Here is a 72,089-nt window from a genome sequence, read left to right as displayed (position 1 = left end):
GAGCGGCCTATATCCTTCTTAGCGGCGGCTGAATCGACTAGGAACTGTTTAGAATATACAGTATTCCAAATATGAGTTTCATGATACTCATCATATGAGCATCTCATATTCTTTCTACTATTTGTACATTCAAGGGCTTTATCTATGCAACTAGCTTGGGTATACAGATAAAGATGTGTCAAAATATTAATTTCAAATATTATTAAAATAAAGATTGTTTATACATAGAGTTTCATTGTGAACACTCGGCCAACACTTGGCTCGATGGGCACCTACTCTAACAATCTCCCACTTGCACTAGAGCCAACTACCCATATGCTTCAAACCCATCAATTCACGATGCTACTCGAATAATGGTCCAGGTAAAGGCTTAGTTAGCGGATCAGCAACATTATCTGCGGAGCCGACTTTGTCAATCGAGACATCTCCTCTTTCCACAATCTCTCAGAGGATATGGTACTTTCTCAATACGTGTTTGGATTTTTGATGAGACCTTGGCTCCTTTGCTTGAGCTATAACTCCCGTGTTGTCACACAACACCAAGACAGGAGCAACTCCATTAGGAATGACGTCCAACTCTTGGACAAAATTCCTTATCCAAATAGCCTCCTTTGCTGCATCTGATGCAGCAATGTATTCGGCTTCAGTGGTGGAATCCGCAGTACTGTCTTGCTTGAACACTTCCAAGAGACAGCCGCACCATTGAGCATGAATACGAACCCAGAGGTTGACTTCGAGTCATCGATATCGCTTTGGTAGCTAGAGTCGGTATAGCCTTCCAATTTCAGTTCTCTACCCCCATAGACTAAGAACAACTTATTGGTCCTTCTCAAATACTTGAGGATGTCTTTCACAACTTTCCAGTGTGGAAGACCAGGGTTCGATTGATATCTACTCACTACACTTAGTGCAAAAGCCACGTCAGGACGTGTAGATATCATCCCATACATGATGCTACCAATAGCAGATGCATAAGGAATGCGTGTCATCGCCGCTATCTCTGCATCAGTCTTGGGAGACATAGACTTGGATAGGGACACGCCATGACACATTGGTAGATGTCCTCTCTTGGACTCATCCATCGAGAACCGCTTCGCGATGGTATCAATGTATGTGGACTGGGTGAGACCAATCAATCTTTTCGATCTATCTCTATAGATCTGTATTCTCAATACAAAAGATGCTTCACCCAAGTCCTGCATCGAGAACTTACTCGCTAACCATATCTTAGTTGATTGCAACATTTCTACATCATTCCCAATGAGTAGAATGTCATCAACATAAAGCACCAGGAATGTCACAGCACTCCCACTGACCTTTTTATACAGACAGGGTTCCTCTGGATTCTTAGTAAAACCAAACTCTTTGATTGTACTATCGAATCTAAGTTTCCAACTCCTAGATGCATGTTTTAGACCATAAATAGATCTATGAAGTTTGCATACCATATGCTCACTTCCGACAGATATAAACCCTTCAGGTTGAGACATGTAAATCTCTTCCTTAATATCCCCATTAAGAAAGACTGTCTTGACATCCATCTGCCATATCTCATAGTCATACCATGCAGCTATGACTAGCAATATCCTTATGGACTTGAACATTGCAACTGGAGAAAAGGTTTCCTCAAAGTCAACTCCTTGTCTTTGAGTATATCTTTTTGCCACCAATCGCGCCTTGAAGGTCAATACCTTCCCATCCGCCCCAAGTTTCCTCTTGTAAATCCATTTAAACCCTATAGGAACAATTCCCTCAGGTGGATCCACGAGATTCCACACTTGGTTCAAATGTATGGAATTCATCTCAGATTCCATTGCTTCAAGCCACTTGGATGAATCGGCATCAGATAACGCTTCCTTGAAGGTCCTTGGATCACATCCATGGTTAGGCTCATCATGGCCCTCTTCAAGAAGCAGACCATACCTCATAGGTGGTCTCGAGACTCTCTCGAATCTTCTAGGAGCTTGTATCTCCTCTCTTGGCTCCTCGGGTGTGGGTTCTATAACTGTGGGTGTCTCTCGAACCTCTTCGAGTTCTATCATCTCTCCTTTTCTATCCAATAGAAATTCCTTTTCCAAGAAGGTTGCATTCCTAGAAACAAACACTTTTGTTTCTTGGGAATGATAGAAGTATTATCCAACCGAATTCTTTGGATATCCCACAAAGTAACATAAAATGGATCGACTATCCAATTTATCTACCACTACCTGCTTCACATAAGCAGGGCACCCCTATATTCTAAGATAAGAATACTTGGGAAGCTTACCCATCCATATCTCATATGGTGTCTTATCAACTGACTTTGAATGGACATTGTTCAACAACAGTGCCGCTGTCTCAAGCGCATATCCCCAAAAGGATGGCGGCAACTCCGTGAACCCCATCATAGACCGAACTATGTCCATCAAAGTCCGGTTACGACGCTCCGAAACACCATTCAACTGTGGTGTAGCGGGCGGAGTCCACTGCGAGAGAATCCCATTCTCCCTAAGATACTCTTGGAACTCGGCACTTAAGTACTCACCACCTCGATCCGATCGAAGTGTCTTGATGCTTCGTCCCAACTATTTCTCTACTTCACTTCTGAATTCTTTGAACCTTTCAAAGGCTTCAGATTTGTATTTCATTAAATACACATACCCATACCTCGAAAAGTCATCGGTAAAGGTGATGAAGTAGGCATGTTCATGCTTAGTGGTGATGCTAAGCAGACCGCACACATCGGTATGGATCAAATCCAATAACCCTTTGGCTCGCTCCACATGGCCCTTGAAGGGAATTTTGGTCATCTTTCCTTTTAGACAGGATTCACAAGTCGTGAGAGCATTAATATCAGACATATCAAACATGCCCACTCCCACTAGCTTGTTCATCCTTCTTAGGAAAATATGTCCTAATCGAGCATGCCATAATTGTGCCGAATTTAGAGTATCTTGTTTTCGCTTGTTTGTTGTTGTTATAGCTTGGACATTGTTTAGTGGAATATCTTTCAATTTTAAGTTATAGAGATCGTTTTCAAGTTCTTCAGTACCAATTAAACATTCATTCTTGTAAATGTTGCAAACAGAATATCCACTTTTATCTAGCATAGAAATGGAAACAATGTTTTTCACCAAATCAGGTACAAACAAAACATCTCTTAAAATCAACTTAAAATCATTGTTCAACAATAAGTAAACATTTTCCACGGCCTTGGCAGCAACTCTTGCTCCATTGTCCAACCTCAAGAAGGTCTCACCTTCTCTAAGCCTCCTACTTCTTCCCATCATCTGTAAATCATTACAGAGATGTGAGCTACAGCCAGTACCCAATACCCAAGAAGTAGAGTTAATTGAAATGTTTACTTCAATATAGAACATACCGTTTCCAGAACTCTTCTGGGCAAGATATTCCCTGCAATTACGCCTCCAAATGTCCAGGCTTCTTGCAGTGATGACAAACATCAACAGTCTTGTCAGCCTTTACTGGTATGGCTGCCACAACGGGATTCAGAGCTTGCCTCTTCAAGGGCACGTTCTTCTTGGGACGTTGGAAAGAACGTTTCTTTCCCTTCCCAGGTGGACCAATCTTCGTACCAGATGAAGAGCCCACATAAAGAACCGACTTCTCATCTTTCATAGAAGCCTGCATATGACACTTGGCTTTCAAGTCATGGTCACACCATTCCTTGTAAGTCTGCAATTCCTCAGGAGTGCAGTCAGTCGGAGCCTCAACAGGGGGCGACTGAGTAAGTGTATATGTTATCCTTTTCGAATTCAAAACGATTTTCAGATTTCTTAGCCAATTGAGGTAATTAGGTCCTGTTAATACGTGTTTGTCGAGTATTACAGATAGCGGATTGCGAATCGAAGACATTGTCAAAAAGTATTGAAAAGTAAAACAGATAAATGTTAATGACTATTTTAAAATATTTAGTAAGATATGAAGTATGGACTTTTACTTCATAAATTTTTACTCCCACTTTTTTGACATCTCTCACTACCCTCTAGTGAAAACGAGAAACTCCTTTCCTCAGTAGGTACGCAAGGTCCAATTAGCGAATTATGATCCCGAATAATATCAGCCAATCACAATTCCTGAAAGGTAGTTTCCAATTGCATCTCCATGCAACCCTTTACGTAAACTTTTGTCTCACGTTTGATTAGGACCCAATAATATGACGTTGTTCATCTTTACGTGTCAAGCCTTACCCATCGATGTTGAACCTTAATGGACGGTCTCCATGAGTTCCCTCAATAATATGAGCCGAAATCATGGGAGTTCCACGTAGTTCACATCACCATGTCAATGGATGTCACAGCTTTCCGGCACCCAGGGCCCCCCAATAATATGAGCCGAGCCCCGAGCACGGGTAGCGTTCATCATGCACCCATTGTCGATGGAAGACATGGAAATTATAAACAACTTTATAGTTCCCCTTTTCGGGCTTGATATTAATTTTGAATCTTATTCAAAATGAGGGTTTTTAATTTTGAAAGGTCTCATCATTAATTTTATTTTAAAAAACTCGCCATGTTTGATCGTGTGTTTGCCAGATTCATGCAACTTTGTTATTATCATAATAATAACGCACATACTCATTATTTATAACATATCATGCATATATTATAAACAGTAAACAAAACAAGAATGATCAATCGCCTCAAAACTAACGGTCCGTGTGAGCTAAACACGGGCCTAGGTCCAATCCTAGGGAAATGCAAAGGATGCAAATGCAACTATTACATTAGCTTCCAATATTTACATGTCTTCGATCTTCATAATCATCATGACCACTATCTTCCAATCTTGATCATCTACTATACTAATATTCACAAATAAATATCCATGGCAAATAGGGATACATCTCATGGGGTGGGAACGGACCATAAACCAAGCCCACTTGAAATTTGATAATTATTACAATCATTCAACACAAAATATCATAGCATACACCTAGCAAATTGGGCTTGGGCTTTTGATCATCCTTCATGCATAATATCACATATCATACACCATCAATTAATTATCACAATAATTAATTGACCTAATATTATATATCTTGATCCAATCACTAACCGTCACGATTATAAACTAAATTAACAAAGTATACAAACTCCTTTGTCTACTTTCTAATTAATTTATTTATAACCGAATTTCTTGTAAATCACCATTTACTATAAATAATTAAAGTCCAACTTCAATTATTTATTTTATGAGAAAATATTTGCAAATTTTGTAAATTTAAACTTAAGGGCCCAAAAAATTCATTTTTCACCAAAAACATTTTGGCCCATTTAAATTTACAAATATGTTAGCCATCTAATGGCCCAACAACTCAAGGCCCATGACACTTTGATATTTCAAAATACCTTTTGAAAACCCTAGTCGTCATCGCCGTCGCCGGAGCTCCGTCGCCAGATTCCGGCCAACATGCAAAAAAAATTTTTTTTTTTTCAAAGGGGCTTTTCGTGCAGCCCCTTGGGCTGCCTTTGCTGCCCGTTTCGGGCAGCCCCTCGGGCAGCCCAAGCTGCCCGACCCAAAAATCGCCCAAATATGCCTTGATTTTTGTTGCAAAAATTTCATCTCATGCGGTTAGAAATCGACCTCAATATAATATTATGTATATGCTACAAAAACTAGTACCCTTCGCTCTGATACCACTTGAAAGTGATCGATTTTAGGTGCCCGAATTCGCAACGGAAGCAACAAAATTTTCGAAAATCATATTTTCTAGCATAAAATTTCGAGCACCTCTAGTACTAGTGTGTAGCAAATACAAAAACACAAAATATGACATTCATAGTGTGTAGAAAATATACCTATCAATCTTAAAAGATTGATGATGGCTCCAACTTAGTTGTCAAACAACTAAGCTCTTCAAAGGATGACAATCTACAAGCTTACCCTTGTTCTTGAATCTTTCTTTCAAAATTAGGTCCACCACCAACAAGCTAGAACCACTCTAATTTTGCACTAGAAAAATTAGAGCATTTTTCATTGAGAAGTGTGTGCTTTCATCAACAATTGAAGAAGCAAAAATGGAGGAGAATAGGGCAAGAATTTTCGTCCATGGTGAGGGGAGGAGAGAGGGAGGAGTGTTTTTCTTGGTTGTGAAAAAAGTTAAAGCCAAAAAGTTGCATGCCAAGCCTTGAATATTGAAAAAGATGTCTTCCAACTCTTCACCTCTCCATGCACATTCTATTTGGGCTTGTAACAATTACAAGGCCCATGAACTTTAATTTAATTGTCTCAAACAAATTTGAGACCAATTAAATCTTACTTGATTTTACTCAAGCCCACTAGTTTAATAATTATTTCTAATTGGGCTCTATAAGGCCCAATGTTGTTTAATTAATCCAACACTTGAATCAATTTAATTATTTGGACTCTACTAGGTCCACTAGTGTTTAATTAATTCAACATTTGAATTAATTTAATTTAGTCCATAATAATGTATATGAAAATCACAATTTTCAAATACATTACTCGTTTGGCCAAATTTTAATTTAGGAACACTTTCTCAAATTAAAAGTTACATTCTCCTTATAGAAGTCATACTTCTATTTTATTTACACTTATAAACTCCTTTATAAGCCGTTCAACACATTGAACTATTTTACTTCTCAACGTGATCTAGAAAGTTAGCACTTGTGTGACCCTTAATGGTTCATTGATACAACTAGCCGTTGGTTCACATCTCCATATGATTCTGACTAAACATGTCCCTATTTGAGCATACCCCAATTGCTCAATTCTTACTTATCAACTCCTTGATAATAAGAACGTCAGAACTCAAGTCTGATAGTACCCAACCAATCATGTTAAACGCCTAGCAGCATCGCTTACATGATTCCCTAGGTATCAAATGATAGTGCCTGCAATAACCATTCAATTATGATTAGCGTACAGTACGGTCCCTTCAACTCATATATCCCGACCGATTCGACAACCATTGGTATATCGAGAGTTGTCAATGAATCGATACTATGTGTCATGTTGTAGTTGCATCGATGGTGTAATCTATGAAACCCTTTCATAATTACCACCATACTCTGATCAGAGATTTCATACTACATACACATAGGATATCCATACCCGAAGGTAAGCGGTGAATCCTCGACTACAATGCATCGACTCCTATATGTTTCGACAAAACACCCAACCTTGCCACCTGATGACCCCTTGAGAGTCGGTAAATAAGTCAAAGTGTAATGCTAGCACATAGAGTCTCAATGTTGTCCCGGGTCATAAGTACTAATGGTGTACAACCATAAACTAGGACGTTTCCACTCGATAAGTGAGAACCACTTGGAAAGTCCTTTATGGAGGGTTGTTCAGTGCACTCTACCAGGAGCACCTATCTGCATGCTCGGACATCACAATGTCCCCTACCAATGAAACATGGTACTCACATCGCAGATACTAGCCTCGAACTCGAGCGGCCTATATCCCTCTTAGCGGCGGCTGAATCGACTAGGAACTGTTTAGAATATACAGTATTCCAAATATGAGTTTCATGATACTCATCGTTATTGTTATTCATGCTATGATATTTATGTTTCAGAGTTGATGGCATTTAATGTTTTCAAAGCCATGTTTTACAGAGTATGATATGTATCCATTGCTATGTAAGAGTTTCACTTGCTGAGTTTTATACTCATTTCAGTTATTCATGTGATGCAGATAAGAGTGACGGGCCAGGACGTTGATTGGAGCCGAGGTCATATGCATAGAAGAGGGAAGGAAGAAGGCTATTTTGTTAGCATTTTGGACATGATCAAAAACGATATTTTTTATTTTGATGCTGCATTTGATTGATCATGTTTATACTTTTGATTGTAAATGTTTTATGTCAAGAGAATTTTAAATCCTTCCTCCCTTCAAGTAAAATTTTTAGTATTCCGCTGCTATTTTATTAAAAATGGTCAGAGGTGTTACATTTTTTGTTTTGTTTTACGATATTAAATCATTGTTTAAATTTATTCAATATCATCGTTCCGATCTTCCTCTTTTTCGAATGCAAAATCATCATTTTGAAGTTTTTTACTTCTGGATAGCAAATGAAGATGAAGTTTGATGTATTAGAATAAGTCATGTCATTTTTTGTTGAACTTTGGTTTAGGTTTATAAATAAATTACTTTTTATTTTTTTAATTGAAATTTTAATTTAAATCAAAAGATCAAAAAACTTAAAAACAATAATAAATTAAAGCTCCAACCGCCTAGGGCCGCCTAGACGGCCTTGTCGGCTAGGCTGGCCAACTAGCCTTTTTCTTAGGTGGTCGACTACCGATTTTTAGAATAGTGCAATGAGTGAGTAAAATTATTCTTTTTCTTTGTTTCTAAATTGATTCTCATATAGCATCACGATATTTTGATTTAATAATTATGTTTTCGAAAACAACACAATATTTAGATTTAATATTGAAACTTTAAAATTATCACAAATTTTAATTTAATGCTCTTTAAGTAGTAGTAGCACAAGTGTTTTTATGTTGATGATATGGACATATCTATAACTTTAAATATCAAAATCAAATATTCATCAATTTTAGTGAAGAATACGATATAAAGTCAAGATTTATCTATATTTTTTATGAATATTTATATAAAACATGAGATTTATAAAATATTCTTCAATATAAGAACAAATATTTGTCAATATTTTTTAAGAATATCAATTTAAGATCTAAATTTTTTCAATTCGAGTATTGAACTTCAATATTCTTGGGAAATTTTAATATAATGAAGCTGAATTTGGGCTAAGAAATATTATTTGAAGTAACAATATGAGATCATTAGGTGTCTTCATCATCTACTTTTCTATGAAGTTTGGTTTTCATGGCTTTGTTGATTTTGTTATTGGTTTCAAGATCTAGTTTTGTGACTAACAATGATTGCTTAATATTTGAGAAGATTTAGGTTGATTTCGTTGCATTTCAAGCCCTTTTGGAGTAGACACAATTTGATTTGATTATAAATTATGTTTACTTTTTTAAATCATAGTATTTGCCAAAATTAGAATGTTTTCATTCAAAGCAGTTAATAATATATATTAATCTAACATAATTTTTGTTTCATATATATCAAGGTATAATAAATACGTTATTTTTTAAAATATACACCATGAGTTTTGTAATTGTTCTCACAAAATCTTTTATGAGACTGTCTCACAAGTCAATTTTATGAGACGAGTCTCTAATCCGACTCGACCTATGAAAAAATATTATATTTAAATATTAAATTTTAATATAAATATAAACCGAATCTACCCGTCTCACATATATGTCTCCCAAGACCTACTCTTGTTTTGTAGCTCAAAGTGGATTTGTGATATAATCTCTTTGCTATTTGCTTGAGGATATCATATGATTCAAGGACGTGGCTATTTGTGATAGTCAATATCAAATGGCACGTTTAAGAGGTAAATATTCTGAAATTTTATTAAATAACCGATACCTAAACGTTCCTTTCGATGATTTGATATTGTAGCCATACACCACAAAAAATTAAAAAGGGGTCGACGGTTTAAACCGTCACTAAAACCATCGCAACACGGTTAAAGCGACGGTTCTAGCGAGGGGTCGTTGATCCGTAACCGGTGGGCTCGTCGCCTAACCCAAGCGACGGTTAAACAATAACCGTGACAATTTTGCGACGGTTTTGAAGATAAACAGCGACGGTAACATTAACACCGACGCTATTTGAAGCGACGGTTCATTTCAACTTGTCGCTATATTAAGCGACGGTTTTTCACACAACCGTCGCTTAATATAGCGACGGTGTTGACAACACCGTCGCTTTATATAGCGATTGTTGCTCAAAAACCGCCGCTTCAATTTGTGACGGTTGTTTCACAACCGTCGCTTAATATAGCGACGTTTTTTTAAAAATCGTCGCTAATTTAAGCGACGGTTAGAAATGAACCGTCGCTAATCACCAATTTTATTTTTTTTAAAAAAAATAAAAATATATTAAATATATTGTGCTGTATAATTGAAATAAAATTAACAAAAAAGTTTGAGAAATGTAATCATATTACTAAACTACAAATAAGGATAAAGTGTTTGATACAAATATTCATAAAAAAATAAAAAAAAAACGTAGCTACGGTGACTGAGTCTCGTCGTCGTCGTAGTTGTCGCCGTCGCTGTCGTCCTCTTCCCCGTACCCTTGCGTCGGAGGAATATAACTCTGTGATAATCTGTTGATACGAGATGAAGAACCAACTGCTGTGTCACGGGATCGACCCCTGTGAGAAGTGCCTGGTCCAGGCAGCGTGCGGCCTGATGTATGCGCAGTAGCTCCCTGTGACATGCCTGCAACCAGGACTCGGCCTCATGTGTTATATTTTGAAGCCTACAAGTGCTTAAATATTTATATTTAATTAAATTATATTATCAAAAACTATACAACGAAAAATTAAATAAGTATCTACAATTCTAACATAAAATTAATGTTACAATTAAAAAAAATCATGCATGATTTATTAATAATGTTACTTCGAAGTAAAATGCGTTTGGTTTGGCTTAATCTTGATCAAGAAGAATGTTTTGTGAAAAATAAATCTTGCAGATGTTGTATCTCGGTTTTCTACGCACCCAAACGCAACATAAGTTTTAAAATATTTAACATATTTTGACAATCAAAATATGTTTATGTTTGAGCACTTGTATGATTTTAAGATAAACATTCATAGGGCGTTATAATTGTTATACCTTTGGTGAATAAATCACGTGGCTCCAACTAATCCGGTATATACGGATTAGCTTTTGATGAATCACTACGAACTTTCTTCGATGAACTCCTTGTTTGATCCTTCTATCAAGTCCACGACTAGATCGCTTGATCCTCTTCCAAATTGCACTAGAGAATATGAAAGATATTTTACGTAGGATATCAAAATATGAGAAGCGGCACAACCCTCTTTGCAAGGGGAAGTGGCCGAAAATATTTGAGGTGGAGGAGATGCAATTTTCAAAAATTGCTATGATTGTGTGCTAGGGTTTAGCTCATCAACCATTATTTATAATTAAGTGATGACCTAATTACCATAAAATAATATATGAGCCTTTTAATTAACATTAATGAGCTTGATTAATTAATTGAGCTAGTCCAACTAGTTTAATTAATTAATCAAAATCCATTAAGAACTTTAATTATTTAGTATGTTTGACTTGTACTCCTACAAGCCCATTAAACATACTTCCCACCAATTTTAATTTAATATTTAATAAACTCAACTTTTGAGTTTAATAAATTAAATCAATTATAAATTCAACATTTGAATTTATTATTTAAATTATAAATTCAACTACTTGAATTTTATCACCTCCAAAATTTAATATATAATAAAACCAACTTTTGTGTTTAATAAATTAAATTCTCAAATTTTATAAATTCAACTCCTTGAATTTATACTCTCAAAATTTAATTATAATAAATTCAACTACTTGAATTTACTATATAATATAAATTCAACTTTTGAATTTATTCTCTCAATGAGAACAAATGATCCAGTACTTGTGTGACCCTCAATGGTTCAGGGATACAGCTAGCCGTGGGTTCACAACTCCTTGTGATTTAGGACATAATCCTTTATGCGGGCTTACCCTTATTTGCTCTATTCTATGTATCAACAATTGATCATGAGAATGTCAGAAATCATATTTCTGATTAAACCCATCGGATCATGGTAAGAGCGTCTAGTAGCATCGCCCCATGATCCCTTAGGTATCACTGATAGTGCCTGCAAGAACCAGTCGATTATGATTAACGTACAGTACGGTCCCTTCATCTCATATATCTCGATTGAATCTGCAACCATTGGTTCATCGAGGGTTGCATATTAATTCGATCACTATGTGATAACTATAATAGTGGCATCACGTGTACTATTGAAGAACTCCTTCTCCAACGTACATCTCATACTCTGGCCAGAGATTCCATGCACTATTATTGCATCAGATCACATAGGATATCCACACCTGTAGGGGAGCAGTGAATCCCCGACTACAATGCACTGGCTCCTATATGTGTTGCAACTATACCCAACCTCACCACCTGATGACTCTCCTGAAGCCGGTAAATGAGTCAAAGCACAGCCCTAGCATATAGAGCCTTAGGGTTGTCCCGAGGCGTAAGGACTAATGGTGTACAATCATAACCACAGACTTATCATCTCGATGAATGATAACCACTTTGAAAATCCGAGGAAGGGTTGTTCGGTATAATCATCATATGACTACCCATCTGCATGTTTGGACATCTCTATGCCCTTACCAAGAAATGCAGTACACAACATCACAGATGCTAGTCTCGAGCTCAAGCGATATTTATCCATGTTTTAGGCGGCTGAATCGATTAGGAACGAATTTAGATCATACAGTGTTTACAAACGAGTTCAACATCGAATTACGTTTCATTTGTATTAAAGTATAATCAAGGTCTTTATCTGTGTTTGATAACATGAGATACAGATAAAGAAATAACAAACCATGAAATAATGAATTATATTAAAATAAAGATTGTTTATTACAACTGAGTCAATAAAATCCCTAGCCAATAGTTGGCTTGCAGGGCATCGACTCTAACAATCTCTCACTTGCCCTAGAGCCAACTACCCATAAACTTTAAACCCATTGCTTCGCGATGCTTTTCACACAATGGTCCTGGCAAGGGCTTCGCAAGTGGATCAACAACATTTTCTGCAGAGGGGGCTCTTTCGACTGATATATCACCTCTTCCCACAATCTCTCGGATGATGTGAAACTTCCTCAGTACATGTTTGGATCGCTGATGAGACCTTGGTTCCTTTGCTTGCGCAACGGCACCAGTGTTGTCGCAGTACATCGGGACTGGATCAACTCCATTAGGAATAACGCCCAACTCTTGGACAAAATTCCTCATCTAAACTGCCTCTTTGGTTGCAGCAGATGTTGCAATGTATTCAGCTTCAGTGGTGGAATCCGCAACGGTGTCTTGCTTGGAACTTTTCCAAGAGACAGCCACACCATTAAGCATGAATACAAAACCAGAGGTCGATTTTGAATCATCTACATCACATTGGAAGCTAGAATCAGTGTAGCCTTCCAATTTTAATTCTCCACCCCCATAGACCATGACCAAGTTCTTAGTGCTTCTTAAGTACTTAAGAATATCTTTCATGGCCTTCCAATGTAGTGGACCAGGGTTCGCTTGATATATGCTTGTAACACTCAAAGCGTAAGCAACATCGGGACGTGTCGATATCATACCATACATGATACTACCAATGGCTGACGCATATGGAATACGTGTCATCATCTCTATCTCTTCATCGGTTTTGGGACACATTGCCTTAGATAGAGTAACACCATGACACATTGGTAAGTATCCTCTCTTGGACTCTTCCATAGAGAATTGCTTTATAATGGTATCGATATAGGTGGCTTGGGTGAGCCTTAACATCCTTTTTGATCTATCTCTATAGATTTGTATTCCCAATACATAGGATGCTTCACCCATGTCTTTCATGTAGAATTTACTTGCTAACCATACTTTAGTTGATTGCAAAAATCCTACATCATTCCCAATGAGCAGGATATCATCAACATAAAGTACCAAGAATGTCACTGAACTCCCACTAACTTTCTTGTACACGCACGGTTCCTCAAGATTCTTAGCAAAACCAAACTCTTTGATATTGCTATCAAATATGAGGTTCCAACTCCTTGATGCCTGCTTGAGACCATATATTGATCTCTGAAGTTTGCATACCTTATGCTCACTTCAGGTTGAGACATATAAATTTCTTCTTTGATGTCTCCATTGAGGAATGCAGTCTTTACATCCATTTGCCATATCTCATAGTCATACCATACTGCTATGGCCAGTAGTATTCTAATGGACTTAAACATAGCAACTGGTGAAAAAGTTTGCTCATAGTCAATATCTTGCCTTTGAGTATAACCTTTTGCAACCAGTCTTGCTTTGAAGGTCACTACCTTCTCATCCGCCCCAAGCTTTCTTTTGTAGATCCATTTTTATCCTATGGGAACGATTCCCTCAGGTGGATCCACCAATGTCCAGACTTTGTTTGAATACATAGAGTCCATTTCAGACTGCATGGCTTCAAGCCATTTGGTTGAATAAGTATCAGATATTGCTTCTTTGAAATTAATTGGATCACATCCAACACAATGCTCATCACGACTTTGTTCATGAAGAAGCGTATATCTTGCAGGTGGTCTAATAACCCTATCAGAATTTCTAGAAGCTTGTATTTCAACTACTGGTTCTTGGGAAATGGGTTCAACTTCTATAGTTGAGGGAGTATCTTGAATTTCTTCAAGTTCTATCATCTTACCTTTTCTATCTAATAGAAATTCTTTTTCCAAAAAGGTGGCATTTCTTGAAACAAACACTTTTGCTTCATTGGGATGATAGAAATAATATCCAACAGAATTCTTTGGATATCCTACAAAGTAGCACAAAGTGGATCTACTATCTAATTTGTCTCCCACTGTCTGCTTCACGTAAGCAGGACATCCCCATATTCTCATGTAAGAATATTTGGGAGTTTTTCCCATCCATATCTCATATGGTGTTTTATCCACTGCTTTAGTATGGACATTATTCAACAACATTGCCGCAGTTTCAAGCGCAAAGCCCCAAAACGATGTAGGCAACATAGTGAATCCCATCATGGATCGAACCATGTCCATCAAGGTTCGATTTCGACGTTCAGAAACACCATTCAATTGTGGTGTTGCTGGTGGAGTCCACTGTGAGAGAATCTCATTCTCTTTTAGATAACCCAAAAATTCAGCACTTAAGTATTCTCTACCTCGATCAGATCGAAGTGCCTTAATACTTCTTTCCAGCTGATTTTTTACTTTAGATCTGAATTCTTTGAACTTTTCAAATGCTTCAGATTTGTGTTTCATCAAATAAACGTACCCATACCTCGAATGGTCATCAGTAAAGGTAATGAAGTAGGAATGCCAAAATTTTGTGCTAACACTTAGCGGGCCACAAACGTCCGTGTGGATCAAATCCAGTAGACCATGCACACGTTCCACGTTTTCATTGAATGGAGTTTTAGTCATTTTTCCTTTTAGACAAGACTCACAAGTTGGTAGAGAATTTATGTCTGACAAGTCAAACATGCCTTCTCCCACTAGCTTGTGTATCCTTCCTTGGGAAATATGACCTAGTCTAACGTGCCATATTTCTGCGGGATTTGGGTCTTCTATTTTTCTTTTTTTTGTTGTTGTTTTTGTATGCGCTTGGATATTGTTTAACGGAATATCTTTTAATTTTAAGTTATAGATATCGTTTGCTAATTCTCCAGTTCAAATCAAACATTCATTCTTGTATAAATTGCAAACGCCTTTAGCAAAAACACAAGAATAACCATCCCTATCAAGCATAGAAATAGAAATAATGTTTTTAACCAATTCAGGAACAAATAAAACGTCTCTAAAAAACAACTTAAAATTATTGTCCAAAATTAAAGTAACGTCTCTGTAGAGGCCCGTATTTCGTATTTGAAAATTTTGCGGAATAATTTAAAATTTTTCTCTTTAAATAAATAACATGCCTCATCCATAAATAAACCGATAAAAGATTTAATGTTTAAAGTAGCAGCAAAAGTAAATAATTTTTTCAAAACCACAACTTAAAATAATTCTTCAAAGTAAAAACTGAGTTTGGACAAAAATAGTAAATGATAAACATGAGGTCCTCGGATTCCTACTACTGCCGACCAAAGCTAGCTCACTGGTCCCCGCCCTCGGCCTCGACCTCATCAATACCTACAACAATCAAGTCTAGTGAGTCTAAAGACTCAGCATGCATATATCGTGAATAACAAGTAAAATATATCATAAAATTTCATGCCATGTAAAGATATCATATCGTAAAGCGTGAGGTAAAAATACTGTCATGGATAATTATAAATACATGCATATTTGAAAAATCGTACGTAAAATGTTTGCTCGTAGAGCCCTATCATAAAATAGCATATCATAATTTTCAGTTGAGATAATGTTCTACGCAAATGGCCCATAACATATCATAACATAACATGCACGTCTGATCAGACTAAACCAAAATATACTGGGCGGTAGAGATAATCACAGCCCTTGGACTGGATATCCGTACCCATACATTAACATGAACCGGTCGTAAGTCACCGGATGAAGTAATAATCCCATAAGCTGAATCCCATAAGCGTGAGGTGGCCACAAGACATATCGCATATATCTAAAAAATAAACATTTTCTATTTTTTTTATGCACGTGATATAATTAAAATCACATTTTTGTATCGAATGAGTTGAATTGTTCCCAGGCTCGCTGCAACCTAATTCTAACATGAGACACATGGAAATAATCTCAACTTGACCAACAAATCATAACCGACCCAAAAACGAGACAATTACGCCCAACAAACTTAGTATCTAACCATGACTCCGTATCAACCCGAACAAACATCAAACCATCGTTTAGTCATGGAGGCCAAAATCATGAAACGCTCTTTGTGCATGGAGGCCAAAATCATGAAACGCTCTTTCGAGAGTCACTTTGGCACATCACACCGTAATTTCTCGTACGACCTCTAAACTAAACCAAATCACAAACGGCCAAAAACATGACCTTCCTAACCCAATGAGGTACTGTCTAGTCCAAGGCCATAGGCTAAAAGCCAACCAAGAACTCGGAACAAGCCTCTGAACCGAAGCCCAAGCTACTGTAAAAAAGAGTGCAGCAGCAGCTGCTGTGCTTTCTTTCTTCGTTTTCAAGGCTATAGGCCATTGGGGCTTGAAACACTGACCAGAGCCTCTTACCAACATCCTATGGTATGGTTTGAACCATGGATAAGGTCTCTAGGCCAACCACAATCCAAGCCAACACCCAAGACAACCGAAACTTGAAACCGAGAACACCAAAAATCTGTACTATGATGCCTTGGTTCTCTTGCTGTCTTTCATCATTCCAGTGGCCATACGATTGACCATGTATCAATCTAGACATCATGAGGTATTGTGTGAACCATGGCTAAGGGCTAAAAAGCCAACCAAGATCCACACAAATCCCAAAAGTCGAAACCACAAACGCAGGAAAAGAAAGGGGATCGAAGGGGGCGCTTGTCTTGTTTTGTTTTAAAACCGATGAGACTATGAACCAAGCATGAAAGGTCATCTTGGTCACGTCCTAGAAATGCTAAGGGAGGGTTCTAACCATGGCTACGGCCCCTAGTACAGCCATGGTTCGAACACACACCTTAGACAAGAACCATAGAAAAATCGAGACTCAAAAATGCACTATGGAGAGTTGCTGTCATTTCGTGTTGCTGGGGAAAAGGGGCTCAAACCAATGGGCTAACACCTTCCTAACACACTCTATAACGTGTCTAGATTCAGCCGTGAGCGCCTGGAACTGAGCCAGACCCTGATACCACAAAAACGATACCAAACGTGAAGTGCAAGGAAGGGCCAAAAATCTGTGCAGAATTTTTATAAAACGTGCAGTCAATTTTCGGTTTTTGCTCCATGAATCATGATCATATTTTGTTTTAAATTATTTATATGGCTTGATTGAAGAGAAAAAAAACATATATACATGCCTGGAGTTTGTTTGAAAAGAAAACAAACTATTACGATGGACGCGGCGCGGCGGAGACGGAGTTCTCTTTTCTTACTTGTTTTCCCTCTTATTTCTCTAGTGTTCCTCACGATTTTTTTTTCTAAAGGTTAGCTACTGATATTTTCGAGAGAATGGAGAGGAAGGAAGGCTAGGGAATGAATGAGGAAGTTGCAAAATAAATGGAGAGTTCAAATAGCAAATCAAATCCTTCTATCCTAGTGCTTGAGAGATAAGGAAATTATATCATATATTGATGAATTGAGGGAGATTTGATGGGGTGATGACCGATTGTTTCTTATCAAAATTGGGTAGAATAATTGCTTAATTATTAATTATTGATGATTAAATGTGAGGGGATTATCTACCAAGAATGGATAAGAAAAAGAATAAAAGAAAATGAGTTGTCAAACTTAATCCAAATCCTTAAGGGGTGGCCGAAAATTGCTTAAATAAATGGAGTAAAATATTGTTTAAATTATGAATTTTAACTCTTTAAAGTTTTAAACACTTATTATGTATTTTAGTGAATTCATAAATTAATTTAGGATAGTAATTATCTTGCATGCATGGCTAATTCTTTAAAATAAATTACTAACATGTTAAGTTACAATTTTTTAAATAAAATAAGCCTAGATTAATTTATATCAATTGGTCATACATTTTAATTTAGGCTTTTAATTAAATTATTGGACATAAGGGAACTTATTTACTACTTAACTCCAATTAATTAATTAAATCCCTAAACATTATTTTTCATTAAAATAAATTATTCTTTATCTTAAATTAACTTCAGGAATATTTTCTTATTATTAAATTCTATCTCAATATTCCAACTCCAGCCTGACCTCGCTTATTTAACTGAAAATATAATAACTAAACTACCGCGTAAAATAAATAATCATAACTCAACCAATTTTAAAAGAATGAACATATATACTCATGCATAAAAAGATCATTTTAATTTAAATAATAGTAATTATGCATGGCTTATACGTAGTCTGGTTTAACAGGTTCTACAACTCTCCCCCCCTTAAAAGAAATTTCGTCCTCGAAATTAAAACTTACCGAATAACTCGGGGTACCGACTCCTCATCTCTGGCTTAGATTCCCACGTAGCTTACTCCTCTGAATGATTAAGCCATTTGACTTTCACTAGCTTCACCATTTTGTTCCGAAGCTCTTCTCCTGTCTGTCTAAGATCTGCACTGGTCTTTTTTCATAAGACAGGTTCGAAGTGAGCTGCAACGGTTCAAAATTCAGGACATGCGAAGGATTTTCCATGTACTTCCTCAGCATAGAGATGTGGAACACATTGTGTACTCCGGCCAGATTCAGCGGAAAAGCAATAGGATAAGCTAACGTCCCAACCCTGTCGAATATGTCAAATGGTCCGATGAATCTCGGACTGAGCTTTCCTTTCTTCCTAAATCGCATGACACCTTTCATAGGTGCTATCTTCACAAAAACATGGTCGCCAACGGCAAACTCTAGATCTCTCCTCCTCTGATCCGCATAACTCTTCTGTCGACTCTGAGCAGTCTTCAACCTATCACGGATCTTGAATACTACATCGGCAGTTTGCTGAATAATCTCCGGACCCAATTCTGATCTTTCCCCTACTTCATCCCAATGAATCGGAGATCTACACTTACGACCGTACAGTGCTTCATACGGAGCCATACCTATAGACGACTGAAAACTGTTGTTATACGTGAACTCCACCAATGGCAACTTCGAGTCCCAACTCCCTGAGAAGTCGATGACACATGCACGGAGAAGATCCTCCAAAATCTGGATAACTCTCTCTGACTGCCTATCTGTCTCAGGGTGGAAAGCTGTGCTAAACAACAACTTCGTACCCATAGTCGAATGCAAACTCTTCCAAAATGAGGAAGTGAATCTAGGATCTCGGTCAGACACGATAGAAACGGGGATACCATGAAGTCTGACTATCTCTCGGATATACAACTTGGCATACTGAATCATGGTGAAAGTCGTCTTAATAGGCAAGAAGTGCGCTGATTTGGTAAGACGATTAACAATCACCTAGATAGCATTAGATCCTCTGACTGACTTTGGCAAACCAACAACGAAGTCCATGGTAACATTCTCCCACTTCCACTCGGGAATAGGAAGAGGCTTGAGTGTACCTTGTCACGCCCCGAGCCCGGGCCCGCGGCTGCGTGATTGCACAATGGGCCCCTATAGCAACTACTTCGTATTCGTCCTCGCTTTACGAAAATGATTAATCCAAGTTGCTATAGAAGTCCATTGTAAACCATTATAAACTCATTTTAAATCTTTCATTTTTCAGATGTGGGACAAAGGTATCACAATCATCCCTCCTTCAGAACGCGACGTCCTCTTCGCGGCCTGATCCCTTGATCCATCAGCGCCGAGAATCTAGAGGTGGCTCCTACAGGTTCAAGAGGTGGCTCCCGTCATGTAGCATTTTGCCCCGTAGGTTTAAGAGGTGGCTCCCATTCACGTAGCACTTTGCCCCGCATAACACTTATTTCTCGGTGTTCCATGCCGGTGACCGGCTCTGATACCATTCTGTCACGCCCCGAGCCCGGGCCCGCGGCTGCGTGATTGCACAATGGGCCCCTATAGCAACTACTTCGTATTCATCCTCGCTTTACGAAAATGATTAATCCAAGTTGCTATAGAAGTCCATTGTAAGCCATTATAAACTCATTTTAGATCTTTCATTTTTTAGATGTGGGACAAGGGTATCACATACCTGCTGGTCGCTGATGCTCCGCTTTCACTAGCTGACACGTCAGACACTTGGATACAAAACGTCTGATATCCTTCTTCATTCCGGGTCACCAATACAACAACTGCAAGTCCTTGTACATCTTCGTACTCCCAGGATGAATATAGTACGGCGACATGTGGGCCTCTGATAAAATATCTGCTCGAATAGAATCGCTGCTCGGAACCCACATTCTGTCTCGATATCTCAGAAACCGTTGCTAACTGTATACAAGATACTGCCCTTGGCCTCATCTCTCTGCCTCCACTTTTCCAACTGCTCATCTGCTGACTGTCCACTGCGAATACGGTCTAGAAGAGAAGACTGAATCGTCAAAGTAGATAGACTGGGAACTCTACCTCGAGGATATGTGTTGCGACTTTGATTGTTGCACTCCCAAGAGCAGGTTGTCCACAAGTATTATAATTCGGTGAGTCTGAATATCGTATCCACATGGAAGCTAAGGTAATTACAAGTCCACTACAATGTCTTTTTGTTTTTGTTTTTGTTTTGAAATGTATTCCACTATTATTTTTTTATTTTCATAAGTACATTAACTATTCGTCTATAATTCTATGTAGGACATGACAAATTCTAGCTCCAGCTCTTACATCATCGAAAGATGACAAATGCTAACGCATAACGAATGTGAAAGGATACATTCTATGACCCAACAACGACGACAATCTTACCTTGCTCGACATCGATCAAATTACAAAATTAGAAGAATGGAATTTACTTCCTCTATTTCTACTTCAAACCAGAATGGTATAATACGTAGTTCAAAAAATATTTACATGGTCTATAAGTGATACTTTTGATGAGTGGTAGATGCAAAAAAAACTTACAAAATGAATATATTGTTCAACAGATCAGCAAATAAATTGGAGATTGGCTCAACGTACCAGACGACAATCAATGAATGAGGATGCAAGGAACTTGGAATTGGCTAGCCGTCGTACAAATTATCGAAGGAGACAAGATAATGAAAGATCATCAATTCCAGATGAGTCTAATCTTGGTAGTAGTGATTTTGTTGCACCAACTACAATGATTCAAGAATCAACTCATAACATCAGTGAAAATCGTAAGTATCTTTTACAATATTTGGAATTATATTCACAATGTAAGGTTAAACAATATTTTCTTGGCAAAACAACCATTAATTTACTTTGATGTATTGTACAAAATATCCCAAATAGTTCTCATTCTCAAATACTACTACGAAGTTTAAAAAAGCTCCATATCTATTGTTCATGACAGTTGTTGATGTGACTACAGTGCGACAAACATATCGCTCAAAGCCAATATGTGGGGACCCGGACGCTAATTCATTCCTTAATCGTCTTTAAGAATCATTCAAACAATTATAATAAACAGGGTCTAAATTTTTTTTTAAAATACAAAGCGGAAACGTAATGTAATTCAATTCAAATTACATATTAAACATACACATACAAATCTTGTATTGTCTACAAGAATTCAACTAGGTTCAACTATATGATAGTGCTGAATCCTAAGTTGCCTCAGAGCCCGGATCTCCACGCTATCTAGTCCAGCCTCGTTCTTTTATTGACCCTGATCCTATCCCACTTGTTGCCATGCACACATACAAACAAGACAACAGTCGGATAACTCCGGTGAGAATTACATTCTCAGTATAAATCATGTATACATGCAATCATAAAAACAATATAAACGCATATAACAGATATTTCTAACATGTATCCAAATCAGAATATAAATCAATATCAAGAATAAATCCTATTCTAAACATGTACCATCATCAGGAACATAATTCATCATGTACCATATTCAGGAACATAATCCACATAACTCAATATAAACTGTCAATTAGACTCATGACTCCACATTTTAGACTAGACTCAATCCTAGTCTAGGGATCCCGGTTCCAGATGTTAGCATTCCATATCGATCACCAGTAATAGAAGAAATATCGATTCTATCCACATCGATATGGTATCGATCACCAGTAATAGAAGAAGCTCGGATTCTATCCACATCGGTATAGTATCGATCACCAGTAATAGAAGAAACTCCGATTCTATCCATATCGATATGATATCGACAATCGGTAATAGTAGAAGTTATGATTCTATCCACATCGATACGGTATCGATCACCAATAATAGAAGAAGCTACAATTCTATCCACATCGATAGCCAAACATCCGGTGACAGACTTTGGCACTATCGCCAATACACTATCTTGTGACATCGTGCAATGTGCCCGTGGCGATCCCGCCACTATCAGGCACTTCTGTCACAAGATTACTCGTCTAATACCTGCTATCTATAAATCAAGAGAACAAGTACATCAATCAAATCAATGCAATAAGGTAAAGCATGTGATTTAGGGAAACTCGAGCCAAACCTCACTCGAGTTGTGCAATCCCAACTCAACATTAATTTATACCTTTATCTTCTCGGTCCGACGAAGATGAAGTCCCGAATTCAACTATGTCCATACCCAATCTGATAATGACAATCGAATAGATACAATATCAGTACATAACTCAGTTCAAAGTCTTTTCTGATCAATACTCAAATCAAAACATAATCGGATCAATGCCAATCGACATATGATACCACAATACCATCTAAATGAATACCGAATCTGATCAATATCAATCAACTGATGTTTCGACGGCATAATAATACAATCTCGATAACCCCGTCAATTTCAACATCACAGATATAATACCAGAACTCATAATTAATATCGGTAGAAATCAGAATCTCAATGATGATATAAATCTGATATCGATTCTCAATCAAATCGACTCCAAAATTCATAACAATTACATAAACAGTCTGTTCTTCATTCTGACTTCAAATATACGATGTCTACTGTATCAGAAACACCATATATGATTCCTATTCAATTCTGACAACATCATAATTTCAAATCGTATCTAAACGTAACAAAACTTACGTACAGTTGTAGCCTGCGTTGATAGGAACACAGTACTAAAGTCGGATTACAATTCAGACGGGCGGATTGCTCGTAACTTAAATCTTCTATGAAGCTTCCCTCAGCTTTTCTTCTCTCAATTCTGAGGAATGAATTGCTTGTATATACATATATATATATACACGTTGCACCTAAAAAGACAAGTGGCTTGTTCTTGTTCTGCATGTCGTGCGCGCATATGCGCCGGTAGTTCGAACCAGCATCTTTTGTCTGCTCGCGCATATGCGCTGATCAATTCCGCGCATATGCGCCGAACATTATGCCCATCACGCGCATGTGCGCCATCTACGTCGCGCATATGCGCCGAACTCTCTGGAGTTCTCCCTCGGCTCCTCGCATGGCTCGCGCATATGCGCGCACACTTTCCGCGCATATGCGCGAGACCTTCTGGTCACGCACCACCAGCACTTCACAATACAAAATCCAATTCCAACGTGTCCCATCTAAATCACATCAAGTAATCAATAAATCATTTCAGATTAATCTCAGATTACAGTAATTAAAATCTCGGGCCTTACATTTCTCCCCCTCTAAGATATGATTTCGTCCTCGAAATCACATACAATCAATTCAGATAAAGAAGAAATGTATAATAGAGATTAATTCAGGAAATTTATTCTATAAAATCATTTTGAAATCATAATCTTATATCAGATTCTGTCTCTTTTAATGCCTTGCTAACTTTACCGTATTTCCAACAGCAGAATAGTCTTCATTTTGAATTTTCATTCTTTCACGCATTCTTGATTTCAATCTGAAGAAGAATTCAAGAAGTATAATATCATCATACTACTTAAGATCATTCTGATAAAATTAATTGCAAATACTGGCTATACAACATCCGTATATACCAATCAATAGCTCCTCAACTCAATCTCGGCTTCAAATACCAACAGTCATCACCTGACGTTGGCATATTTCATATCAACTTCCGAGCTACCTTCCTTTGCTTCTGAATCAGTTTCATTTTCTTTATCAGATCTCTGATCCTATCAATCCAATCTCAGGCATCACCGTAGTATCATCCCCATACGAAGGAAATCCGAAGTTTTCACTGTAAAATACCTCGACTAGAGCTATCTCGATACTCATCTAATAGCTATTATTGTACAATAATTCATAAGGTGACAAGACATCAGGTAACTAGTGCCAAAATCCAGCACTACAGTTCCTGGATATCCTCCAGTATCTAGATAGTTCGCTCCGACTATCCGTCAATCTATAAACCATAGATAAAAAATCATGCTATACATTCTGCCAAAAGTATAAAATCAACCAAAATCACGGTATGATATAATTAACTCTGGCATTCAATACAATCTGACCCCTTTTCTGACATACCTCTCAGTCGTCTTGTCATATCTGTACGTCATCCTGTACAATATACATATGCAGATTTGAACAATCGTTCAATCATAACCACATCCTGGTACATTCTTGGCACGATTTCGGTAAGTCTATCACCAGATCCCTAGAATTATACTCCTATTTCTATTCAGGAATCGATGATCTGTATATTCAATCTCCTGGTTTCTATCTTCCTGTCCTCATCTGTCAGCGATTTAGACATTTCAATACAAATTCTGACATAACTGATTTCGTTTATTTACATCAAAAATGTCCGTTCGAATTATCACACATTTCCTGTTACCAGAATAATACTGAATCTACTACTGTGTGCCTCTAACAATACCTGTTATTTCAAATTCGAAATATCTGGCACAAACAAATCAGCTAATTATATAAAATAAAGCATTACCTACCTGGTATTCTGATTGACACACTGTTCTGACTATCGAAATCAAGTTCTGAACAATCTGATCAAACTTCGGAACTGCTGTAATTTTCAACATCAGCTCAGAGCCAGCTTGAACGTTCTGAAGTTCTGCCATTATCAATGTCGTTTTCAGCCACTGATCACTGTCTCAACTGTGCTACAATCAATCAGTATACTATCTTCAGATATCACAGACTCTGAATACAATCTGTTGCAATCTGGATTCATAGCCGAACAATTCTGTATACAACAATCTCAGTTCCCAGAATATTCAATACAAATTTCAACTGTTCAATTCAATCAATCATACGCTGCGAGTATATCAAAATATCATAGATAAAACGAGCATAAGGTCATCAGAACACTTCGGAACACACGATTTATCAACCCATACACAGAACTGAAGTATTTCCCAGAGAAACACATAATCAGATGTAACTCTAACTCTCAGGCAGTAAATCTTCTAACTGACATTTCAATTCTTTCAATTCAATCAATATCATTCTGTACAGAAGTCTAAAATGAAATCCATACCTGATATCAAATCAAGGCTGAAGTCGCTCTCCCTGATATAAGACAAACCCGAAATTTCATCTGGAACGACTATAGCAACTCTCCTGCTACTGACAAATCATTCCCAGATAGGCTCAACTTCAGTAATCAACTGAATACATAAGGAATTACTCCATTCTTTTCGATAATCATCGAATCATACATAATACGGATATCAAGGAATTCAAAATCGAGAATCCTTACCTTATATCATTCGTTCATCGGCCATTTCAGGTCCGAATCTTACCATTTCTGGCAAGAATCTATAATAGTTCTGTACTTGTTAGCATATTAATATCAATAATGTAGTCAGAATCAGATAACACAAGTACAATACAATCTAATTCAATCTCATTCTCTTTTTACTGCAGTACACAATATATCACAAAATTCACTGATATCAATTCCTCTCCCCAAAAGGTACAAAGATCAATACTACAGTAATACAGACCCAGCAGGTACCACATATATCAATACAACTCAGTCAAAGATAATCGTAGGGAATGCATTAGTATATATCAATACATATGCAACATAATCATAAAAGATTATTACCTGCCACTATATCATCACGTGTGTCCTGGGTCTGTTCCTCGATCACTACCACCAGATGATTCTGCTCCCTGAAATCTTCGGGAACCTCTCTATGGACAGACTTTACCAAAGTTTCCTGGTTGTCGACAAACATGACAACTATCAAGTACACCTCGGCATTGTTCTGTGGGATGCCTTCCTCCACAGGTTCTACAATAAACTCCGGTGTAACTTGGGCTAGAACCACTGGAGCTAGATGAACCGCTCCCAAACTTCTTGAACTGTTTCTTTCGAGCTTTCAGCAAATCTTGCTTCCCACTCGTACTGCCACTATCCAATCGGAGAGGGAATTGTTGTGTCTGGGGTTGCATTGCACACAACCTTTCTTGTTGTCTAATCAGACTCGCCTCAGCTCTTTTTGCTTTATTCAAAGCATCAACAAACTGATGGGGTCGTTCTACCTTTATCAAGGCAATTGTCTCAGAATTTAATCCATTGATGAACTGATCAGCTACAGCTTCATCATTCCCAGCTATCTGAGGAACAAAACGCAGTAAAGTAGAGAATTTAGCAACATATTCTTCAATATTCAGTTGGCCCTGTTTCAAATTGTGGGGACCCGGACGCTAATCATCTTCTTAATCATCTTTGGGATTTAATTATCAATTAAGATAAACAGGGTCTAAAAATTTTTCTTTTTAAAATGTAAGTGCGGAACGTAATGGAATTTAACAAATATATATCTTAGTATAAAAGTACAATAATGTACAACACTTATTCAAACTAGTCTAAGGTTCAACTACAAAATTTCAAGTATTAAACCAAGTCTACAATAAGTCCGGAATCACCACTCTAACTCATCTTCTCTCATCATCTTCTTGACCCCTATCCTGCCCAACCTGTTGTCATGCACACATACAAAACAAGACAACAGCCGGATACTCCGGTGAGAATAAATCCCAGTATAAAACATGGTATACATGCATATACACAATATAAATCATAAAGCATATTATCATGCGTAAAATCAATAACAATAGGTTTCATAGTCTATGAAACCAAATCAAAATAAGCATGCAGTAACAATGGGTTCCATAATCTCTGAAACCAAAATAAAATAAGCATGCAACTCAATTCAATTCATATCTTAACTCAACTCAACTCTAACTCTAGGGATCCCTGTGTGAATAAGACGTCACTGTCTGTCACCTACCCTCCCAATCGGGGTGACTGTACGTCTTATACCTAGACTTTGGCCATGTCTGTATCGAATATCTACAATCGGAGTGACTCTGATCCGAAGCATCGATATCACCGAACATCTAGTAATTTGGCGAATCTACCAAATGACTTTCTTATCTCAAATGCTTGAATATAAATCTATAAACAAAGCATAATCATATAAAAAGATAAACAACAATTCTAGTATGTGATTTTGTTGGGAAACTCAAATTGAATCTCATTTGAGTTGTGTCTTCCCCAAACAAAACATGAATGATACCTTTGTCTTCCCGGTCTGACGAAGACGAAGTCTTGTATTCCAATCTGTCCATACCCAGTCTGGCAATGACAATCACATAAATACAATATCAATATATAATTCGATTCAAAACCTGTTCTGATCAATACTAAAATCAGTATATAATCAGATCCATTACTGAACAAGGTACAATCTAATTCTTATCAACGATATCATCGAAATCATTACTGAATCTGATCACTCTAAATCAACTAATGTTTCGACGGCATAACAATACAGTTTCGATATCCCCGTCAATCTCAACTTCATAGATATAATATCAGAATTCATATTCAGCATCAGTACAACTCATAATCTCAATATCTGTACACTTAAGATCAGTAACAACACAATTCTGATATCAAATCCCAATCAATATCTTTCGAAATTCATAACAATTGTATAAACAGTCTATTTTTTAATCTGACTTCAATTATACAATGTCTACTGTAGCAGAAACACTATATCTGATTCATATTCAATTCTGACAATATCATAATTTCAAATCATGTCTAAACGTAACAAAACTTACGTCAAGTTGTCGCTGTCAACGAGAGGAGTACAGTACCGTGTCCGGATTTAAAAACAAACGGACGGATTTTGCGTAACACTCGAATTCTCACCCGAAAGGACTTGGAGCTTCTCGACTTCCTCCTCTTTCTTCTGAAAATTGGCTTGTTCTTATATATATATACACCTACACGTTGCATATAGAGACCAAGTGTCAAACTTTCCTTCTTCATGCCTCGCGCATATGCGCGCCTAAGCCCCGCGCATATGTGCGAGATTTATTATCTCGGCGCTTGTATCTCAACCGCTCGCTCATATGCGCGCCCATCGTCGCGCATATGCGCGAGACCTACTGTCTCGTGCATCCACTTATTCGCGCATATGCGCGCCTTCCGCCGTGCATGTGCGCCGAACTCTCTGGACGTTCCGCACATGTGCGCGCATTCAAGCCGCACATGTGCGCGCATGGTTCTGTCTTCCTCACGCATGTGCGCCCATACATGTCGCGCATGTGCGCTGGGACTCTTCTTGCACCTCATGTCAAATCTTCTTTCGGCTCTCCCGGTCTGATCCGTTTCGTCTATAATCATCTCAATTAATAAATAAATCATTTCAGATTAATCTCAGATTACAGTAATAAAATCTCGGGCCTTACATTTCTCCCCCTCTTAGATCTGAGTTCGTCCTCGAACTCGCAAGTAATCAATTCAGACATATCAGAAGGAATGTATACAGAGTTTAAATCAGAAACTCATCTCAATGAATCCATTATGAAATCTTAATCTCATGACAAATTCTGTCTTTCAAATAGTCTCTTTGATGCCCTGTCAACTTACTGTATTTTCAATAATAGAATAGTCTTCATTCTGAAATATCTTTCTTGTACGGATCTGTGATTCTAAATTGGAATAATAATTCAAGAGCATAATATCATAATACCCTTTGAAATAACTCTGACAGAATCAATCTCACAATACTGGCTATACAACATCCGTATATACCAATCGTCACCATCCGACGTCGGCATATTAAGTCTGTTCATTCGAAGCTGGTTTTCATTCTTTTCTGAATCAGCTTCATTTTCTTTATCAGATTTCTGCTTTTATCAAATTCAATCTCAGATATCACCGTAATATCATTCCCATTCAGAGGAAATCCGCAGTACTCACTGTACAATGTCTCATCTGTAGCTATTTCAATACTCGTTTGATAGCTATCATTATACAATAATTCATATAGTGATAATATGTCATGTCAACTAGTGCTAACATCCAGCACTACAGCTCCATAAATATTTTTTAATATTTGGATAGTACGCTCTGGCTATCTATCACTCAGTGGATAATATATGAATGAGTTCATGGTATGTTCTGCCACAATTACAAACTCAATCAAAATTCACAATCTGATATAATCTATTTCAACATTCTGGTCAATCTGACTATTTCTTTGACATCGATCTTTGTCATCTGGTCATGTGTGTACGTCATCTTGTACAACTACTAGATATAGATTGAACAATCTGTCAATCACAATCATATCATATCACCATCTGGAAAGTATTGTAGTGGTCTCATTACGAAATTCATCGAAATATACTCCCCATGTCTAGTAAAAAATATACCAATTCTGTAATAATTCTTCTGATTTCTATCTTTCTATCTTCATTTATTGGCGATTCAGACATTTCAGTACAAATTCTGCCAACATTTCAGTACAAATTCTGTCACAACTGATTTAATCTTTCTATGTCAAAACTATCTGTTCGAATATCATACATTCTCAGTCACCAAAATGAAAACTAAATCCACTATTGTGTGTTTCTGATATTATCTGTCATTTCAGATTCGAACTATTTGGTACAAACAAATCAGTTAATAATATAAATTAAAAAAATTATCTACCTGGTATTCGGTTCTGACTATCGATATCAAATTCTGTCGTGCAAATCTGACACATCTGACATCATACAATAATCATTCTCATACAGTAAAAATCACATATCTGTCACTCTGATCGATGCTCTGCTCTGATTATCGAAATTAAGTTCTGAACATTCTGGTTAAATCTCTGAACTGCCGAATTCTCGAATTCCGCTCTCATTCGGTTTGAATAATTGATTACATCTTCACGTTGCTCAGATCAACTGCTATATTATCTGCAAAGATGATATGCCCCCAAACCATACAATCTGTATCAAATACTTATCTAGAAGCTAACAATTCCCAAGCAGTTCAAAACATAATCGGATAAGATAATCTGCCAACTCAGACAAAAATAAATTTCTGACATTTCTGAAATTTCTGATCTTTCTGATATCGGTATCGTTCTCAGTCACTGATCACAATCTCAACTGTGTCAAAATCAATCGGTATATTAACTTCAGATATCGCTTATTCTGAATACAATCTGTTTCAAGCAAGATTCTTATCTGAATAATTTCTGTATACAATAATCACAGTTCTCAGAGTATTCAATACAATCTTCAGATGTTCGATTCAATCAATCAGATGCTGCAAATATATCAAAATATCATAGATACAAAGAGCATGAAATCATCAGAATACCTCTGAATACAAGATTTATCAATCTATAGACAGAACTGAATATTTCCAAGAGAAGCACTAAATCAGATGTAACTCTTGGTCAGTATTCTTCTACCGATATTTCAATTCATGCAGTGACATTCTGTACATTCAATATTATTCTGTACTGAATTCTAAAACACAAACAGTACCTGGTATCAATTCAATTCTAAAATCTATCTTCCTGATACAAAACAAATCTGGAATCTTATCTGGCAAACATCAGCCAACTCGTACATCACTGGCAAATCTGCCAACGCTAGGCTCGATTTCAGTACATCTACTGAATACATAAGGATACCATCTGCTCCTTTCTGTATCCATCGAGTCATAGACAATACAGATATCAAAGGAATTCTAGATCTAGAATCCTTATCGTGGAATTTCTACTCATCAGCCCTATCTGGTCTGAATCTTATATTTTTCTAGAAGGAATCTACAATAGTTCTGTACTTATTCTGCATATTAATATCAATAATGCGGTCAAATCAGAAACACAAGTACATTATCATCTAACTCGACCTCATTCTCATCTTACTGTAGTATACAATATTTCACAGAAATCTCTGATATCAATCTTTCATTCCCAAAAAGTAAGGGAATCAATACTACCGTACAAACAGACTCAACAAATACAGCATGTCTCAATGCAATTCAGTCAAAGATAATCGTAGGGAATGCATTAGTATATATCAATACCTATGCAATATAATCATAAAAGAACAGTACCTGCCACTATATCATCAGGTGTGTCCTGTGTCTGTCCCTCGGTCTTTTGCTCCCTAAAATCTTTGGGAACTTCTCTGAGGACAAACTCTAGCAAAGTGTCCCGGCTGTCTACAAATATGGCAACTACCAGTCACTCCCTGGCATTGCTCTGTGTGATGTCTCCCTCCGCAAGTTCTGCAATATACTCCAGTATAACTCGGGCTGAAACTACTGGAGCTAGACGAACCACTCAGTCCGCTCCCTAACTTCTTAAGCTGTTTCTTTCGAGCTTTCAGCAAATCTTGCTTTCCACTCGTACTGCCTTTATCAAGTCTAAGAGGGAGTTGCTGTGTCGGGAGTTGAATCACATCCGATCTTTCTCGTTGTCGAATCAGACTCACCTCAGCTCTTTTTGCGCTACTCAAAGTATCAGCAAAATGGTAAGGTCGCTGCATATTTATCAATGCAACTATCTCTGAATTCAATCCTTTGATGAACTGCTCAGCTACAGCTTCATCATTCCCCGCTATCTGAGGAACAAAACGCAGTAGAGTAGAGAATTTAGCAACATATTCTTCAATATTCAGTTGGCCTTGTTTCAAATTCTCAAACTCTGCTCTTTTGTCTTCTCGGTATGAAACTGAGAAAAATCTTTGATAGAATTCAGCTTTAAAGACTTCCCACGTGATCACAGTACCAAGTTGTTCTAATACTCCCTTGATTGTAATCCACCAACTCCTGGCGGCCTCTCGTAACTGGTTGGGCACCAATTTAATTCTCTGTTCATCTAAATAATCAAATAAATCAAACAATAGTTCTATGTCATCTAACCAATTCTGACACTCTTCAGACATCTCAGTACCCCTCAAAATCGGCGGTTGAAACGACTGAAATTTCTTCAACTGTACTTCCATCGGAGTTTCTGATATATTTATCTGTTCAACCGAAGTACTGCCCCGTTCTGGAATTCTTCTAGGAGATATATCTGATTACCAAAACCATTAATAACCCAAATACTACAAACCTGTTCCATTCTTTCTCGGATCATCTTACTGCTGATCATGAATCAGATCTGATTCATACTCAATAATACATAATACCAACTCAAATCGAATAATCAGGTAAACATGTATTTCAAAGCAGTAAATCATAGTATCGTGCTAGCATACATAATGTAAATCAACATTAAAATAAATCTCATGCTAGCAATCACATGCAAAGAAAGAAAACTCAATCTACCCCGCTCATTCTCTTCTATCTCAGTCTAAATGATCTATCGCTCTGATACCACCTGTTGTGGGGACCCGGACGCTAATCATCTTTAAGATTTAATTATCAATTAAGATAAACAGGGTCTAAAAATTTTTCTTTTTAAAATGTAATTGTGGAACGTAATGGAATTTAACTAATATATATATTAGTATAAAAGTACAATAATGTACAACACTTATTCAAACTAGTCTAAGGTTCAACTACTAAATTTCAAGTATTAAACCAAGTCTACAAAAAGTCCGGAATCACCACTCTAACTCATCTTCTCTCATCATCTTCTTGACCCCGATCCTGCCCCACCTGTTGTCATGCACACATACAAAACAAGACAACAGCCGGATACTCCGGTGAGAATAAATCCCAGTATAAAACATGGTAGACATGCATATACACAATATAAATCATAAAGCATATTATCATGCATAAAATCAATAACAATAGGTTTCATAGTCTATGAAACCAAATCAAAATAAGCATGCAGTAACAATGGGTTCCATAATCTCTGAAACCAAAATAAAATAAGCATGCAACTCAATTCAATTCATATCTTGAGTCAACTCAACTCTAACTCTAGGGATCCCGGTGTGAATAAGACGTCACTGTCTGTCACCTACCCTCCCAATCGGGGTGACTGTACGTCTTATTCCTAGACTTCGGCCCTGTCTGTATCGAATATCTACAATCGGAGTGACTCTGATCCGAAGCGTCGATACCACCGAACATCTAGTAATTTGGCGAATCTACCAAATGACTTTCCTATCTCAAATGCTTGAATATAAATCTATAAACAAAGCATAATCATATAAAAAGATAAACAACAATTCTAGTATGTGATTTTGTTGGGAAACTCAAATTGAATCTCATTTGAGTTGTGTCTTCCCCAAACAAAACATGAATTATACCTTTGTCTTCCCAGTCTGACGAAGACGAAGTCTTGTATCCCAATCTGTCCATACCCAGTCTGGCAATGACAATCACATAAATACAATATCAATGTATAATTCGATTCAAAACCTGTTCTGATCAATACTAAAATCAGTATATAATCAGATCCATTACTGAACAAGGTACAATCTAATTCTTATCAACGATATCATCGAAATCATTACTGAATCTGATCACTCTAAATCAGCTAATGTTTCGACGGCATAACAATATAGTTTCGATATCCCCGTCAATCTCAACATCACAGATATAATATCAGAATTCATATTCAGCATCAGTACAACTCATAATCTCAATATCTGTACACTTAAGATCAGTAACAACACAACTCTGATATCAAATCTCAATCAATAGCTTTCGAAATTCATAACAATTGTATAAACAGTCTATTCTTTAATCTGACTTCACTTATATAATGTCTACTGTAGCAGAAACACTATATCTGATTCATATTCAATTCTGACAATATCATAATTTCAAATCATGTCTAAACGTAACAAAATTTACGTCCAGTTGTCGCTGTCGACGAGAGGAGTACAGTACCGTGTCTGGATTTAAAAACAAACGGACGGATTTTGCGTAACACTCAAATTCTCACCCGAAAGGACTTGGAGCTTCTCGACTTCCTCCTCTTTCTTCTGAAGATTGGCTTGTTCATATATATATATATACCTACACGTCGCATATAGAGACCAAGTGTCAAACTTTCCTTCTGCATGACTCGCCCATATGCGTGCCTAAGCCCCGCGCATATGCGCGAGATTTATTATCTCAGCGCTTGTGTCTCAACCGCTCGCGCATATGCGCGCCCATTGTCGCGCATATGCGCGAGACCTACTGTCTCGTGCATCCACTTATTCGCCCAGATGAGCGCCTTCCGCCGCACATGTGCGCCGAACTCTCTGGACGTTCCGCGCATGTGCGCGCATTCAAGCCGCGCATGTGCGCGCATGGTTTTGTCTTCCTCGCGCATGTGCGCCCATACATGTCGCGCATGTGCGCGGGGAATCTTCTTGCACCTCATGTCAAATCTTCTTTCAGCTCTCCCGATCTGATCCGTTTCCTCTATAATCATCTCAATTAATAAATAAATCATTTCAGATTAATCTCAGATTGCAGTAATAAAATCTCGGGCCTTACACAAATTCTCAAACTCTGCTCTCTTGTCCTCTCGGTACGATCCTGAGAAGAATCTTCGATAAAATTCAGCTTTAAAGACTTCCCACGTAATCACCGTACCACGCTGTTCTATTACTCTTTTGGTTGTAATCCACCAACTCCTAGAGACCTCGTGTAACAGATTGGGCACCAGTTTAATTCTCCGTTCATTTGGATAATCAAGTGAATCAAACAGTATCTCTATAGCATCTAACCAATTCTCACACTCCACTGGCGTCTCATTACCCTTCAGAATCGGCGGTTGAAACGACTGAAATTTCTTCAACTTTGTTTCCATCAGATTTTCTGACACATCCATCTGATCAGTCGAAGTACTACCCAATTCTCAAATTGTTCTTGGAGGTATATCTGATTACCACAAGGGTTAGTATCACATGAGATACATCAATCTTAGTCCCTTTCTGAGCAGCTTACCTTCTGATCAAGAATTGGTTCTGATTCATTTTCAAATCAAACACATTACCAAATCAACTCAGATATTCAGGTAACATGTATTTAGAAGTAGTAAAACATAATATCATGCTAGCATACACAATGTAAGTCAACATTATAATAAATCACATGCTAGTAATCAAAAGCAGGAAAGAAAACTCAATCTACATCGCTCATTCTCCTCTATCTCAATCTAAGGAACTTACAGTTCTAGAACCTACTGTTCTGAAACCTAATGCTCTGATACCACGTGTTGTGGGGATCCGGACGCTAATTCATTCCTTAATCGTCTTTAAGAATAATTCAAACAATTATAATAAACAGGGTCTAAATTTTTTTTTAAAATACAAAGCGGAAACGTAATGTAATTCAATTCAAATTACATATTAAACATAAACATACAAATCTTGTATTGTCTACAAGAATTCAAGTAGGTTCAACTATATGACAGTGCTGATCCTAAGTTGCCTCAGAGCCCGGATCTCCACGCTATCTAGTCCAGCCTCGTTCTTTTCCTGACCCTGATCCTATCTCACCTGTTGCCATGCACACATACAAACAAGACAACAGCCGAATAACTCTGGTGAGAATTACATTCTCAGTATAAATCATGTATACATGCAATCATAAAAAAAATATAAACGCATATAACAGATATTTCTAACACTACAGGAAAAGTGGGTTTCCGCGGCGTGCAATATGCGCCGCGGAAAGGTATCCGCGGCGTGCATGGCACGCTGTAAAGTTGAATTGGTGTATCAGCAGAACTTGTTTTCTCCTTGAGTAAGAAGCATATAGAAATATATGAAAAATTCATTAGGAACATAATTCAAAAAAAGTATCATTACAATTAAAAATAAAAACACTTAGAGAAGAACTTTTCATAAGGTTTTTCAAATAATAACAATTACCATGATGTGAGCCAAACGGGCATAACCTCTCCTGCTCATTGTGTGGTTGTGTATTTGCTTTCCTCTCATCGCCTTAAATTTTTCACTCTTTTCCTGAAAATAAAAAACATATAACATATTCATATATAATTGATTAGTCATATGATTGCTAAAAATTAAAGAATTGATCCAATGCATTATTGTCACATATTGGGTATAAATGAAAAATGAAAAATTAAGATGATACAGAAAAAATAAGTGCGACAGTTGAGAAAAATAACTATAAAGGATTAAAGGTTAACTTTTACACCAGTCAACCAATTAATCTAGTGGTGTTATGTGTTAGAATATTTTAAGTTTCACCAAGAATCTCAAGTGATGCAGTAAGAAGAACATTATCTATTGTGTGATTCGTTACTTCTTGGAATTATTAAATTTAAGCCCGAAAACCATAACAATTATATGCATGTATCAAACAGTCAAAAATCCATAAGAATGAATTGATACTTACTTGAAATGGTGATGATCGTGTCTTCTTTACAAACAAGTCCCATTGGTTTTCATCCAAAAATTCGGGCTTCAAAAGACAAAGATCTCGTCCAGCCACTCGACCATCATCAACTTCTCGTATACTTATTTGGAGTTTGGACTTTCTATCACGCCACAATTTACCTAACTTTTGAAAGATTGAATGTTTCTCCCACTCCTCAACTTTATAGTTTAACTACACATTAAGAAGCATAAAAATATTTTTACATTTTGTAATAAAATAGGAATAAAAAAACAGTGATAAGTATTACCTGAAGACAACACCACATCTTATTCTTCATTTCCTCGTCTAAGTCTTTCCATCGATCTAATGTGTATGTCACAAATTCTTTTACCATGCAACCTAGAAAAGTGGCGTACTTGACCGAATTATCTCCAACTGCCTGTCCAAACTCATTACGTTCCAGATCTTTGGGCTGTTGTTGGCCACTACCCAAAATAAACTTTGATGGACCTCGTCCTTTTTTCTTATTAGTTTTGGCGTCATCAACTAGGTCTTTATCACGCAAATATTCTGATGAATTAGGTGGAGTGTTGGAGTCCACTCTCGATAGCTTATTTGCTATATTTTCCTACAAAATAGCACAAAGAGATATTATCATATAAAATTGAGACATCATTAAAATTAAAATAAACCAAAATCTACAAAATAATAAAATATCACCTGAACTTCACCTATAGATACCTTGCTGCGTTTTTGGCCCAATCTGCTCATTTTTTAATGCTGTATATGAAGAGATAGTCAAACATGTAATATAACATGATAATTCGCTGAAAATAAAAAGAAAACAGACAAATATATTGCAACAGTAAATAAAGTGTAATGGAACCTTTTAAATTAACTACAAACTCTACAACCGAAAATTTCAATCACGGATCAGTCACGTCAATTCCCTCACACTCATTTCTCGCATACGGTTCTTTCTCAATGATGTTAATCTCAAGTGTGGACACATCAAGAGGTGTGAATGATGTATAGGCTTCCTCTTCAAGCAAATTCATGTTATGCATACCCTGAGGCGGCGCTTTCAGCAACACATACCAGTTTGATTCGTCATTGTCTCTAGGATAGAATACTTGTTTTGCTTGTGATGCTAAAATGAAAGGATCGCCTTCAAAAGTTCTTAGACATTGGTGTAAGTTGATCAGTGTAAAACCATCTTCCATTTTGATTCCAGTTTCATGATTTGCCCAATCACACCAAAAACAGGAACTTTGAAAGAATAGTAGTCTAGTAAAACAATATCTCGTATAACTCCATAGTATAATACTCTTCCAACGGTATGTGAATAATCATTCGCACTAGACTGACAAACAGTATCTGCTTCAATCGAAACACCACTATCTTGTGTCGACCTTTCAACATCAATTGTGTGGAATCGATATCCATTTATAATATAACCCATATAAGAGACGACATGTTTTCTTGGACCATGTGCTAGCCATTGAACTATGTCTGATGAGTTATCAAAAACATGTTTTGATAACCATTGAGCAAATGTTTCCATATGTCTCTTCTGTAACAATGTTTCATTAATTAAGAAACGACGATTTGTTTGTTTCAGCTCCTCAATGTGCATCCTATTTAAAATCATTAAAGGGTCATTATTAGAATATATGAATTATGTAATACACAAAGGCTAATATAATATGTAATTAACTATACTCACTGTAAGTAAGGCTCAACTTCAGCAGTATTGAACAACACATATTGATGTGCAGCTTGCAACACATGGTCTTCTAAAATTTTTTCTTTTCCTTGAGAAATTGGGCGACCTTCCACTAATCCATTGTCCAAATCCTGATTCCGATTAGAACGGATACCAATACCAGCCGCTTTTTTTATATAGGCACTACAAAACCGCATTCGTTCTTCTGCAAGGTAACACTCAGCTATGCAACCCTCTGGCCTTGCTCGGTTCTTCACATACTCTTTAAGTGTTTTCATAAATCTAAAGAAAAAAACAAATTTCACATGAAACTAGTGTTTTTAGCAAATTTAAATTATTTGTATAACATAATATTGGTCTAAAAATAAATTAATATCTATTACCTTTCAAATGGATACATCCAACGGAATTGGACAGGCCCACACAAGCGAGCCTCTCTTGCTAAATGAATTGTCAAATGAACCGAGATAGTGAAGAAAGCGGGTGGAAAGTACCTTTCCAACATGCATAGAGTTTCAGCAATATTCTCCTCGAGTTGTTCTAAACGGTTCCTGTCTAACACTCTTTGACATAATTCATTGTAAAATGCACACAATAGAAATAGAGCACTACGTGGACCTTTAGGTAAAAGACTTCTCAATGCTATTGATAGCAGTTGTTGCATTAGAACATGGCAATCATGAGATTTCAGCCCAATAAGTTTATGCTCTTCTAAAGAAACACAGTTACCAATATTTGAACTATAGCCATCGGGTAACTTTATTTTCTTCAATCTAGAGCAAAATACATTCATCTCTTTTTTAGACAATGTGTAAGGTGCAGCAGGCAAGTGATACATATTTTCCCCTTTCTCTTGAGGATGTAATTCTTTTCTAATGTTTAAGTGCATCAAATCTTTGCGAGCATTCACACCATCTTTGGATTTTTTCTTCACGTTTAACAATGTGCCTATGATATTTTCGCAGACATTCTTTTCAACATGCATCACATCTAAGTTATGACGTAGCAGCAGTCCCTGCACATAACAATTAACACATTTCATAGTATTAGTTCATGATTCATAAAAATTTATGAACAAAAAAACAAATTTATAAAACTTGACGAATATAGTGCGAAATAACTCACACTCCAGTATGGCAAACTGAAAAAAATTGACTTCTTCTTCCACATTTGATCTGATTTTTGTACATTTTTTGAACTATCATGCGTCTTTCTCTTTCTCTTTACATTATTGATATTCTGACTCTTTTTTTTTTTCCCCCAGTCATTTTCAATGACTTTTACCGCATTGAGAATTTCTAAACCAGTCAAAGCCCTCGGTTTTCCTTTTCTCTCTTTTTTTCCATTAAACCACTTCTTTTTCTCACGAAATGGATGATCAGGAGCAAGAAATCTACGATGGCCTAAGTATGAAAATTTTCTACTGTACTTAAGCCACATAGAACAAACGTCTTCACCACATATTGGGCAACCGAATTTTCCTTTTGTGACATATCCAGCTAGGTTTCCATAAGCTGGAAAATCATTGATTGTCCACATCAAGATAGCCTTCATATTGAACATTGACTTGCTAAATGCATCAAATGCCTCCACACCTATGTCCCACAACTCCTTCAAATCTTCCACAAGAGGTTCCAAGTACACATCTATATCATTTCCTGGTTGCTTTGGACCTGGTATTAGTAAAGTTAACATAAGATTTTCTTTCGACATGCACTTCAATGGAGGAAGATTGTAATTGACCAAGATAACCGGCCAACAACTATATCTAGAACTAAGGTCACCAAAAGGGTTGAATCCATCTGTTGCAAGACCAAGACGAAGATTTCTAGGATCTGATGCAAAAGCAGGCCACTTGTGATTTATTGTATCCCAAGCTACTAAATCAACTGGATGACGCATCATATGATCTTGACTTTTGTGGTTAGAGTGCCAAATCAAATCTTCGGCCATTTCTTCTGATTTAAACATCCTTTTAAATCTTGGTATCACAGGAAAATACCTTAGCACCTTTTCAGGAACTTCTTTACGAACTTTTAAGGTAACTTTGTCCACCTTCCATCTTGAGGAATCACACTTTGGACATGAGTCTAATTCTTTGAGCTCCTTTCTAAATAGACAACAATCGTTTGGGCAAGCATGAATCTTCTCATATCCTAAATCAAATGGTTTCAACAACTTTTTCATCGAGTAAACACTTTGTGGAAGTGTGGTTTTTTCTGGAAGCATGTCACTTAAGATCTTAAGGAGCTCATTGAAACTACTGTCAGTGTGACCATTGGTAGACTTGTAATTGTATAATGTGACAGATGCTGACAACTTTGAATAAGTCGTACATCCAGGGAAGAGAGGAGTTTCTGCATCTTCTAATAAATCAGTAAACTCATAATCTCTTGCGTCAGACCTAGTGTGTCCAACCTCTTCATCTGAGACAAATGCATCCCTATATAAGTGAAATGCCTCTCTACTTTCATCATCCGCTTCTTGAACTCCTCCTAAACTACCTTCACCTTCAAAGTGTGAGGTATCAGTTTCACCATGGAAGAACCAAATCGTGTAAGAAGGATCGAACCCCTTGAATATTAAGTGCTCATACACTTTGTCAAATGTCATATACTTCTTATTTTTACAACGTATGCAAGGACATAATATTACGTCACGTGTTTTGGCGTAGTCCTTGGCTTGTGCAAGAAATTTTTGAACCCCTTCTTCATACTCGGGTAGAAGTCTTGAAGGCAAATGAATCCATTCTTTATCCATTTCGTAAATGAACCGAACCTTAACATTCAAATTAATATATGACGTCAAATAATTTTCATTACTTCATAAATAAAATGAGAAAATGAGAAAATTAATTGGCCCATAGGTTGTGGAAACAGGGGATGGGAAGTGCATGCTTTTATGATTAGGAAATCTATTTTTTTCAACCAACTAAAGTTTCACTTTGTCAATTTTTTTTTTAAAAAAAATTAAGGCATCAACAGAGATGAACCACATGAAACAAGCATATATAAATCTCTTTTTCAAAAAGGCATTCATTCATAGTCCAAGATAACATTTTCCCATGCATGAAGGGTGTCGATTTTTTCGACTTTTAAGGAGGTTCTTTTTATTTAGTGCAATACAATAGAGCTCTTTTCAATGTAAAGAAAGAAGGATCACATATTTATCTTTCTTTTTGAAGTGGAAGATGTAAAGCAAATATCTTTAGACCATGCTTTACTTTTTGGCCCTCTCTTTAGAACTATTCCATATTCTAATAAAGCTCAAATATACACTAATATGCTGTGAATTGGGCCCAATTTTTCATGGATTTGTCAATTTCGATCAATTATAAAAACATTAAAAGGTTTTGCAAACGATCTCCGAGCTGGACACGAGATTAATAACTTAGTTCCTTTTGGTATCGGAACTTACATCATCAAGACTAAACAATAATTTAACGGTAAAATATAGAGAAAAATGTGAAAAGATAACGTGAAAGATGTGTAACAAGTTTCTTGTTTTATACTGCCTTTTGAAACCAAACAAAATTTATCCAAGGGAATATTCAGAATCTTGGCATCAATTATGCCACCAAAGACATTACTAGCTGCTTTGAAATAAATTTTGAATAATTTGGTTGAATTTGATATATGTTTATTAATTCATAAGAAGCAAAGAACCCTCTAGGATTTCTAAAAGAACTTAATGCAAAAATGTCCAAATCCAAATCATATACAGGTACACAACTCCATCTCAGAAACCAAACATAAAAGTTTTTGAAATTTTCTATTTATGAAAAAGTTTAACATTTAGAACTATAAAGTAATCTGAGTTGGGTGCTTATTGTGACCTTTCCAACCTCCAACCACTACGAGTCGACAAATTCTAGCCTTTAATTAAAATTTTAGGACACAATTAGGTTTCCATGAAAATGTGACATCTACATTTGCAATTCAACTTATATATTTTAATTAAAGATAGGCCCCATAAAGTTGACTTTCTTTTATCTGAAAAAAAAGGGTTTAATGCACGCCGTTAATGTCGTGCCGCAAAAAACCATTTTTCTTGTAGTGATTTTTTCTCTTTTACTATTATAAATTTCATTTACACCACAAAAGTTAATTAAATAATCATAAATCAGCGAAAAGTAAGCAATAAATAAGAATGGAACCTGTGTTTCTGGGAGAGCAGCTTGTTCCCGTTGATCTTATGCGCTGCCACGAGTTGAACTAGAACTATAATGCAAGCAAACAATGTCTTTTTAACTATTGCAATAGTTAAAATAGCTTACAATATCAAACAATTGCAATATCTTTAAACACAAATTAAAGCTGGTAACAAACAATAACGGAAAGAGCATTCAATCCCACCGGTAGAAGTAAAAGAAAGAAATCTTCGCATATAGCATATAAAACCTCCGAACAACCTGCCAGCAAGATTTTTCTTGTTGTCCATTTCAATTTTTTGTCGAACCTATGATACAGCAAATTCGGTAGAAAAATGCCAACGGAATTTAAACATACAGCTCCAAGCATAATTCTCAACAATCATCAGGAAAGTTCATCCACAGATATACATGGATATAAAAGTAAGAGAAAAGAAGTCATGTCAGATTCTGCGGCTACTGATCAAAGGCTTTGTTGCTTGGTACACTACTAAGCCCATGGTGATGGAACCAACAAAGGCAGAATGTTTGCTCCTTATCTCAAGCATAAAGGACAATCTTAAAGTATTTATCTATACAATATATATATATATATATATATATATATGTGTGTGTGTGTGTGTGTGTGTGTGTGTGTGTGTCCAAATTTTCAACAAATATCGAAGCATACATATGGTATCTACGTTTATATTGAATATAAACACAAATGATGAATTAAAACTTAAACATAAAATTTTACTTAAAATGTTATGTATTTTATAAAATGATAAATCATAAAAGACGAACAGATCTGCGTGAGTAGGCACAATTCCTAATTTGATCCAAGCTTGGAAGCTGGATCCAAATCTGGTTTTTGAACTTAATGCAAATACACCCTTAGATTGAGTTTGGATTATAGGTCTCAAATTTGAGTAACGGATTTGAGCTGGATTTTGACAGAAACCATACTGAGGTAGATTTGAATCCATCATAATACAAGTAATAATTTCATTCAAACACACATGCGAAATACCAGTCACACACTTCACTTGCACACAGAAAAATTGATCAAGATCCAAGCCAAACAATAATACAGCAGATTAACTGAGGAAATCTTCCGAAAAAACACGGCAAAGAAAAATTAGAATGTCATCTCCAAAAGAAAAGGAGTCCAATGTACAAGTAATAATAATCATCAATGCACTAACGCATAGGTATTTTCTGATCTGGTTGATGAACATGCAGTATACTTTCGTCCCTCTTGAGTTATTGGGATGGATTAGGTGAAAATATTTAACAAACTACAGCCAGCTCAACATTTAATGGGGGCAATATGCATTAGAAAACTTGTATTCTCTCGAGAATTGAAAGCACACTTGCTGAAATTAGAGCCATTCTACTGAACTATGATCACAATCTACAACTAAAGGGATTACAGTGCAAAATATTTTTTTAAGGAGTATAAAAAAAATTGCCATGGGCAATGGCTTCTAGCATTACTAACTAACAGAACTTAAACCTAAAAACTAATCCACTTAGCATGTTCAACCATGTTTCAACATAAAACTGAAGGATCTATGATTTTCGACCACATCTAAAAAGAAAATCTTCTAAACCAAAAACAACAATCTTGCACACAAGGATTCAAGAGAAAAACAAATATTTTCTGGGAAACGGCTAAAGAACCTGAGAGAAAGCGAGATTCTGAGCGAAATTGATATGATAAATTGTGAAAAAAAAAACAGAAACGCCACACAGCTAAATGATTGTAAGAAGCAAAGTGCTTGGAAAGGCGTAACCAGAGCATACACATGAACATGGAGGGTCGCGGCGAGTGGCTCGCGGTTGCAGCTTTTGCGGCGTCTGATGGGATAGCAGATGGAGCAGCGACGGAGGTTGGATGGGTCCTGTAAACAGAAGGCAAAGAGGCTGGCAGTAGGCGCACGGTGAGACGGCGGTGGTAGAAGGAGCCGACGATGACTAAAGCTAGGAAGAGGTGCGATGAAAAATTACGAATTTGGGGAAAATGAGAAGAAGATTGGAGGGTTTTGATCGGGGAAAAAAAGAAAGGCGCGATATTTGGGGATTTGGCGCCTCAATTGTAAAGTATTAATTTTATTCCCAATATTAACAGCATGCATTGTGCGTCGTAAATATAATTTTTAACAGCTTACTAAATGCACGCCGTTGAAACAAATTACTTTAACGGCATACTTTCCGGTACGTCGTTGATAAATATATTTACAGCGTTTTTGTTCTGCATGCCGTGGTTTGTGTAAGGTGCAACGACATTAACAGCGTGCATTTAAAGCACGCCGTTAAAAATTATATTAACGGCGTGCTTTTAATGCACGCCGTTAATGTCGTGCCGCAAAAAACCAGTTTTCTTGTAGTGTAACATGTATCCAAATCAGAATATAAATCCATATGAAGAATAAATCATATTCTAAACATGTACCATCATCAGGAACTTAATTCATCATGTACCATATTCAGTAACATAATCCACATAACTCAATATAAACTGTCAATTAGACTCATGACTCCACATTTTAGACTAGACTCAATCCTAGTCTAGGGATCCCGGTTCCAGATGTTAGCATTCCATATCGATCACCAGTAATAGAAGAAATACCGATTCTATCCACATCGATATGGTATCGATCACCAGTAATAGAAGAAGCTCGGATTCTATCCACATCGGTATAGTATCGATCACCAGTAATAGAAGGAACTCTGATTCTATCCACATAGATATGATATCGACCATCAGTAATAGAAGAAGTTATGATTCTATTTACATCGATATGGTACCGATCACCAGTAATAGAAGAAGCTACAATTCTATCCACATCGATAGCCAAACATCCGGTGACAGACTTTGGCACTATCGCCAATACACTATCTTGTGACATCGTGCAATGTGCCCGTGGCGATCCCGCCACTATCAGGCACTTCTGTCACAAGATTACTCGTCTAATACCTGCTATCTATAAATCAAGAGAACAAGTACATCAATCAAATCAATGCAATAAGGTAAAGTATGTGATTTAGGGAAACTCGAGCCAAACCTCACTCGAGTTGTGCAATCCCAACTCAACATTAATTTATATCTTTATCTTCTCGGTCCGACGAAGATGAAGTCCCGAATTCAACTCTGTCCATAACCAATCTGATAATGACAATCGAATAGATACAATATCAGTACATAACTCAGTTCAAAACCTGTTCTGATCAATACTCAAATCAAAACATAATCGGATCAATGACAATCGACATATGATACCACAATACCATCTAAATGAATACCGAATCTGATCAATATCAATCAACTGATGTTTCGACGGCATAATAATACAATCTCGATAACCCCGTCAATTTCAACATCACAGATATAATACCAGAACTCATAATTAATATCGGTAGAAATCAGAATCTCAACGATGATATAAATCTGATATCGATTCTCAATCAAATCGACTCCAAAATTCATAACAATTACATAAACAGTCTGTTCTTCATTCTGACTTCAAATATACGATGTCTACTGTATCAGAAACACAATATATGATTCCTATTCAATTCTGACAATATCATAATTTAAAATCGTATCTAAACGTAACAAAACTTACGTCCAGTTGTAGCCTGCGTTGATAGGAACACAGTACTGAAGTCGGATTACTATTCAGATGGGCGGATTGCTCGTAACTTAAATCTTCTATGAAGCTTCCCTCAGCTTTTCCTCTCTCAATTCTGAGGAACGAATTGCTTGTATATACATATATATATACACGTTGCACCTAAAAAGACAAGTGGCTTGTTCTTGTTCTGCATTTCGCGCGCATATGCGCGCACAAGGTCGCGCATATGCGCCGGTAGTTCGAACCAGCATCTTTTGTCTGCTCGCGCATATGCACTGATCAATTCCGCGCATATGCGCCGAACATTCTGCCCATCACGCGCATGTGCGCCATCTACGTCGCGCATATGCGCCGAACTCTCTGGAGTTCTCCCTCGGCTCCTCGCATGGCTCGCGCATATGCGCGCACACTTTCCGCGCATATGCGCGAGACCTTCTAGTCACGCACCACCAGCACTTCACAATACAAAATCCAATTCCAACATGTCCCATCTAAATCACATCAAGTAATCAATAAATCATTTCAGATTAATCTCAGATTACCGTAATTAAAATCTCGGGCCTTACAGCTACTCATTATTCAAAGTGTAAAACTTTGAATATGAATTTAACATGCTAATTATATTTAAATGAAGAAATAAAGGGAAAACAAAGAGAGAAATATTATGAACTCAAAGGTTTGTTCATAAAATGAGGGATATCTCAATATATTACAATGCACCCCTATTTATAGCCAAATTTGGGGAGACAACCACCAATAAAATAATATTTTTTACATATAAGTCTTCATTGGTGTTCCAAAAAATTTATATTTTAATACACATCACTTTTGAAAATCTTCCCATCCGAATTTTCTTCTCCACATAAAAACAAACATGTAGATATCTGATTTATTTGAATTGTGGTATTTTTTTTAACAATTTGACCAAGTAATTTGAGAGATATGGTCAAAATACTAGAGCATGGTAAAACTGCCACTTCTTTGGTAACTTTAATTGTTGCATAATTTGATCCTATTTGTGAGAAGATTTTTATCTCATGCTTGCCACCAATATTGTAGATATTAACATCAACTTTCTACAGGTCCAAGAATCATCTTAATCCCATTTGCAACGTCAAGTTTATTTTTGTTTTATCGAACCTGTAAAAAATAGTAAAAACTTATAATTACACAACAACTTATATTTTATAGAATTTATTATAAAACGTATAATATTTAAACATTTAATAAAACAAAAACTAGATATTTATATTATAAAAAATTTAATTAATATACAATTTTTTATCTTTATCACACTCCCCAACCAGCTTATTGCTAGTCTCTAGCAATTTAAGCGTTAATAGCAACACAAAACATATTGATTAATTTAAATAGAAATGTAATCAGAACTATCCAAGTGTTTAAATTAAATTTGAAAACTGTCAAAGTTATATCAAGATCATTATAATTATAATTTATGAAATAATCTGAACTGATCAATTCAAAGCTTATTTTCAGGTAGTTAAATGTATATGGCCTTCAGAAATTCATAGTAAGAGTCTCAACTTCATATTCTCACAGGTTAATAAGTGTTTCAATTTATGAGAATGATTTCTCTCATGGAGTTGGAATACAGATAAATGCTCAGGAAAATGGTTTACAGAATGCAGACAAACAAACGGGCCAAACTAATTAAAAGATAGGAAATCCATTGATTTAAAATCCAGTTGTTTTATTATATATTTTTTTCCTGATTTTTTTACATCATGGAATCAGACTAAGTTTATGCTTCTTGACCACATATTTATTTAATTTGTACAATGTATTTCTCTCTTTTTTTCTTTTTTTTATTTGTATTTTTATGAGGGATAAATGGGTCGCATCATGTAAATTAAAAATTACATAGATCTTCAACAACTTTTTTTTTTCTTCAGGAAATAGCAATTTTTTTTCAAAATAAGAACACAAGATCTAAACAATAGATAGCCTCTCTGATGATCGATAAAGGCTTGCAAACTGTTTTCTCAATCCTCTCCACTCACTCATAAAATATGTGTGAGTTTAAAAATTTTAGGCACTCTTATCAGGTATATATTGGGCCATATACTTTAATAAGTGATTTTATCACAATGGTTAATCATTCAAAAAGATTTCATAAATCATATTTTTATAGTGATCAAAATATTAAAATTGACTTTTATTTTTTTTTCAAATAAAAATTTAAACATCCTTAGATGGATTATTACAATTTCTAATCTAAACCTTTCAAACATGTAATGTATGATATTTTTGCAAAAATTACTAAGATACAAACAATAAACATTTTTTAATTTTAAAATAATTTTTTTTAAATTTTTTTTAAAAAATTTTTAAGTTTGTTCTGAAAGAGGATCGGTTTTATGGTGTTCAAATGCGCAACGGAAGTTCAAAATTGTTTTCAAGGCATGAAAACCGAGCACCTCTACTAATATGTGTAGCAAATACGAAAAACACAAAATATGTCATACATAGAGTGTTTAGAAATGTACCTATCAATCACAAGGATTGATTATGGCTCCAACTAAGTTGTAAACAACTTAGCTCTTGATGGTAGACAATCTACAAGCTTCACCTTGCTTTTGGACTCCTTTCTTCAAAATTAGGTCCACCACTAACAAGGTAGATCCACTCTAATTTTGCACTAGAAAAATTAGAGCATTTTTCTTTGAGAAGTGTTTTCTTTCCTCAACAATTGAAGAAGAAAAATTGGGAGAATTTTGCTCAAAATTTCGTCCAACATGAGGGGAGGAGAGAAGGGAGAAGACTTTTCTTGGTTGTGGAAAAAGTTAAAGCAAAAAGGTGCATGTGCATGCCATGCAATTAACTAAAAAGTTGTCTCCAACCCTTCACCTTCTAAGCATGCATTTTACTTGGGCTTGTAATAATTATAAGGCCCATGGACTTTTATTTAAATGTCTCAAATACATTTGAGACCATTTAACATTTACTTGATTTTACTCAAGCCCACTAGTTTAATAATTATTTCTAATTGAGCTCTACAAGGCCCAATGTTGTTTAATTAATCCAACACTTGAATTAATTTAACTATTTAAACTCTACTAGGTCCACTAGTGTTTAATTAATTGAACACTTGAATTAATTTAATTTAGTCCATAATAATGTATATGAAAATCACAATTTTCAAATATATTACTCGTTTGGCCAACTTTTAATTTAGGAACACTTCCTCAAATTAAAAGTTACATTCTCCTTATAGAAGTTATACTTCTATTTTTATTTACGCTTATAAACTCCTTTATAAGTCGTTCAACACATTGAACTATTTTAACTTCTCAACGTGATCTAGAAAGTTAGCACTTGTGTGACCCTCAATGGTTCATTGATACAACTAGCCGTGGGTTCACATCTCCATGCGATTCGGACTAAACATGTCCTTATACGAGCATACCCCAATTGCTCCATTCTTACTTATCAACTTCTTGATAACAAGAAACGTCAGAACTCAAGTCTGATAGTACCCAACCAATCATGTTAAACGCCTAGCAGCATCGCTTACATGATTCCCTAGGTATCAAATGATAGTGCCTGCAAGAACCATTCAATTATGGTTAGCATACGGTACGGTCCATTCAACTCATATATCCCGACCGATTCGACAACCATTGGTATATCGAGAGTTGTCAATGAATCGATACTATGTGTCATGTCGTAGTTGCATCGATGGTGTAATCTATGAAACCCATTTCATAATTACCACCATACTCTGATCAGAGATTTCATACTACATACACATAGGATATCCATATCCGAAGGTAAGCGGTGAATCTCCGACTACAATGCATCGACTCCTATACGTTTCGACAGATCGCCCAACCTTGCCACCTTATGACCCCTTGAGAGTCGGTAAACAAGTCAAAGTGTGGTGCTAGCACATAGAGTCTCAATGTTGTCCCGGGTCATAAGGACTAATGGTGTACAACCATAAACTAGGACGTTTCCATTCGATAAGTGAGAACCACTTGAAAGTCCTTTATGGAGGGTTGTTCAGTGCACTCTACAAGGAGCACCTATCTGCATGCTCGGACATCACAATGTCCCCTACCAATGAAACATGGTACTCACATCGCAGAAACTAGTCTCGAACTTGAGCGGCCTATATCCTTCTTAGTGGCGGCTGAATCGACTAGGAACTGTTTAGAATATACAGTATTCCAAATATGAGTTTCATGATACTCATCATATGAGCATCTCATATTCTTTCTACTATTTGTATATTCAAGGACTTTATCTATGCAACTAGCATGGGTATACAGATAAAGAAGTGCCAAAACAATAATTTCAAATATTATTAAAATAAAGATTGTTCATACATAGAGTTTAAACATGAACCCTCGGCCGACACTTGGCTCGACGGGCACCTACTCTAACAATCTCCAACTTGCACTAGAGCCAACTACCCATATGCTTCAAACTCATCGATTCGCGATGCTTCTCGAATAATGGTCTAGGTAAAGGCTTAGTTAGTGGATCAGCAACATTATCTGCAGAGGCGACTTTGTCAATCGAGACATCTCCTCTGTCCACAATCTCTCGGAGGATGTGGTACTTTCTCAATACATGTTTGGACTTCTGATGAGACCTTGGCTCCTTTGCTTGAGCTATAGCTCCCGTGTTGTCACACAACACCGGGACAGGAGCAACTCCATAAGAACGACGTCCAACTCTTGGACGAAATTCCTTATCCAAACAACCTTCTTTGCTGCATCTGATGCAGTAATGTATTCGGCCTCAGTGGTGGAATCCGCAGTACTATCTTGCAAGGAACTATTCCAAGAGACAGCAACACCATTGAGCATGAATATGAACCTAGAGGTTGACTTCAAGTCATCGATATCGCTTTGGAAGTTAGAGTCGGTATAGCCTTCCAATTTCAGTTCCCCACCCCCATAGACCAAGAACAATTCATTAGTCCTTCTCAAATACTTGAGGATGTCTTTCACAGCTTTCCAATGTGGAAGACCGGGGTTCGATTGATATATACTCACTACACTTAGTGCGAAAGCCACGACAGGACGTGTAGATATCATCCCATACATGATGCTACCAATCGCAGATGCATATGGAATGCGTGTCATCGCCGCTATCTCTGCATCAGTCTTGGGAGACATAGACTTGGATAGGGACACGCCATGACACATTGGTAGATGTCCTCTCTTGGACTCATCCATCGAGAACGCTTCAAGATGGTATCAATGTATGTGGACTGGGTGAGACCAAGCAATCTTCTCGATCTATATCTATAGATCTGTATTCGCAATACAAAAGATGCTTCACCCAAGTCCTGCATCGAGAACTTACTCGCTAACCATATTTTAGTTGATTGCAACATTCCTACATCATTCCCAATGAGTAGAATGTCATCAACATAAAGCATCAGGAATGTCACAGCACTCCCACTGACCTTCTTATACACACAGGGTTCCTCAGGATTCTTAGTAAAACCAAACTCTTTGATTGTACTGTCGAATCTAAGGTTCCAACTCCTAGCTGCCTGCTTTAGACCATAAATAGATCTTTGAAGTTTGCATACCATATGCTTACTACCGACAGATGTAAACCCTTCAGGTTGAGACATGTAAATCTCTTCCTTAATATTCCCATTAAGAAAGGCTGTCTTGACATCCATCTGCCATATCTCATAGTCATACCATGCAGCTATGGCTAGCAATATCTTTATGGACTTGAACATTGCAGCTGGAGAAAAGGTTTCCTCAAAGTCAACTCCTTGTCTTTGAGTATATCCTTTTGCTACCAATCGCGCCTTGAAGGTCAATACCTTCCCATCCGCCCCAAGTTTCCTCTCGTAAATCCATTTACACCCTATGGGATCAATTCCCTCTGTTGGATCCACGAGATTCCACACTTGGTTCGAATGCATGGAATTCATCTCAGATTCCATTGCTTCAAGCCACTTGGATGAATCGGCATCAGATAACGCTTCCTTGAAGGTCCTTGGATTACATCCATGGTTAGGCTCATCATGGCCCTCTTCAAGAAGCAGACCATACCTCATAGGTGGTCTCGAGACTCTCTCGGATCTTCTAGGAGCTTGTATCTCTTCTCTTGGCTCTTCGGGTGTGGGTTCTATATTTGTGGGTGTCTCTCGAACCTCTTCGAGTTCTATCATTTCCCCTTTTCTATCCAATAGAAATTCATTTTCCAAAAAGGTTGCATTCCTAGAAACAAACATCTTTGTTTCTTGGGGATGATAGAAATAATATCCAACAGAATTCCTTGGATATCCCACAAAGTAACATAAAATGGATCGACTATCCAATTTATCTCCCACTACCTGCTTCACATAAGCAGGGCACCCCCATATTCTAAGATAAGAATACTTGGGAGGCTTACCCATCCATATCTCATATGGTGTCTTGTCAACTGCCTTTGAATGGACATTGTTCAACAACAGTGCCGCTGTCTCAAGCGCATATCCCCAAAAGGATGGCGACAACTCCGTGAACCCCATCATAGACCGAACCATGTCTATCAAAGTCCGGTTACGACGCTCCGAAACACCATTAAACTGTGGTGTAGCGGGCGGAGTCCACTGCGAGAGAATCCCATTCTCCCTAAGATACTATTGGAACTCGGCACTCAAATACTCACCACCTCGATCCGATCGAAGTGTCTTGATGCTTCGTCCCAACTGTTTCTCTACTTTACTTCTGAATTCTTCGAACCTTTCAAAGGCTTCAGACTTGTATTTCATCAAATACACATACCCGTACCTCGAAAAGTCATCGGTAAAGGTGATGAAGTAGGCATGTTCATGCTTAGTGGTGATGCTAAGCGGACCGCACACATCGATATGGATCAAATCCAATAACCCTTTGGCTCGCTCCACGTGGCCCTTAAAGGAAACTTTGGTCATCTTTCCTTTTAGACAGGATTCACAAGTCGTGAGAGCATTAATATCAGACATATCAAACATGCCCACTCCCACTAGCTTGTTCATCCTTCTTAAGAAAATATGTCCTAATCGAGCATGCCATAATTGTGCCGAATTTAGAGTATCTAGTTTTCGCTTGTTTGTTGTTGTTATTGCTTGGACATTGTATATCTTTTAATTTTAAGTTATAGAGACCGTTTTTCAAGTTCTCCAGTACCAATTAAACATTCATTCTTGTAAATGTTGCAAACACCTTTGCTAAATAAACAAGAATATCCATTTTTATCAAGCATAGAAATGGAAACAATGTTTTTTCACCAAATCAGGTACAAACAAAACATCTCTTAAAATCAACTTAAAATCATTGTTCAACAATAAGTAAACATTTCCCACGGCCTTGGCAGCAACTCTTGCTCCATTGCCCAACCTCAAGAAGGTCTCACCTTCTCTAAGCCTCCTACTTCTTCCCATCATCTGTAAATCATTACAGAGATGTGAGCTACAGCCGGTATCCAATACCCAAGAAGTAGAGTTAATTGAAATTTTTACTTCAATATAGAACATAACGTTTCCAAAACCCTTCTGGGCAAGATATTCTCTGCAGTTACGCCTCCAATGTCCAGGCCTTTTGCAGTGATGACAAATATCAGCAGTCTTGGCAACCTTTACTGGTGTGGCTGCCACAACGGGATTCGGAGCTTTCCTCTTCAAGGGCACGTTCTTCTTGGGGCGTTGGAAAGAACGCTACTTTCCCTTCCCAAGTGGACCAGTCTTCGTACCAGATAAAGAGCCCACATAAAGAGCCGAATTCTCATCTTTCATAGAAGCCTGCATATAACACTTGACTTTCAAGTCATAGTCACACCATTCCTTGTAAGTCTGTAATTCCTCAGAAGTGCAGTCAGTCGGAGCCTCAACAGGGGGCGACTTAGTAAGTGTATACGCTATCCTTTTCGAATTCAAGACTATTTTTAGATTTCTTAGCCAATTCAGGTAATTAGGTCCGGTTAATACGTATTTGTCGAGTATTACAGATAGCGAATTGCGAATCGTAGACATTGTCAAAAAGTATTGAAAAGTAAAACAGATAAATGTTAATGACTATTTTAAAATATTTAATAAGATATAAAGTATGGACTTTTACTTTATAAATGTTTACTCCCACTTTTTTGACATCTTTCACTACCCTCTAGTGAAAACGGGAAACTCCTTTCCTCAGTAGGTACGCAAAGTCCAATTAGCGAATTATGATCCCGAATAATATCAGCCAATCACAATTTCTAAAAGGTAGTTTCCAATTGCATCTCCATGCAACCTTCTACGTAAACTTTTGTCTCACGTTTGATTAGGACCCAATAATATGACGTTGTTCATCTTTACGTGTCAAGCCTTACCCATCGATGTTGAACCTTAATGGACGGTCTCCATGAGTTTCCTCAATAATATGAGCCGAAATCATGGGAGTTCCACGTAGTTCACATCACCATGTCAATGGATATCACAGCTTTCCGGCACCCAGGGCCCCCCAATAATATGAGCCGAGCCCCGAGCACGGGTAACGTTCATCATGCACCCATTGTCGATAGAAGACATGGAAATTATAAACAACTTTATAGTTCCCCTTTTCGGGCTTGATATTAATTTTGAATCTTATTCAAAATGAGGGTTTTTAATTTTGAAAGGTCTCATCATTAATTTTATTTTAAAAAACTCGCCATGTTTGATCGTGTGTTTGCCAGATTCATGCAACTTTGTTATTATCATAATAATAACGCACATACTCATTATTTATAACATATCATGCATATATTATAAACAGTAAACAAAACAAGGATGATCAATCGCCCCAAAACTAATGGCCCGTGTGAGCTAAGCACGGGCCTAGGTCCAATCCTAGGGAAATGCAAGGGATGCAAATGCAACTATTACATAAGCTTCCATTATTTATATGTCTTCGATCTTCATAATCATCAAGGCCACCATCTTCCAATCTTGATCTTCCACTATTCTAATATTTACAAATAAATATCCATGGCAAATAGGGATACATCTCATGGGGTGGGAACGGGCCATAAACCATGCATAATATCACATATCTTACACCATCAATTAATTATCACAATAATTAATTGATCCAATATTATATATCTTGATCCAATCACTAACCGCCACGATTATAAACTAAATTAACAAAGTATACAAACACCTTTGTCTAATTTCTAATTAATTTATTTATAACCGAATTTCTTGTAAATCACCATTTACTATAAATAATTAAAGTCCAACTTAAATTATTTATTTCATGAGAAAATATTTGCAACTTTTGTAAATTTAAACTTAAGGGCCCAAAAAATCATTTTTCACCAAAAATATTTTGGCCCATTTAAATTTCACAAATATATTAGCCATCTAATGGCCCAACAACATCAAGGCCCATGACACTTTGATAATCCAAAACACTTTTGGAAACCCTAGTCGTCATTGCCATCGCCGGAGCTCTGTCGCTGGATTCCAGCCAACAAAATTTTTTTTTTATTTTTAAAGGAGGGGTTCGGGCAGCCCCTCGGGCTGCCCTTGCTGCCCGAAATGGGCAGCCTCTCGGGCAGCCCGAGCTGCTCGAAATGGGCAGCAACATGCTGCCCCAAATTTTGCCAAAGTTGGCCTTGATTTTTGTTGCAAAAACTCATCTCATGCGGTTAGAAATCGACTTCAATATAATATTATGTATATGCCACACAAAATACTATCCTTAGCTCTGATACCAATTGAAAGAGGATCGGTTTAATGGTGTTCAAATGCGCAACGGAAGTTCAAAATTGTTTTCAAGGCATGAAAACCGAGCACTTCTACTAAGATGTGTAGCAAATACGAAAAACACAAAATATGTCATACATAAAGTGTTTAGAAATGTACCTATCAATCACAAGGATTGATTATGGCTCCAACAAAGTTGTAAACAACTTAGCTCTTGATGGTAGACAATCTACAAGCTTTACCTTTCTTTTTGATTTCTATCTTCAAAATTAGGTCCACCACTAACAAGGTAGAGCCACTCTAATTTTGCACTAGAAAAATTAGAGCATTTTTCTTCGAGAAGTGTTTTCTTTCCTCAACAATTAAAGAAGAAAAATTGGGAGAACTTTGCTCAAAATTTCGTCCAACATGAGGGAAGGAGATAAGGGGGAAGACTTTTCTTGGTTGTGGAAAAATTTAAAGCAAAAATGTGCATGTGCATGCCATGCAATTAACTAAAAAGTCGTCTCCAACCCTTCACCTTCCAAGCATGCATTTTACTTGGGCTTGTAACAATTACAAGGCCCATGGAATTTTATTTAAATCTCTCAAACACATTTGAGACCTTTTAACATTTACTTGATTTTACTCAAGCCCACTAGTTTAATAATTATTTCTAATTGGGCTCTACAAGGCCCAATGTTGTTTAATTAATCCAACACTTGAATGAATTTAATTATTTGGAATCTACTAGGTCCACTAGTGTTTAATTAATTCAACAATTGAATTAATTTAATTTAGTCCATAATAATGTATATGAAAATCACAATTTTCAAATACATTACTCGTTTAGCCAACTTTTAATTTAGGAACACTTCCTCAAATTAAAAGTTACATTCTCCTTATAGAAGTTATACTTCTATTTTTATTTACGCTTATAAACTCCTTTATAATTCGTTCAACACATTGAACTATTTTAACTTCTCAACGTGATCTAGAAAGTTAGCACTTGTGTGACCCTCAATGGTTCATTGATACAACTAGCCGTGGGTTCACATCTCCATGCGATTCGGACTAAACATGTCCTTATACGAGCATACCCCAATTGCTCCATTCTTACTTATCAACTCCTTGATAACAAGAAACGTCAGAACTCAAGTCTGATAGTACCCAACCAATCATGTTAAACGCCTAGCAGCATCGCTTACATGATTTCCTAGGTATCAAATGATAGTGCCTGCAAGAACTATTCAATTATGGTTAGCGTACAGTACGGTCCCTTCAACTCATATATCCCGACCGATTCGACAACCATTGATATTATAATGCCCGAAAATACGTACTTGAAAATTTGCGGGAAAAAAAATTTTCTTTTTAAATAATTAAAATGTCTCATTCACAAATTAAACTAATAATTAACGTTTAATATTCAAAATGGCAGCGGAAGAGTTTAATGTTTGCAAAATAACCTTTTAAAAATAATCCAGCGAAAGATAAGAATACTTGATCATAAAATAATAAATGTTGAAAAATGAGGTCCTCGGGTTCCACTACTGCCGACCCAAGCTAGCTCACTGGTCCCCGCCCTCGGTCCCGACATCGTCAGTACCTACAACAATCAAGTCTAGTGAGTCTAAAGACTCAGCATGCATATATCGTAAATAACAAGTAAATGAAATAATAAAATCGCATGCAAGTGAAAATTTCATGTCCTGAGGTATAACGTAAAATATCATGTCATGATTAATTATAGTACATGCATAACTGAACTAAAAATCATAGTGAAAATGTTTGCTCCTTGGAGCCCTGTAATGAAATAGCATGTAATAATTTTCTGGTGAGATTATGGTCTACGCAAGTGGCCCGTGAACTGAACTGAACTGAACTGACCGGTAACTGACGACCGGGTGAAGTAATAATCGTCTGATCAGACTAATGCCACAGTATATTGGGTGGTACAAAACTGAACTGACTGGTAACTGGCGACCGGGTGAAGTAATGATAGTAAAGTGGCCCCAAGCAATATCGCATAAAACTCAAAATGGATATTTTTTTTGCACGTAATATAATTAAATAACAACATTAAATATCCTGTGATAATTTTACTGATTGGGTTGGATCGGTCCCAGGCTCGCTGCGACTTAAATCTAACATGAAAATATGCAAAGGATTTATTTTTACTAAACTTTGTAATTGAATCCAAAAACGAGACAATTACGCCCAACAACTTCGTATTTAATCATGACTCCGTCCCAACCCGAACCAACACCGAACCATCAATTAGTCATGAGTAAAATACGCCTAAAATGATGAAATAATGCTCCTAAATTTACAGTACTCGAATTTAGTGAATGGAGGCCAAAAACATGAAACGCTATTTCGAGAGTCATTTTGGCACATTGCACCGTAAATTCTCGTACGACCTCTAAAATGATCCGAATCACGAACGGCCAAAAACATGACCTTCCTAACTCGATGAGGCACTATACATTCCAAGGCCATAGGCTAAAAGCCAACCAAGAACCCGGAACACGCCTCTGAACCACAGCACGCTTGCTGTCAAAAATTACAGCAGCTGTGCCTTCGATTTCTTGTGTCGTTTTCGAGATTACCGACCATTGGGGATTGAACCACCAACCTGAGGCTCTTACCAACACCATAAGGAATGATTTGAACCATGGCTAAGGGCCCTAGGCCAGCCACAATTCGAACCACGTCATGAAATACGACAATACTCACAACCGAGAGCAATTCTATGCGCGTGGGGTATTGCTATTGTTTTGCTGTCATGGATCGTCCCAACGGCCATTTGATTGACCATGGCACGATCTAGACATCAAGGAGTATGATATGAACCATGGCTATGGGCCAGAGTCCAACCCAGATTCACACCACGCCACAAAACCGAAAGTTACACTTGCTGTAAAATTAGAAGGCCGAATGGGGGGGGGCTGTTCTTGTGTTTTGATTTAAAAATTGTTTCCATCGTGGACCAAGCCTCAAAGGGGCGACTTGGTCACATCTTATACATGCTAGGGAGGTGTTCTAACCATGGCTATAGGCCCCTAGGGCAGCCAAGATCAGACACTTCCCCTTGACAGCAACATGACAGAAAATCGAAAACAATATGACACTCTTGGGGAAGTTGCTGGGTAAGGGGCTTGAACGAATGGATTAATATGATCCTAAAATGTCCTAGTACATGCCTAGGAGCAGCCTTGGGAGCCTGGACATGAGCCAACACCTGAAACAAGCACAACAAGCCAACCCGTGAAGCATAGGAGTGAGCCAAAAAACTTCTGTGCAAACTTTAAAGAAATTCTGTCATGAGGTTTCGGTTTTTGCAAGAAAAACATAATCATGAAATGTTTAAAAATCTTATAATAACTTAATTGAAGAGCAAGGGGAATATACACATGCCTGGATATTTTTGTTTTGAAGAAAACAAAAAGAAACACACGACGCGGCGCGGAGGAGACGGAGCACTTTTCTACCTTGCTTGCTACTCGATTTCTCTCCTATTTTTTTCTCACGGTTTTGCACTGAATAACGCTCTGGAATTACTCTAAATTTTGAGACTAGGTAGGGGGAGAGAATGGTTAGGGAGAATAGGGAAGGTACAAGATAAATGGAAGGGGAAATATTCTTTCTATCCTAGTTTATTTGCTAGATAAGAAACAATAATGATATCAAAGATTTTTGAGGGGATATTGGGGTGCATTTGGTTGATTTTAAGGTTAGGTGCAAAGGGAAAAATGGTTTAATTAAATATGGTTAGTGATTTAAAAGTTGGGATAATATCTACCTAGAAAGATTAAGGGAAAGATAATTAAAGAATGAGTTGAAAATCACAATTAAATCTTTTAAAAATGAGGAATGGCCGATTTTATCTACCCAAGTGGGGTGGGATCTTGCTCAATTAATTATTATAGAAGATTTATTGTGATATAATTATCTCCCAATAAAATGGATAAAGAAAGAATTCAAAGAATTGAGTTGCTAAACTTTTTTAAATCTCCTAAAGGAAGTGACCGATTTTTTTTATTGTTAATTAAATGGGGGAAGATATTGCTAGATAGACATGGTAGAATATTGCTCAAATATTAATTAAGTGAGGATTTAAATTGAGGGAATTATCTACCATGAAATGGATAGGGAAAGCTATTAATTAAATGGGTTGACAACTAATTTTAAATTAATTAAAGGGGGCCCGGAAATTGCATCTAACATGGAGGGAAAATATTTCTCAAATGTTGTATTTTAAATCTTTAGTGTTTATCTACTCATTAAATATTTTAGAGAATTAATGAATTAATTATTGAACTTTATTTACTACTTATCTCAACTTATTTAAATAATTCCTTAAACTTTCTTTAACTTATTATACAACTTAAATAAATTTTTGGAATGTTTTCTTAATATTAAATTTTATCTCTTTACTCCAACTCCTGTCCGGCCTCACTTAATTAAATGAAAAGCTAACCATTAAACTACTGCATAAAATAAATAAATTTAAAGAAAAAAATTTAAATACTCATGCAATGAAAATCATTTTAACTTAATTACTAGAATTATGCATGGCTTATACGTAGTCTAATTTACAGGTCCTACAATCCTCCCACCTTAAAAGAAATTTCGTTCTCAAAATTAAAACTCACCGAATAACTTAGGATAGCGACTCCTCATCTCTGGCTCAGATTCCCACGTAGCTTCCTCCTCTGAATGGTTGAGCCATTTGACTTTGACTCGCTTAACCAGCTTGTTCCGAAGCTTCTTCTCCTGTCTGTCTAAGATCTGCACTGGTCTCTCCACATAAGACAGGTTCGGAGTGAGCTGCAACGGTTCAAAATTCAGGACATGCGAAGGATTTGCCATGTACTTTCTCAGCATAGAGACGTGGAACACATTGTGTACTACGGCCAGATTCGGCGGAAGAGCAACACGATAAGCTAGCGTCCCAACCCTGTCGAGGATCTCAAATGGTCCAATGATTCTCGGACTGAGCTTCCCTTTCTTCCCAAATCTCATGACACCTTTCATAGGTGCCACTTTCACGAAGACATGGTCACCGACTGCGAACTCTAGATCTCTCCTCCGCTGATCTGCATAACTCTTCTGTCTACTCTGAGCTGTCCTCATCCTATCACGGATCTTGACTACTACCTCGGCAGCCTGTTGAATGATCTCTGGACCCAATTCCGCTCTCTCTCCTACTTCATCCCAATGAACAGGAGATCTACACTTACGGCCATACAACGCTTCATACGGAGCCATACCTGTAGAAGACTGGAAACTGTTGTTATAGATGAACTCCACCAATGGCAACTTCGACTCCCCAACTCCCTAAGAAATCAATAACGCAAGCACGGAGAAGATCCTCCAAAATCTGAATAACTCGCTCTGACTGCCCATCTGTCTGAGGATGGAAAACTGTGCTAAACAACAACTTCGTACCCTTAGTCGATTGCAAACTCTTCCAAAATGAGGAAGTAAATCTGGGATCTCTGTCAGATACGATAGAAACTGGGATAGGAAGGGGCTTGAGCATACCTGCTGGTCTCTGATGGTCTGCTTTCACAAGCTAACATGTCAGACACTCGGACACAAAACGTCTGATGTCCTTCTTCATTCCAGGCCACCAATACAATAACTGCAGGTCTCTGTACATCTTCGTACTCCATGGATGAATAGAGTACGGTGACATGTGGGCCTCTGATAGAATATCTGCTCAGATAGTATCACTGCTAGGAACCCACATCCTGTCCCGATATCTCACTATACCGTCGCTGAGTGTATACAATACACTGCCCTTGGCATCATCTCTCTGCTTCCACTTGGCCAACTGCTCATCTTCTGCCTGACCACTGCGAATACGGTCAATAAGAGAGGACTGAATCGTCAAGGTAGATAGACGGGGAACTCTACCTTGGGGATAAGACTCTAGATCAAACCTCTGCATCTCAAGCTGAAGAGTTCTCTGAATCGTCAAATGGGCCATTACTGCGAGTTTCCTGCTCAATGCATCCGCAACTACATTAGCCTTACCCGGGTGATAGCTAATGTCGCAATAATAATTCTTCACAAGCTCCAACCATCGCCTCTGACGCATATTCAGCTCTTTCTGCGTAAAAAAATACTTGAGGCTCTTGTGGTCGGTAAAGATCTGATACTTCTCTCCATACAAATAGTGCCTCCAAATCTTCAAGGCAAAAACCACGGCGGCCAACTCTAGATCATGGGTAGGGTAGTTCTTCTCATGAGTTTTCAACTGTCTAGAAGCATAAGCTATCACCTTCCCATGCTGCATCAATAATGTGCCTAGACCGAGCTTCGAAGCATCGGTATACAATACAAAATCTCCGGGCCCTGACGGCATGGCCTAAACTGGTGCTGAGATAAGAGCTTGCTTCAAAGTATCGAAGCTCTCCTGGCACTCATCGCTCCACACAAATTTAGCATTCTTCTTGGTCAATGATGTGAGCGGAACAACAATAGAGGAGAATCCCTTAATGTACTTCCGATAGTATCCTGCTAGCCCAAGAAAACTGCGGATCTCTTATGCATTTTGCGGCACAACCCAATCTATGACTGCGGCAACTTTTGCTGGGTCTACCTCGATACCACTGCTAGAAACAATGTGGCCTAAGTACGCCATCTTCTCTAACCAGAATTCTCACTTACTGAAATTTGCGAATAATTTGTGCTTCTGCAATGTCTGCAAGACTGTGGTAAGATGTCTGCTGTGATCTTCCTGATTCTTCGAGTAGACGAGAATGTCGTCTATGAATACTATCACAAACTGATCAAGGTACGGCTGAAATACGCGATTCATGAGATCCATGAAGAACGCTGGCGCATTCGTCAAATTGAACGGCATCACAAGGAACTCGTTGTGGCCAGAACGAGTCCTGAAAGCAGTCTTGGAAACATCGGCGTCTTTCACCCTCAACTGGTGATAACCAGAACGCAGATCAATCTTGGAGAATACCGAAGCTCCCTACAACTGATCAAATAGATCTTCAATCCTCGGAAGTGGGTACTTATTCTTCACTGTAACCCTGTTCAACTCCCGGTAATCAATACAAAGTCTTATAGAGCCATCCTTCTTCTTCACAAACAAGACTGGCGCGCCCCATGGTGAAAAGCTCGGGCGAATGAACTCCTTGTCAAGAAGTTCCTGAATCTGCTTCTTAAGCTCTGTCATCTCTGTCGGCGCTAATTGGTACGGTGCTTTTGAGATCAGAACCGTACCTGGCATAAGCTCAATGGAAAACTCCACCTCCCTCTCAGGTTGCATACCAGAGACGTCTTCAGGAAAAACGTCTAAGAAATCTCTGACAATCGGAACATCTGCGGCTGACTGACTGAGTGCCTCGGGGACAGATATAAAGGTCGCTAAAAATGCCTGACACCCTCTATGCATGAGCTTCCTAGCCTGAACATATGGGATAATGCGCGGTAAAGGAGAGTACCTGTCTGGCTCAAATAAGAACTGCTCCATCCCAGGCGGTCGGACAAGAACAGATCTCCGCTGGAAGTCTATCAACACCCTGTTCCTCAATAGCCAGTCCATCCCCAGGATGATGTCAAACTCTAGCATCGGCAATAAGATGAGGTCCGCATAAACGAGATTTCCATGCAGCTCAAGGTCTATGTCTCGGATCACATTGGTGGCTGTTATCTCCTTTCCAGAGGGCAATGCTACGGAAAATGCGACATCTAGCCCAATAGTCTTGACCTTGAGGGAATTAGCAAAGGTCTCCGAAATAAACGAGTGAGTAGCCCCTGAATCTATCAGGGCTTTCGTAGCTGACCCCGCTATAAAGATTCTCCCTGAAAGTTGGAATGTCACGTTGAACCAAATAATTACTAGAACTATCTTATGGACAAGCAGAGGCCAAAGTTTTTCTAACTAAAATTCCCAAAATAATACTTAGTAGAGCATGCAATCCTATAACAATTTCTAAGTTTAGAATTTCAACCCAAAACAATAAATCCCAAATAAAAACTTAAAGCTTAAAGGTACCTGTCATGAGCATGGTATCAGGGTTCGTCTCCGCTGCATGGAGAGCAAATACCCTGCCTTGGGTAAGCAGATTCCTCTGAAGACACTGCGGTAGCACGTGGTCTGGGCTACCACACTTGTAACACTTCCCAGAGCCATACATACATACTCCAGGATGGCGGCGCGAGCACTTGGGACATATCGGATGCTCAATAGGCTTAGGGACTGCGCGTCCCCGCTGCTGCTGCGGCTGCTGGCCCCTGTACCTGAGTGGGCCATGGAAAGACCTCTTATTCTGCTGCTGATGCTGCTGAGGAGGAGGGCGGTGTGGTACCTGGACTAGGCGTTTGCCCTGACGGTCTTTCTCGATATCACGCTGCGGCTAGAACCTTGGAGACAGCGACCTCATAGGTAGTAGGGTCAGACACCATAACATCACGGTGCAAGATCGGCCGTAGACCCACCAAGAAATGCATCAACTTGGCTTTAGCATCATTCGCGATCAGGGGCACAAAATGACAACCCCTCTCAAACTTCCGGATGAACTCCGTAACAGTCAAATCTCCTTGCCTCAGACTCATGAATTCTGTGGTCAACCTGGTGCGCACCTCCTCAGTAAAATATTTGGAGTAGAATACCTCCGTGAAGCTCGTCCAACTCAGGGTAGCCAAGTTCAGGGCTACTGATGCTCCTTCCCACCATAAGCGGGCATCTCCTCCGAATAAATAGGGGGCACAACGGACTCTTTCTGCATCTCCAAGCTCCATAAACTCGAAGATAACCTCGAGGGACTTGATCCAGCCCTCGGCAATCATGGGGTCCGTCGTCACTGAAAACTCCTTAGGACACATCTTCATGAATCTCTCATAAATAGCTTCTGCCTCGGTCGGCCTAGCTGCTACCGCGGCATTGTTCCCCGCAAATTGCGCGAAGAACCGGTTCATCTCAGCTAGCATATGAGCATTCATGTCAGGTGGAGGGGGTGGAGGTCCATGCCTCTCGTGTCTCTGATCCTCACCGTCCTCTTGACAGTGCTCACCACTACCTCTCGGGCGTCCAACCTGGCGGCTAGGAGGCATACTGTTCCATATATAACCCATACGTAACCAACATGCATAATTCCATAATTTATTTAAATTTAATTAAATACCTAACAATTGAAAATCTGAACGTAAAAATACTTCATGAGAACATGCAGTTGAAATAATTCATGCTTTAAATAAAACGCATAAATGTAAAACTTACAGACCGAAGACGTGACTTCGTGAGCTTCTCGAGGTCAGTAGTAGTACAACCCTTTACAAGAACATAGGCTCTGATACCAGCTATAATGACCCAAAAATACGTACTTGAAAATTTGCGGAAAATAAAAAAGTTTTCTTTTTAAATAATTAAAATGTCTCATTCACAAATTAAACTAATAAGTAACGTTTAATATTCAAAATGGCAGCGGAAGAGTTTAATGTTTGCAAAATAACCGTTTAAAAATAATCCAGCGACAGACAAGAATATTTGATCATAAAATAATAAATGTTGAAAAATGAGGTCCTCGGGTTCCATTACTGCCGACCCAAGCTAGCTCACTGGTCCCCGCCCTCGGTCCCTACATCTTCAGTTCCTACAACAATCAAGTCTAGTGAGTCTAAAGACTCAGCATGCATATATCGTAAATAACAAGTAAATTAAATAATAAAATCGCATGCAAGTGAAAATATCATGTCCTGAGGCATAACGTAAAATATCGTGTCATGATTAATTATAGTACGTGCATAACTGAACTGAAAATCATAGTGAAAATGTTTGCTCCTTGGAGCCCTGTAATGAAATAGAATGTAATAATTTTCTGGTGAGATTATGGTCTACGCTAGTGGCCCCTGAACTGAACTGAACTGAACTGACCGGTAACTGACGACCGGGTGAAATAATAATCGTCTGATCAGACTAATGCCACAGTATACTGGGTGGTATAAAACTGAACTGACCGGTAACTGGCGACCGGGTAAAGTAATGATAGTAAAGTTGCCCCAAGAAATATCGCATAAATCTCAAAATGGATATTTTTTTTGCAAGTAATATAATTAAATAACAACATTAAATATCCTGTGATAATTTTACTGATTGGGTTGGATCGCTCCCAGGCTCGCTGCGACTTAAATCTAAAATGAAAATATGCAAAGGATTTATTTTGACTAAACTTTGTAATTGAATCCAAAAACGAGACAATTACGCCCAACGACTTCGTATTTAATCATGACTCCGTCCCAATCCGAACCAACACCGAACCATCAATTAGTCATGAGTAAAATACGCCTAAAATGATGAAATAATGCTCCTAAATTTACAGTACTCGAATTTAGTGAATGGAGGCCAAAAACATGAAACAGCTCTTTCGAGAGTCATTTTGGCACATTGCACCGTAAATTCTCGTACGACCTCTAAAATGATCCGAATCACGAACGGCCAAAAACATGACCTTCCTAACTCGATGAGGCACTGTCAATTCCAAGTCCATAGTCAAAAAGCCAACCAAGAACACGGAACATGCCTCTGAACCGCAGCACGCTTGCTGTCAAAAATTACAGCAGTTGTGCCTTCGATTTCTTGTGTCGTTTTTGAGACTACCGACCATTGGGGCTTGAACCACCAACCTGAGGCTCTTACCAACACCCTAAGGAATGATTTCAACCATGGCTAAGGGCCCTAGGCCAGCCACAATTCGAACCACGCCATGAAATACGACAATACTCCCAACCGAGAGCAATTCTGTGCACGTGGGGTATTGCTATTGTTTTGCTGTCATGGATTGTCCCAACGGCCATTTTATTGACCATGGAATGATCTAGATATCAAGGGGTATGGTATGAACTAGTGGTTATGGTCCAGAGGCCAACCCAGATTCACACCACGCCACAAAACCGAAAGTTACACTTGCTGTAAAATGAGAAGGCCGAAGGGGGGGGGGGGGGGGGGGGGGCTGTTCTTGTGTTTTTATTTAAAAAATCATTTCCATCGTGGACCAAGCCTCAAAGGGGCGACTTAGTCACGTCTTAGATATGCTAGGGAGGTGTTCTAACCATGGCTATAGGCCCCTAGGGCAGCCAAGATCAGACACTTCCCCTTGACAGCAACATGATAGAAAATCGAACACAATATGACACTCTTGGGGAAGTTGCTGTCATTTCTGGATTCCAATGGGTATGAAGCTTGAACGAATGGATCAATATGATCCTAACATGTCCTAGTACATGCTTAGGAGCAGCCTTGGGAGCCTGGACACGATCCAACACCTGAAACAAGCACAACAAACCAACCCGTGAAGCATAGGAGTGAGCCAAAAAAATTCTGTGCAAACTTTAAAGAAATTCTGTCATGAGGTTTCGGTTTTTGCAAGAAAAACATAATCATGAAATGTTTAAAAATCGTATTATGATTTGATCGAAGAGCAAGGGTTCATACACATGCCTGGATATTTTTGTTTTGAAGAAAACAAAAAGAAACACACAACGCGGCGCAGGAGGAGACGGAGCGCTTTTCTACCTTGCTTGCTACTCGATTTCTCTCCTATTTTTTTTCTCACGGTTTTGCACTGAATAATGCTCTGGAATTACTCTAAATTTTGAGACTAGGAGGGGGAGAGAATGGTTAGGGAGAATAGGGAAGGTACAAGATAAATGGAAGGGGAAATATTCTTTCTATCCTAGTTTATCTGCTAGATAAGAAACAAGAATGATATCAAAGATTTTTGAGGGGATATTGGGGTGAATTTGGTCAATTTTAAGGTTAGGTGAAAAGGGAAAAATGGTTTAATTAAATATGGTTAGTGATTTAGAAGTTGGGATAATATCTACCTAGAAAGATTAAGGGAAAGATAATTAAAGAATGAGTTGAAAATCACAATTAAATCTTTTAAAAATGGGGAATGGCCGATTTTATCTAGCTAAGTGGGGTGGGATCTTGCTCAATTAATTATTATAGAAGATTTATTGGGATATAATTATCTCCCAAGAAAATGGATAAGGAAAGAATTCAAAGAATTGAGTTGCTAAACTTTTTAAATCTCTCGATTTTTTTTTTATTAATTAAATGGGGGAAGATATTGCTAGATAGACATGATAGAATATTGCTCAAATATTAATTAAGTGAGATTTAAATTGAGAGAATTATCTATCATGAAATGGAGAGGGAAAGCTATTAATTAAATGGGTTGACAACTAATTTTAAATTAATTAAAGGGGGGCCGAAAATTGCATCTAACATGGAGGGAAAATATTTCTCAAATGTTGTATTTTAAATCTTTAGTGTTTTATCTACTCATTAAATATTTTAGAGAATTAAGGAATTAATTATTGAACTTTATTTACTACTTATCTCAACTTATTTAAATAATTCCTTAAACTTTCTTTAACTTATTATACAACTTAAATAAATTTTTGGAATATTTTCTTAATATTAAATTTTATCTCTTTACTCCAACTTCGGTCCGGCCTCACTTAATTAACTGAAAAGCTAACCATTAAACTACTGCATAAAATAAATAAATTTAAAGAAAAGAATTTAAATACTCATGCAATGAAAATCATTTTAACTTAAATACTAGAATTATGCATGGCTTATACGTAGTCTAATTTACGGGTCCTACAGGTATATCGAGAGTTGTCAATGAATCGATACTATGTGTCATGTCGTAGTTGCATCGATGGTGTAATCTATGAAACCCCTTTCATAATTACCACCATACTATGATCAGAGATTTCATACTACATACACATAGGATATCCATACCCGAAGGTAAGCGGTGAATCCCCGACTACAATGCATCGACTCCTATATGTTTCGACAGAACACCCAACCTTGCCACCTGATGACCCCTTGAGAGTCGGTAAACAAGTCAAAGTGTGGTGCTAGCACATAGAGTCTCAATGTTGTCCCGGGTCATAAGGACTAGTGGTGTACAACCATAAACTAGGACGTTTCCACTCGATAAGTGAGAACCACTTGGAAAGTCCTTTATGGAGTGTTATTCAGTGCACTCTACAAGGAGCACCTATCTGCATGCTCGGACATCACAATGTCCCCTACCAATGAAACATGGTACTCACATCGCAGATACTAGTCTCGAACTCGAGCGGCCTATATCCTTCTTAGCGGCGGCTGAATCGACTAGGAACTGTTTAGAATATACAGTATTCCAAATATGAGTTTCATGATACTCATCATATGAGCATCTCATATTCTTTCTACTATTTGTATATTCAAGGGCTTTTTATCTATGCAACTAGCATTAGTATACAGATAAAGAAGTGCCAAAACAATAATTTCAAATATTATTAAAATAAATATTGTTCATACATAGAGTTTAAACATGAACCCTCGGCCAACACTTGGCTCGACGGGCACCTACTCTAACATGTTCTCCCCCCAATCAGAATATGACATTGTCCCTAATGTCAAAATAACTATTAATAAAGAGTACATAATGAAAGAGATATCACCTGTAATTTTATTGAAGATAACAAACTGAAACAAACGTAAACCAATCCACGATTTTTGAATCAATGATCCAACTTTCTTTTCTTACTGCTTGATTGCGACCAATTGATATTTTTATCATCGGATCAGGCTTATGAACAAAAGCTTCCAAATCATCAATTAATTGGTCGGCAGTCAAAGCACAGATGAGCATCCGTTGTGAATTTTAATTTTCCTCTGTTTTTACGTCCAGAAACGGCTTCAACGCCTTCTATGACTCGAGGATATGCTTCCCAACCAATTTTCTTATAAATTGGAAAAAAATGGTCTTTTTTAGTCGGATTCCCAAGACTATGACGCTCATCTTGAAATTGTTTCCATAAACGGAGAAGTTCAATATGCACATGTCCACTAGAATGCGTCTCAAGAGTCAATAAGATGTTATCTAAAGACTCCTTACTCAGCCCATTCTTAATAAAACCAATTTTATCTTCTCTGTTATCGGAAACACATCCCAAAGATCTGCATCGTTTATCACAAGTCCATCTTGCACACTTATGACAAACCCCTAACCTTTTGGCCCTTCGTTTTTTCGCATAAGTGCTTTTTCATAATCCAGGCAAATACCGAATGAGCAATGATTGTGGAACTTCTCCTCCTAATCGAACCTTAGCTTCTATCACAAGACGAATATCTTCTGGAATTCCTTTTTGCATTAACAATCTCAATCTTTCACACCTACCTGCATAAATTTTTCTTAGAACATTTTCAGAAACAGAGGGAAAATATTTATAAATTTTTGAGAGATTTTCATCCATTTTGAAAAGAAAAGAAATGGTTTTTTTATTTTTGTATCAGCAATTGTGGGAAACTGATTTAACCGACTATGAGAGTCACGGAGTACCATTATCCGCCATTTAACCGGGAAAATAAAAAGATTAAGGAAACCTGAAATAAAAACAAAAAAAATTAAATGCAACATAAAAATTTAAGGATCAGAAAGGGAAATAAACTCTTCTTGAAAGATTTCATTTTTCAAAAATGGTTTAAGCCTTTGTCCATTCACTTTTAAAACATCACCATTTTTAGGATTTTCAATATCCACAGCTCCATAAGGATACACATGCTTTACAACATATGGGCATGTCCATCTTGATCGTAATTTTTCCTGGGAATATGTGAAGTCGAGAATTATAAAGCAAAACTTTTTTACCAATCTCAAGAGATTTTCTAAGAATTGTTTTATCATAAAATGATTTGATTTTTGCTTTATAAATCCTTGAATTCTCATATGCATCATTTCTGAGTTCATCAAGTTCATTAAGTTGCAATTTGCGCAATTTGTTGCAATCATCCATGCTAGAATTAAAATTTTTGATCGCCCAATAAGCTTTATGTTCCAATTCCACAGGCAAATGACAATGTTTTCCGTAAACCAACCTATAGGAAGACATATTCAATGATGTTTTAAAAGCTGTTCGATATGCCCAATATGCATCATTAAGTCGCAGAGACCAATCTTTTCTATTTGAGTTAACAGTTTTTTCCAAAATTTTCTTTATCTCCCTATTAGCTAATTCAACTTGTCCATTTGTTTGAGGATGATAAGGAGTAGTTACTTTGTGAGTAATACCATATTTTTTTCATTAATGAAGCAAATGATTTATTAACAAAGTGAGTTCCCCCATCACTTATCATGGCTCGAGGAATTCCAAATCTACTAAAAATATTTTCTTTCAAAAATTTTATGACGATTTTATGATCATTTGTTCGACATTGAATTGCCTCTATCCATTTGAAAATATAATCAATCGCAACTAAAATATACAAGTATCCAAACGACGGTGGAAAAGGTCTCATAAACTCAATTCCCCAACAGTCAAAGATTTCAATTTCAATGATAGGATTCAAAGGCATCATGTTTCTTTTTGAAATCGCACCCAATTTTTGACAATTTTCACAGATCTTGCAGATTTCGTGGGTGTCTTTAAACAAAGTGGGCCAATAAAATTCACACTGCAAGATTTTTGCAGCCGTTTTCTTTGAAGAAAATGTCCTCTGCATGCTTATGAATGACAAAATTTAATGACACTACTTACCTCATTGTCGGGTATGCAACGTCGAAAAATTTTATCTGGACAATACTTGAACAGATACTGATCATCCCAATAAAAGTTTTTTACCTCATTTAAAAATTTTCTTTTATCTTGGGAACACCATTGCGGTGGCATTTTTCCTGTCACAAGAAAATTTACTATGTTAGCAAACCAAGGTGTAGTAGTAACTGAAAATAGATGTTCATCAGGAAAATTATCGTTAATTGATGTCATTTCACAAGATGATCCTGTTACTAGTCTCGATAAATGATCGGCTACGACATTCTCGGTTCCTTTTTTTTATCTTTCATCACAATGTCAAATTCTTGGAGCAACAAAATCCATCGTATCAGTAGTGGCTTTGCATCCTGTTTGGTCAACAAATATCTAATAGCAGAATGATCAGTAAACACAATAGTCGTCGATCCAATCAAATAAGAACGAAATTTATCTAATGCAAATATTACAGCAAGTAGTTATTTTCAGTTGTGGAGTAATTAATTTGAGCATTGTTTAAAGTTCTATTTGCATAATATATCACGTAAGGCTTACCGTTTCTTCTTTGACCCAGTACTGCACTGACTGCATAACACTCGCAT

The 72,089-nt window shown here is 37.4% G+C and overlaps 2 protein-coding genes and 1 long non-coding RNA gene across 3 annotated transcripts; 1 reads left to right on the top strand and 2 right to left on the bottom strand.

Annotated features, from left to right (window-relative positions):
* The first annotated feature begins 20,948 nt into the window (after positions 1-20,948).
* Positions 20,949-21,681, top strand: LOC142518930 (uncharacterized). Its single transcript, XR_012813674.1, has 3 exons — positions 20,949-21,138; positions 21,242-21,457; positions 21,634-21,681. It is a non-coding gene; the product is annotated as an uncharacterized LOC142518930 (long non-coding RNA).
* Positions 21,682-35,440: 13,759 nt separating this feature from the next.
* Positions 35,441-44,779, bottom strand: LOC142509732 (uncharacterized). Its single transcript, XM_075619583.1, has 8 exons — positions 44,302-44,779; positions 42,643-42,706; positions 37,481-37,540; positions 37,068-37,388; positions 36,779-36,991; positions 36,289-36,381; positions 36,048-36,155; positions 35,441-35,467 (listed from the first exon to the last, which is right to left on the bottom strand). The coding sequence occupies exons 3-8, from the start codon at positions 37,529-37,531 to the stop codon at positions 35,441-35,443; spliced, it is 813 nt and encodes a 270-aa protein (XP_075475698.1). The 5' UTR covers positions 37,532-37,540; positions 42,643-42,706; positions 44,302-44,779.
* On the bottom strand, positions 37,687-41,293 carry LOC142509716 (uncharacterized). The gene is made up of 5 exons (XM_075619582.1): positions 39,612-41,293; positions 38,870-39,501; positions 38,487-38,768; positions 38,018-38,397; positions 37,687-37,910 (listed from the first exon to the last, which is right to left on the bottom strand). The coding sequence occupies exons 1-5, from the start codon at positions 41,244-41,246 to the stop codon at positions 37,687-37,689; spliced, it is 3,153 nt and encodes a 1,050-aa protein (XP_075475697.1). The 5' UTR covers positions 41,247-41,293.
* Positions 44,780-72,089: the final 27,310 nt, after the last annotated feature.

Source organism: Primulina tabacum, chromosome 1 (genome assembly GCF_025594145.1).
Source record: "Primulina tabacum isolate GXHZ01 chromosome 1, ASM2559414v2, whole genome shotgun sequence".
In the NCBI taxonomy this organism is placed as follows: domain Eukaryota; kingdom Viridiplantae; phylum Streptophyta; class Magnoliopsida; order Lamiales; family Gesneriaceae; genus Primulina; species Primulina tabacum.
Note: the sequence above shows the minus strand (reverse complement) of the source record. Positions and strands in the feature narration are given on the sequence as shown.

Coding starts and splice junctions, on each gene's coding strand:
- LOC142509732 (XM_075619583.1), bottom strand. CDS start 37,531: ATGAGCAGATTGGGCCAAAAACGCAGCAAGGTATCTATAGGTGAAGTT. Junction 37,389..37,480: donor TATCTATAGGTGAAGTTCAG/GTGATATTTTAT, acceptor GCTATTTTGTAG/GAAAATATAGCAAATAAGCT. Junction 36,992..37,067: donor AGATGTGGTGTTGTCTTCAG/GTAATACTTATC, acceptor CTTAATGTGTAG/TTAAACTATAAAGTTGAGGA.
- LOC142509716 (XM_075619582.1), bottom strand. CDS start 41,246: ATGGATAAAGAATGGATTCATTTGCCTTCAAGACTTCTACCCGAGTAT. Junction 38,769..38,869: donor TGGATGTATCCATTTGAAAG/GTAATAGATATT, acceptor TTTTTTCTTTAG/ATTTATGAAAACACTTAAAG. Junction 37,911..38,017: donor TTTCAAAGTTCCTGTTTTTG/GTGTGATTGGGC, acceptor CTTTCATTTTAG/CATCACAAGCAAAACAAGTA.